This window comes from Ranitomeya variabilis, chromosome 5 (genome assembly GCF_051348905.1).
Source record: "Ranitomeya variabilis isolate aRanVar5 chromosome 5, aRanVar5.hap1, whole genome shotgun sequence".
Classification (NCBI taxonomy): Eukaryota; Metazoa; Chordata; class Amphibia; order Anura; family Dendrobatidae; genus Ranitomeya; species Ranitomeya variabilis.
In genome coordinates, this window is record NC_135236.1 from 595,208,172 (window position 1) to 595,280,260 (window position 72,089).

Here is a 72,089-nt window from a genome sequence, read left to right on the forward strand (position 1 = left end):
GGCTTAACCTTAGGGGAAGAAACCTTCATAGGAAAATGACAGGAAGACAACCAGACCAGATCTGTTATGGCTGGACCTGGTGGTTAGGTGCACCGGGAATGACCTGATAGTCAAAACTGCAAAATAGAGCGAGCTCTGGGAAGTGGGAGCTCTGCTGACCGCAGCCCTAATCTATTATCACACACACTAGAATTAGCCGTGGATCGTACCTGACTCTGCCTAGACGACTCTTCACAGCCTGAGAGGTAACTACCCCTAAAGAGAAATATAGCCTCACCTTGCCTCAGAGAAATTCCCCAAAGGAAAAGAGCAGCCCCCCACATATATTGACTGTGAGTTAAGAGGAAGGCACAAACATAGGAATGAGACAGGTTTCAGCAAAGGAGGCCCGACTTACTAAATAGACAGAAGATAGATAAAGGGATCTTTGCGGTCAGCACAAAAAACTACAAAAAGCCACGCAGAGTGAGCAAGAAACCCCCCGCGCCGACTCACGGCGCGGTAGGTGCCACTCTGCAACCCAGAGCTTCCAGCTAGCGAGACAATATCATGATAGCCAGCTGGACAAAACTTAGCAGGTACTCAGAAATATATTCTGCACACAAATGAACAACAAATGAGCTTAACAGGGACATAGCTTCTGCTGAAGTAGACAGGTCATCAGGAGATCCAAGTGAGATCTGAACCAGTACAGATACATTGCTAACTGGCATCAGGTAACGATCTGAGCAGAGTTAAATAGAGGAACCAGCCCAGTCTTAAACGATGCAGCTGAGGAAGCCACCTCCAGACCAGCAGCTCAACTTTCAGCCACCAGAGGGAACCCACGGACAGAACTCACAGAAATACCATTCCTGACCACAGGAGGGAGTTCGAGAACAGAGTTCACAACAGTACCCCCCCTTGAGGAGGGGTCACCGAACCCTCACCAGAACCCCCCGGCCGATTAGGACGAGCCAAATGAAAGGCACGAACCAAATCGGCCGCATGGACATCGGAGGCAAGAACCCAGGAATTATGTTCCTGACCATAGCCCTTCCATTTGACCAGATACTGAAGTTTCCGTCTCGAGATACGAGAATCTAAAATCTTCTCCACCACATACTCCAATTCTCCCTCAACCAACACCGGAGCAGGAGGGTCAACGGAAGGAACCATAGGCGACATATCTCTGCAACAACGACCTATGGAACACATTATAGATGGCAAAAGAAGCTGGAAGGTCCAAACGAAATGACACAGGATTGAGGATTTCAGAAATCTTATAAGGCCCAATAAAACGAGGCTTAAACTTAGGAGAAGAAACCTTCATAGGAACATAACGAGATGACAGCCAAACCAGATCCTCAACATGAAGTCGAGGACCAACACGGCAACGGCGGTTAGTGAAACGTTGAGCCTTCTCCTGTGACAATGTCAAATTGTCCACTACATGAGTCCAAATTTGCTGCAACCTGTCCACCACAGAATCCACACCAGGACAGTCCGAAGGCTCAACCTGCCCTGAAGAGAAACGAAGATGGAAACCAGAATTACAATAAAAAGGCGAAACCAAAGTAGCTGAACTGGCCCGATTATTAAGGGCGAACTCAGCCAATGGCAAGAATGTCACCCAATCATCCTGATCAGCAGAAACAAAGCATCTCAGATAGGTCTCCAAAGTCTGATTGGTTCGCTCAGTTTGGCCATTTGTCTGAGGATGGAAAGCAGAAGAAAAAGACAAATCAATGCCCATCTTAGCACAAAAGGACCGCCAAAACCTCGAAACAAACTGGGAACCTCTGTCCGACACAATGTTCTCCGGAATGCCATGCAAACGAACCACATGCTGGAAAAACAACGGAACCAAATCAGAGGATGAAGGCAACTTAGGCAAGGGTACCAAATGGACCATCTTAGAGAAGCGATCACAAACCACCCAGATGACCGACATCCTTTGAGAGACAGGGAGATCTGAAATAAAATCCATGGAAACATGCGTCCAGGGCATCTTCGGGACCGGCAAGGGCAAAAGTAACCCACTGGCACGAGAACAGCAGGGCTTCGCCCGAGCACAAGTCCCACAGGACTGCACAAATGCACGCACATCCCGGGACAAGGAAGGCCACCAAAAGGACCTAGCCACCAAATCTCTGGTACCAAAAATTCCAGGATGACCAGCCAACACCGAACAATGAACCTCCGAGATAACCCTACTAGTACATCTATCAGGGACAAACAGTCTCTCTGCAGGACAGCGGTCAGGTCTATTCGCCTGAAACTCCTGCAGAACCCGTCGCAAATCAGGGGAGATGGCAGACAAAATCACCCCCTCTTTGAGAATACCAGCCGGCTCAGAAACTCCCGGAGAATCAGGCACAAAACTCCTTGAAAGGGCATCAGCCTTCACATTCTTAGAACCCGGAAGGTATGAAACCACAAAATCGAAACGGGAGAAAAACAGTGACCATCGAGCCTGTCTAGTGTTCAACCGCTTGGCAGACTCGAGATAAGTCAAATTCTTGTGATCCGTCAAGACCACCACGCGATGCTTGGCGCCGTCAAGCCAATGTCGCCACTCCTCGAATGCCCACTTCATGGCCAACAACTCCCGATTGCCAACATCATAATTACGCTCAGCAGGCGAAAACTTTCTAGAAAAGAAAGCACATGGCTTCATCACAGAGCCATCAGAACTTCTCTGAGACAAAACAGCCCCTGCTCCAATCTCAGAAGCATCAACCTCGACCTGAAAAGGGAGCGAAACATCTGGCTGACACAACACAGGAGCCAAAGAAAAACGACGTTTCAGCTCCTGAAACACCTCAACGGCCGCAGAGGACCAATTCACCACATCCGCACCTTTCTTGGTCAAATCAGTCAGTGGTTTGACAACACTAGAAAAATTAGCCATAAAGCGACGGTAAAAATTCGCAAAGCCCAGGAATTTCTGAAGGCTCTTTACAGATGTAGGCTGAGTCCAATCATAAATGGCCTGGACTTTAACTGGGTCCATCTCGATAGTAGAAGGGGAAAAAATGAAGCCCATAAAGGAAACCTTCTGAACTCTGAAGAGACACTTAGACCCCTTCACAAACAAGGAATTAGCACGAAGGACTTGGAACACCATTCTGACCTGCTTCACATGAGACTCCCAATCATTCGAAAAGACCAAAATATCATCCAAATATACTATCATGAATCCAGATACTTTCGGAAGATGTCATGCATAAAGGACTGGAATACAGATGGCACATTAGAAAGCCCGAATGGCATCACCAGATACTCAAAATGGCCCTCGGGCGTATTAGATGCGGTTTTCCATTCATTGCCCCGCTTAATACGCACAAGATTATACGCTCCTCGAAGATCTATCTTGGTAAACCAACGAGCCCCCTTAATCCGAGCAAACAAATCAGACAATAGAGGCAAAGGGTACTGAAATTTGACTGTGATTTTATTAAGAAGGCGGTAATCTATACAAGGTCTCAGAGAACCATCCTTCTTGGCCACAAAAAAGAACCCTGCTCCCAACGGTGACGACGACGGGCGAATATGCCCTTTCTCCAAGGAATCCTTTATATAGCTCCGCATAGCAGCGTGTTCTGGCACAGATAAATTGAAAAGTCGGCCTTTAGGAAACTTACTACCAGGAATCAAATTAATAGCACAATCACAATCCCTATGAGGAGGCAGGGCACTGGGCTTGGGCTCATCGAATACATCCTGGTAATCCGACAAAAACTCAGGTACTTTAGAAGGAGTGGAAGAAGAAATTGACAAGGCTGGAACATCACCATGGGCCCCTTGACAACCCCAACTGGACACAGACATAGATTTCCAGTCCAATACGGGATTATGGACCTGTAGCCATGGCAAACCCAACACGACCACATCATGCAAATTATGCAACACCAAAAAGCGAATATCTTCCCGATGTGCAGGAGCCATGCACATGGTCAACTGGGTCCAGTACTCTTGGCCAAAGGCGTAGCATCAATTCCCCTTAATGGAATAGGATGCTGCAAGGGCTCCAAGAAAAAACCACAGCGCCTGGCATACTCTAAGTCCATCAAATTCAGGGCTGCACCTGAATCCACAAACGCCATAACAGAGTAGGATGACAAAGAGCAAATCAAAGTAACGGACAAAAGAAATTTAGGCTGTATAGTACCAATGGTGACAGACCTAGCGGACCGCTTAGTGCGCTTAGGACAATCAGAGATAGCATGAGTGGAGTCACCACAGTAAAAACACAGCCCATTCTGACATCTGTGCTCTTGCCGTTCAGTTCTGATCAAAGTCCTATCACATTGCATAGGCTCAGGTCTCTTCTCAGAGGACACCGCCATATGGTGCACAACTTTCCGCTCCCGCAAACGCCGATCGATCTGAATAGCCAAGGACATTGATTCATTCAGACCAGCAGGCGTGGGGAACCACACGATAACATCCTTAAGGCCCTCAGAAAGACCCTTTCTGAAAATCGCTGCCAGAGCACACTCATTCCATTGAGTAAGCACAGACCACTTTCTAAACTTCTGACAATACATTTCAGCATCATCCTGACCCTGACATAGAGCCAGCAAGATTTTCTCTGCCTGATCCACAGAATTTGGTTCGTCATAGAGCAATCCAAGCACCAGAAAAAACGCATCTACATTAAGCAATGCAGGATCTCCTGGCGCAACGGAGAATGCCCAGTCTTGAGGGTCACCACGCAACAAGGAAATAATGATTTTTACTTGCTGTCTAGGGTCACCAGAGGAGCGAGGTTTCAGGGCAAGAAACAGTTTACAATTATTCTTGAAATTCAGAAACTTTGATCTATCCCCAGAAAACAAATCAGGAATTGGGATTCTAGGCTCTAACATAGGATTCTGAACTATATAATCCTGAATGCCTTGTACCCTTGCAGTGAGATTATCCACACAAGAGGACAGACCTTGAATGTCCATATCTACACCTGAGTCCTGAACCACCCAGAGGTTTAGGGGAAAAAAAGACTAAACACACTGCAGAGAAAAAAAAAATGGTCTCAGAACTTCTCTTATCCCTCTATTGAGATGCATTAACACTTATTGGCCAGTTGTACTGTTATGGCTGGACCTGGTGATTAGGTGCACCGGGAATGACCTGATAGTCAAAACTGCAAAATAGAGTGAGCTCTGGGAAGTGGGAGCTCTGCTGACCGCAGCCCTAATCTATTATCACACACACTAGAATTAGCCGTGGATCGTACCTGACTCTGCCTAGACGACTCTTCACAGCCTGAGAGGTAGCTACCCCTAAAGAGAAATATAGCCTCACCTTGCCTCAGAGAAATTTCCCAAAGGAAAAGAGCAGCCCCCCACATATATTGACTGTGAGTTAAGAGGAAGGCACAAACATAGGAATGAGACAGGTTTCAGCAAAGGAGGCCCGACTTACTAAATAGACAGAAGATAGATAAAGGGATCTTTGCGGTCAGCACAAAAAACTACAAAAAGCCACGCAGAGTGAGCAAGAAACCCCCCGCGCCGACTCACGGCGCGGTAAGTGCCACTCTGCAACCCAGAGCTTCCAGCTAGCGAGACAATATCATGATAGCCAGCTGGACAAAACTTAGCAGGTACTCAGAAATATATTCTGCACACAAATGAACAACAAATGAGCTTAACAGGGACTTAGCATCTGCTGAAGTAGACAGGTCATCAGGAGATCCAAGTGAGATCTGAACCAGTACAGATACATTGCTAACTGGCATCAGGTAACGATCTGAGCAGAGTTAAATAAAGGAACCAGCCCAGTCTTAAACGATGCAGCTGAGGAAGCCACCTCCAGACCAGCAGCTCCACTTTCAGCCACCAGAGGGAACCCACGGACAGAACTCACAGACATACCATTCCTGACCACAGGAGGGAGTTCGAGAACAGAGTTCACAACACAGATCCCCAACCCGAAGCCTGGAACCAACACACCGACGACGGTTAGCAAAACGTTGAGCCTCCTCCTGAGACAACACCAAATTGTCCACCACATGAGCCCAAATCTGCTGCAACCTGTCAATCACAGAATCCACACCAGGACAGTCAGAAGGCTCAACCTGCCCCGAAGAAAAATGAGGATGAAAACCAAGATTACAAACGAAGTGCGAAACCAAGGTAGCCGAACTAGCCCGATTATTAAGGGAAAACTCGGCCAATGTTAGGAAAGCCACCCAATCATCCTGATCAGCAGACACAAAGCATCTCAAATAAGTTTCCAAAGTCTGATTAGTTCACTCGGTCTGGCCATTTGTCTGAGGATGAAATGCGGAAGAAAAAGACAAATCAATGCCCAGCCTAGCACAGAAGGCCTGCCAAAACCTAGACACAAACTGGGAACCTCTGTCGGACACAATATTCTCCGGAATACCATGCAAACAAACCACATGCTGAAAAAACAACGGAACCAAATCAGAAGAGGAAGGCAATTTAGGCAAAGGCACCAAATGAACCATCTTAGAGAACCGGTCACAAACAACCCAGATAACCGACATCCTCTGGGAAACCGGAAGATCAGAAATAAAATCCATAGAAATATGCGTCCAGGGCCTCTCAGGGACCGGCAAAGGCAAAAGCAACCCACTAGCACGGGAACAACAGGGCTTGGCCCGCACGCAAGTCCCACAGGACTGCACAAAAGAACGCACATCACGTGACAAAGAAGGCCACCAAAAGGACCTACCAACCAAATCTCTGGTACCAAAAATACCAGGATGGCAAGCCAACACAGAACAATGAACCTCAGAAATCACTCTACTAGTCCATCTATCAGGAACAAACAGTTTCCCCACTGGACAGCGGTCAGGTTTGTCAGCCTGAAATTTCTGAAGAACCCGTCGTAAATTAGGGGAAATGGCAGAAAGGACCACCCCTTCTTTCAGAATGCCGACCGGTTCAAGGACCTCAGGAGAATCAGGCAAAAAACTCCTAGAGAGGGCATCAGCCTTAATATTCTTAGAACCCGGAAGATACGAGACCACGAAATCAAAACGGGAAAAAAACAAGGATCATCGAGCCTGTCTAGGATTCAGCCGTCTGGCAGACTCGAGGTAAATCAGATTTTTATGATCGGTCAAGACTCAAGACCACAATATGGTGCTTAGCTCCCTCAAGCCAATGTCGCCACTCCTCAAATGCCCACTTCATAGCCAACAACTCCCGATTGCCGACATCATAATTGCGTTCAGCAGGAGAAAACTTTTGGGAAAAGAAGGCACACGGTTTCATCAAGGAACCAGCAGGATCCCTCTGAGACAAAACGGCCCCTGCCCCAATCTCAGAAGCGTCAACCTCAACCTGAAACGGAAGAGAAACATCTGGTTGACGCAACATCGGGGCAGAAGTAAATCGGCGTTTAAGCTCCTGAAAGGCAGAGACAGCCGCAGAGGACCAATTCGTCACATCAGCGCCTTCTTTCATCAAATCGGTCAAGGGTTTAACCACACTGGAGAAGTTAGCAATGAAACGGCGATAAAAATTAGCAAAGCCCAAAAATTTCTGAAGGCTCTTCACGGATGTGGGTTGAATCCAATCATGAATGGCCTGAACCTTAACCGGATCCATCTCCATAGATGAGGGAGAAAAAATGAAGCCCAAAAAATAAACCTTCTGCACTCCAAAGAGACACTTAGACCCCTTCACAAACAAAGCATTATCACAAAGGATCTGAAATACCATCCTGACCTGTTCCACATGAGACTCCCAATCATCGGAAAAAATTAAAATGTCATCCAAACATACAATCATGAATTTATCAAGATAAGTCCGGAAGATATTGTGCATGAAGGACTGAAAAACAGATGGAGCATTAGAGAGCCCGAATGGCATCACAAGGTATTCAAAATGGCCTTCGGGCATATTAAACACAGTTTTCCATTCATCACCCTGCTTAATACAAACAAGATTATATGCCCCCCGAAGGTCAATCTTCGTAAACCAACTAGCCCCCTTAATCCTAGCAAAGAAATCGGAAAGCAGAGGTAAAGGGTATTGAAACTTGACCGTGATCTTATTCAAGAGGCAATAATCAATACAGGGACTCAAGGAGCCATCCTTCTTAGCAACAAAAAAAAATCCCGCTCCCAACGGTGAAGAAGATGGCCGAATATGCCCTTTCTCCAAAGACTCCTTAACATAATTCCGCATGGCAGTATGTTCAGGCACAGACAGGTTGAAAAGTCGGCCCTTAGGAAACTTACAGCCTGGAATCAAGTCAATCGCACAATCACAGTCCCTATGCGGTGGAAGGGAACTGGACTTGGGCTCACTGAATACATCCTGAAAATCAGACAAAAACTCTGGAACTTCAGAAGAGGAAGAAGAGGAGATTGACATCAAAGGAACGTCATTATGAACCCCCTGACAACCCCAGCTAGTCACAGACATAGACTTCCAATCCAACACAGGATTATGTACCTGCAACCACGGAAAACCCAGCACGATAGCATCATGCAAATTATGCAACATCAGAAAACGACAATCTTCCTGATGGGCTGGTGCCATGCACATGGTCACCTGTGTCCAAAACTGGGGCTTAGCCAAAGGTGTAGCATCAATGCCCCTTAAAGGAATAGGGTTCTGCAAAGACTGCAAGGGGAAACCACAACGCCTGGCAAACTCAAAGTCCATTAAGTTCAGGGCGGCGCCTGAATCCACAAACGCCATGACAGAAAATGATGACAATGAGCAAATCAAGGACACAGATAACAGAAATTTAGGTTGTACAGTACTGATGGTAAATGAACTAGCGATCCTCTTTGTACGCTTAGAGCAGATTGAAATGACATGAGAAGCATCGCCACAATAAAAACACAACCTATTCTGATGTCTGAATCCTTGTTGTTCCGTTCTAGACAGAATCCTATCACACTGCATTGGCTCAGGCATCTGCTCTGAGGACAACGCCACAGCGCGCACAGTTCTGCGCTCCTGCAAGCGCCGATCAATCTGAATGGCCATAGACATAGAATCACTCAGACTGAAAGGCGTGGGAAACCCCACCATAACATATTTAACGGATTCAGAAAGACCCTTTCTGAAAATTGCCGCCAAAGAATCATCATTCCATTTAGTCAACACAGACCATTTTCTAAATTTCTGACAATACAATTCTGCCGCTTCTTGACCCTGAGACAGGGCCAACAAGGTCTTCTCCGCTTGATCCACAGAATTTGGTTCATCATATAATAATCCTAAAGCCTGAACAAAGGTGTCTACATTAAGCAAGGCCGGATTCCCAGATTCCAGGGAAAATGCCCAATCCTGAGGATCGCCACGCAGCAGGGAGATGACAATTTTAACCTGCTGAATGGAATCACCAGAGGATCGAGGTTTCAGAGAAAAAAACAGTTTACAGTTGTTTTTAAAACTCAAAAATTTGGACCTGTCCCCAAAAAACAAATCAGGAGTAGGAATTTTAGGCTCTAAAACTGGAGTCTGAACAATATAATCAGAAATATCCTGTACCCTAGCAGCAAGCTGGTCTACACGAGAAGCTAATCCCTGAACATACATGCTAGCACAAGACTCCTCAGCCACCCAGAGAAAAAGAGGGAAGGAAAGCCAAAACAGGCTACAGAAAAAAAAATGGCTCAACACCTTTCTTCCCTTCTTCTGAGATGCATTTAACTCATTATTGGCCAGTTGTACTGTTATGATCCGGTGACCTTGGAGCCGCATGAGACTTTCTCTGGAGTAGGTGGAACCTGTACTGACCGCAAACCCTAAACTGACACCGCAACTAGAAGTAGCCGTGGGGTGCACCTAACACATCCTAGACACCTCGACACAGCCGGAGAACTAAATACCCCTATAGATGGAAATGGGAATTCTATCTTGCCTCAGAGCAGAACCCCAAAGGATAGGTAGCCCCCCACAAATATTGACTGTGAGTATTAGAAGAAAGACACACAGGATTTAGCAAAAGAGGCCACTCTAGCTAAATAGAAAAGGATAGGATAGAATACTAAGCGGTCAGTATTAAAACCCTAAAAATATCCACAGCAGATAATACAAAAATTCCACATCTAACTAAAGACATGGAATGTATATCTGCATCTCCTGAGAATCCAACATGACTGAAAAAATCCAAACACAGTCTAAGCTGGACAAGAAAAAACAATGAATAGTACTGAATAGTAAAGCACACAGCATGTGTGCTGCAGAAACAAAACCCAGACACTTATCTTGGCTGATTTGGCAGCAGGGCAGGAGGAACCAGACAGAGATGTAAGACCTCCAAGAACAATGGACAACTGGCAAGGGCTAATGGATCCTGCAAACCTAAATATCCAGAGAGAGCTGCAATCAGCAGGGACACCTGCTCAGGATTGCAACCCAGGGACAACTGTATTACCGCCAACAACCACCGGAGGGAACCCAAGAGCAGAATTCACAACACCTCCCTAACTACATCCCTTCTTCTGATGAAACTGCAGCAACTTCTCCCTATGCTACGATCGGCAGAAGTAAGATGGCAGTCGGGGTTCACGCCCCTTTATAGCCCCTGTGATGCCGCAGAAAGCAAGCCAATCACTGTCATGCCCTTCTCTAAGATGGTGGGGACCGAGACCTATGTCATCACGCTGCCCACACTCTGCATCCTCCTTGATTGGCTGAGAAATGGCGCTGAACGCGTCATACGAAACGCGACTTTGGCGATGATCGCCGACCGCATGGCCGATCCCACACTAGGATCGGGTCGGGTTTCATGAAACCCGACTTTGCTGAAAGTCAGCGATTTTTGAATTTGTCCGATCCGTTTCGCTCAACCCTAAACTCGACATCTAACATTACCCCCCTCCTTTGGCCCCCTTCCTTGGACCTCGCTACACTCGAAGGCAGCAATGAGCTGTGGAGTTCGAATGTGCTCAGCAGGCTCCCAGGACCTGTCCTCTGGACTATAACCCTTCCAATCCACCAAATAGATTTTTTTGCCACGTACCACCTTGCTTCCCAAAATAGCGTTCATCTCGTAATTGTCCGTAGACGAACCCGATGTCCCGGCAGATGACTCGGAAAACTGGGACATGTATACGGGCTTCAAGAGGGACACATGAAAGATGTAGGTGATACCTTGGTGTGGAGGAAGGGCCAGATGGTAGACTACAGGGTTAACCTGTTCGAGGACCTTGAAGGGACCCAAGCAGCAAGGTGCAAACTTAGTGGACTCAACTCGCAGCCTGATGTTAGAGGCGGAGAGCCACAGCAAGTTGCCAGGAGCAAAGATCGGAGCGGGGCCCCGATGTGCATCGGCGGAGGTCCTCATTCTCTCCTTGGAGGCCGGAATGGCATCCTGAGTGCGGTCCCAAATGTCCCGTGCCCCCACAGCCCAGTCTGCCACCCTGGATTTGGCAGAAGACATGGGCATAGGCACAGGGACATGCGGATGCTGGCCGTAATTTAAGAGGAATGGAGTCTGACTAGTGGAGTCGGCTATGTCGTTGTTAAGCGCAAACTCCGCACACGGTAGGAAGGATGCCCAGTCATCCAGCCTGGCAGAAACAAAATGTTGTAAATATGTGATCAGGGTCTGGTTGGCCCTCTCAACCCACCCATTCACTTCGGGATGATATGCCGAGGAGAGATTCAACTCAATACTGAGTAGATGACAAAGCTCTCTCCAGAATCGGCACGCAAACAGGGGACCCCGGTCACTGACAATTTTTTCCCGCACACCATGTAGGCAAAAGATATGCTTGATGAACAATGCTGCCAGAGCCCGTGCAGAAGGTAGCCGTGAGGCACCATGTGCACCATTTTGGAAAAATGGTCGGTGATCACCCAGATAATGGTGCAGCTACGAGACTTGGGTACGCCCACCACAAAATCCATCCCGACTATCTCCCAGGGCCTGTACGCTGCCTGCAGGGGGTAAAGCAACCCAGCTGGCCGCTGCTGAGGAGAATTGTTCTTGGTGCAAGAGACACACGCCCAAACATAATCTGTGACATCACGAGCCATATGCGGCCACCAGTATGTCCTCGCCAGTAGCTCAGATGTCCTTTTGGACCCAAAATGTCCACCCACCCTGGACGAGTGAGCCCAAGAGAGAACCTGCGGACACAGGCTGGATGGTAGAAAAGTCTTGCCCAGAGGCAAAGACTCTAGTGAAACCGGGGCCACAGTTCTCAGGCTCTCGGTGGGGCAATAAGCCGAGGCTCCTCTTCCTCCTCAGATGATGATACAACGGAGTGAGAGCATCGGCACGAATGTTCTTCTCCCCGGAAAGAAAATGGAGGGTGAAATGAAACCAGGAGAAGAACAAGGACCATCTGGCCTGGCGAGAGTTTAACCGCTGGGCTGTCTGCAGGTACATCAAATTCTTGTGGTCTGTGAAGACTTGGAAGGGAAAACGAGCCCCCTCCAAGAGATGTTCTTAGAAAAGAAGGTCTTAGAAAAGAAGAATCAAGGATGCTTCCGACCTTGAGCATCCTTTTGGAAAAGGACTGCTACAGCACCAACGGATGAGGCATCCACCTCCATTATAAATGGCTTTTCTACATCAGGGTGATGTAGGATGGGAGCGCTAGCGAAGTGTGACTTAATGGAGTGAAAGGCCTTGGAGACCTCCTCAGACCACAATTTGGGATTTGCTCCCTTCTTGGTCGGGGCAACCAAGGGAGATACCAAAGTTGAGAAATGAGGGATGAACTGGTGATAATAGATAATGAACCCCATAAAGCGCTGCACCGCTTTAAGAGAATGGGGTTCCTGCCAATCCATCACAGACTGTAGTTTGGCAGGATACATAGCCAATCCCTGGGCGGAGATAATATAGCCCAGGAAAGGTAAGGACTCCTGCTCAAACATACATTTCTCCAACTTTGCGTAGAGGGAATTTGCCCGTAAGGGGTCGAAGACTCTTCAAACATCTCTCCGGTGGGAGTCAATATCTGGAGAGTAGATGAAAATATCATCCATATAGAGTACGACCGAGGTGGAGAGCATATCCCAGAAGATGTCATTCCCAAAGTCTTGGAAAATGGCTGGAGCATTACACAGTCTAAAGTGCATCACCAGATATTCATAGTGCCCATCCCTGGTGTTAAAAGCCATCTTCCATTTGTCCCCCTCACGGATGCGAATCAGGTTGTAAGCACCCCGCAGATCTAATTTTGTAAATACCATTGCTCCCCGAAGCCTATCAAAAAGCTCAGATATCAGGGGTAGAGGATACTTATTCTTAACGGTGATGGCATTAAGACCCCGGTAATCTATGCATGGACGTAGTTCCCCGTTCTTCTTCTGCACGAAGAAGAACCCAGCCCCTGCAGGTGACACTGACTTCCTAATGAATCCTCTTGCCAGATTTTCCTGGACATACTGAGACATTGCCTCCGTCTCCGGGAGAGATAACGGATAGACTAGACCCCGAGGAGGCTCAGCACCAGGCAAGGGATCAATAGGACAGTAATAGGGGCGGTGAGGCGGAAGGGTCTCCGCGGCCTTTTTGGAGAACACTTCCGCATAGGGCTAATATTGCTTGGGGAGAGAGGATAGATCTGCGGGTACCTCAGTAGTAGCAACCTGAACACTTTCCCTCTGACATCTACCCCCACAAGATTCACCTTATCCCAAAATTCTGCCTGTGGACCACTCAATATGAGGAGAGTGGTACCGTAGCCAAGGTATCCCTAACAGGACCTCATCAATTCCTTCAGGAATGACGAGCAGAGATATAATTTCCTGATGAGATGGCAACATGGACAGAGAAAATGGGATGGTTTGGTGTGTTATCTGTAAGGGCAGTGTCAACCCATTTACCACTCGTTCGGTTACTGTTTGAGCTAACATTACCAGAGGAATTGTGTGACATTGGGCAAAGGCAGAAGGCAGAAATTGCCCTCCGCCCCAGAATCCATGCAGAGCTCTACAGAGTGGGAAGATGAGCCTGTAGTAATTGTCCCCTTAAAGGACAATTTGGAGGTAAACGTCGCTGTGTCTAGTGTACCTCCACCTACTACCACTAGATGCTGATGTTTCCTCAACCGCTGGGGACATCTGGTGGCAAGATGTCCTGACTGCTGGCAAACATTACAAACCTGGAGTGCACGAGCGTCCCAGGACTTGGATCCCGCTCGTGACACTACCATAGCCTCATGTGACTCAGGGGCCTGGACTGGAGATTCCAAAGGTTTGGCAAAGGTGGGAGCCAGCTGAGACCTCTGCCTACACTGAGCTCGCTCTAACCTCCGCTCTTGAAAACAGAGGTCAATACAAGTGGACACAGATATTAACTCTTCCAGTGTGGTGCGGATCTCCCTAGTGGCCAGAGCGTCCTTCACGTGATCAGCCTGCCCCCTCCAAAATATCGGAATAAGGGCTTTTTCCGACCACTCCAGCTCAGATGCTAGGGTGCGAAAGTGGACGGCAAAATGACTGACCAAGGATGAGCCCTGAGTCAATGCCAACAGTTGGAGCGCCATATCATGGGTGTCATGAGGTCCTAAAAGACCTGTTTCAGAGTGCTCAGGAACAACGGAGCACAATGCACCACATAATCACCAAGCTCCCACAGCGGCATAGCCCACTCCAACGCCCTGTCCGACAGGAGAGATAAAATTAATCCCACCTTTAGTTAAACAGAAATTAAGGGCGCTGCATAATCACTTGTAGATTAAACCTGCTGCAGCAAATATTAGGACCCAACTACCAATAGTCCGATGTTAGGCAAAAAACGCCAAAGTATATAGTATATATATGGAAATGTATGAAAATATTTGCACTGCGGGTACGTAAGAAGTTCCCCCTAGAATTCCAATGGATAACAGCAATAGTTCAAAATAACACTCAGACTTATATCAAAAGATACTGATAATGTCCCTTATAGACACTTTTACCTTTCCTTAGTGTAGTAATGCGGTTTCCATGGAGCGTAGTCACAGGTCTTAGTCGTCCTCAGGTGACTATATGAGAGTGTTCGCACTTAGCTTGAATAAGTCCGCAGGAAAGAGTGAATCCACAGGAAAATGTTTTATATATAGGTGATGGGGTATAAATCTGTCCCGGCCGGTGACAGATACCCCTATTCTACTGTAGACAATCACCCACTTGCTGAGCAGTGATGCGCGCTTCCAGTTAGCAACTTGCCGGCGAGGTGCAGTCAGGCTGCAGGACCTCGCGTGACGTCACAAGCACGTGAGGCCTCACGTGATCGGCTGCAAGGTGAGTACGGATCGCACCATAGACCAGAGTTCATCCGACGCGTTTCGGAGTCAGCAGACTCCTTCCTCAGGTATGGTATGGTGCGTAACAGAGGAATTTAAATAGTGTTGCAAATGGAAGCGCTGTAATTACTGATTAAATGCGAAAAGTTCGATTTCACTGTTCAAACCATGCGGGATCAGCGTATTCATCTCAAATATATATCTACTTTCTTCTCTTGACATCTGATTTATAAAATTGCCTTTCCGCCAGCTTTTCTTTACCACTTTAATACCTGTGACAACAATGTCTTTGATCGATCCCCCATGAGATTTCAAAAAATGCTGAGAAAGAGGGTGACCTTCAAATTTATTGTTAATATTCCGCAAGTGCTCTCCTATGCGCACATTCATTGCTCTTATCGTCCGCCCCACATACCATTTCCCACAGGGGCATTGGATGCCATATATTACCCCCTGGGTAGAACAACTTATAAAGTCCTTGATTGGTATTGTTCCTCCGTCTGGATTAGTGATATTCAATTGTTTTTTTTGTGTGTAATTTTCTGCACGGTAAACATTTACCGCATGGATAGAAACCAGATATCCTGTTTAATTTATATGGCAGTCTTGGCGAAGATGGTTTACGGATTGTGGGAGCTATGATGTTCCCCAGATTGTTTGCTCTTTTATAAACAAATCTGGGGTGTTCTGCTAATAATTCTCCGATTATTTTATCCTCTCTCAATATATTCCAATATTTCTTCACAATTTTTCTCAAAAAGTGACTATTGGAATTATATGGGGTTATAATAGGAATATTCTCTACTGCCATGTTTTTCTCTTTGCTCTTTTTCTCTTTAAATAATTTTTTCCTTGGTTTTTTTCCAACTTGTTGTTTGGTAAGTGCCAGGACTTCTTTATTGTATCTACTGTTTAGTGCAATATAATTCTTAGAATCTTTTAGTAATGAAGAAATAAACTTTTTAGATTTGAGAATTTTTATTGAAGGCAACAGCATCCAAACGAGCCTATACCACAAACCCACAGATTCTAAGAATTATATTGCACTAAACAGTTGCCATTTACCCAGCTGGCTTTTAAATGTCCCTAAAAGTCAATTCATAAGGACTCATAGAAATTGTTCCAAACCAGAGGATTATGACAAAGAAACGGATATCTTAATAAAAAAATTTAGTCAAAAAGGATACAATAAAGAAGTCCTGGCACTTACCAAACAACAAGTTGGAAAAAAACCAAGGAAAAAATTATTTAAAGAGAAAAAGAGCAAAGAGAAAAACATGGCAGTAGAGAATATTCCTATTATAACCCCATATAATTCCAATAGTCACTTTTTGAGAAAAATTGTGATGAAATATTGGAATATATTGAGAGAGGATAAAATAATCGGAGAATTATTAGCAGAACACCCCAGATTTGTTTATAAAAGAGCAAACAATCTGGGGAACATCATAGCTCCCACAATCCGTAAACCATCTTCGCCAAGACTGCCATATAAATTAAACAGGATATCTGGTTTCTATCCATGCGGTAAATGTTTACCGTGCAGAAAATTACACACAAAAAAACAATTGAATATCACTAATCCAGACGGAGGAACAATACCAATCAAGGACTTTATAAGTTGTTCTACCCAGGGGGTAATATATGGCATCCAATGCCCCTGTGGGAAATGGTATGTGGGGCGGACGATAAGAGCAATGAATGTGCGCATAGGAGAGCACTTGTGGAATATTAACAATAAATTTGAAGGTCACCCTCTTTCTCAGCATTTTTTGAAATCTCATGGGGGATCGATCAAAGACATTGTTGTCACAGGTATTAAAGTGGTAAAGAAAAGCTGGCGGAAAGGCAATTTTATAAATCAGATGTCAAGAGAAGAAAGTAGATATATATTTGAGATGAATACGCTGATCCCGCATGGTTTGAACAGTGAAATCGAACTTTTCGCATTTAATCAGTAATTACAGCGCTTCCATTTGCAACACTATTTAAATTCCTCTGTTACGCACCATACCATCCCTGAGGAAGGAGTCTGCTGACTCCGAAATGCGTCGGATGAACTCTGGTCTATGGTGCGATCCGTACTCACCTTGCAGCCGATCACGTGAGGCCTCACGTGCTTGTGACGTCACGCGAGGTCCTGCAGCCTGACTGCACCTCGCCGGCAAGTTGCTAACTGGAAGCGCGCATCACTGCTCAGCAAGTGGGTGATTGTCTACAGTAGAATAGGGGTATCTGTCACCGGCCGGGACAGATTTATACCCCATCACCTATATATAAAACATTTTCCTGTGGATTCACTCTTTCCTGCGGACTTATTCAAGCTAAGTGCGAACACTCTCATATAGTCACCTGAGGACGACTAAGACCTGTGACTACGCTCCATGGAAACCGCATTACTACACTAAGGAAAGTTAAAAGTGTCTATAAGGGACATTATCAGTATCTTTTGATATAAGTCTGAGTGTTATTTTGAACTATTGCTGTTATCCATTGGAATTCTAGGGGGAACTTCTTACGTACCCGCAGCGCAAATATTTTCATATATTTCCATATATATACTATTTAATCCCACCTTTGCCCGCTCTGTGGGGAAACGTGCAGCCAGGAGCTCGAGGTGTAAACCGCACTGGCTCACGAAACCCCTACAAGATTTACTATCACTAGAAAAATTTTCTGGAAGTGGGAGGCGAGATAGAGTCGGAACAGGGGTGGCAGTGGACAAGGTTGCTGCAGCCACGCTAGCAGCCTGAACAGCAACTGCAGTTACATCCACAGCTGAGGTTGTGCGCTCGAGAGCTGCCAACCTTCCCTCCAGCTGCTGGATGTACCGCAAGGATTACTGTTTGTCCATCATCACTAGCCAGACCCTGGCGCTAGTGTAATGTTAGGGCTGGTGGAACGCACCAAATAATTAGAAAGATAGACAAAGGTGCGTTCGCAGCCCGGGGTCCACCGTGCAGAGATGGAACCTGCTGCTAAGTAATGACGGACTATATGGTGGTACAATATGGATTCACACACGGGTTAACTTCACCCAGTATGAAGAAAGCGAACCCTGTTGCATCACAGGGCTGTGGTACCGCACAAAGAGCGCAAGCAAGGAGTCACAGAACTCTACCCCTAGACTCGGGATTAGAGTACAACTAGACCTCTTGCGCTCGACACCGCAACTGGGGTGTCAGCGTAACCAAAATAATAATTTAGATGCACGGGAGTGCGCGCGGTGCCACTCTGGTGGACGCCACTAACCACCCAGGCTTGGGTAAGTAAAGTGCTGTGAAAGCGCACGGCGCCGCACTGGCGGTCACAGCGATCTGACGCTCTATTGTGTGTCACGTGCTGATGGCTAAGTTGGGCACTAGATAGCAATCATCCACCTTACGCAAGCAGTCATACACAAGGAAGGGGATAATTAATGAAAGACTTTCACACATCAACACACAGGTTTACAAGTGTACAGTAGCGCTTGGCCAGGTGGCCATGCAAAACTTTTATAGCTGCAGCAAGTACAGGACCTTCCCAGAAGGACCAATGGGAGGCTGCCACAGAAGATGAGCACCTTCAGGACCTTCCTAGAGGACCAATGGGATTTGCTGCAGTATCTAAGCATGTGACCCTTGATCTTCAACGAGAGATCTTGCCCTGGGCATGCTCAGAAGGGGAAAAGTAGGACTTAGTCCCAAAAACATCTGCTCACCGCTGCCCAGTAATGGCTACAATGGCAGAAGCTGGATAGGCAGCAGTAACCCTTTGCACAGAGTCAGACTGAGCAAGATGTTGGGACTGACATCTCCTTTGAGCAGACTCCACTGCGTCTGGAGAAGAATGGGAGACCGCAGGGGAGATGGTTCGAGATTCCCCCTGTGCAGAGGTGGGAACTCGACACCTAACAGGAGATGAATACTTTTTGTACCCACTGTAACTTTTGTGGATTGTGGACTCTCTGCACCATGGACCTGGTTTATACTGGAAGGGTGTCACTATGTAGCTACCTGGTTTTGACTGGAGCCCCTGATGGTGATGTCAGGCTTGTGTAGAAAGTAGCTGCCAGGCACCATTACAGGGCAATTTCCTGAACAGTAGCAGCTGACCCCAAGGGTATGAGACCTTGGTTCGGACAGAGAGTCTCAGACAGGATAGCACAGCCACTGTTGCACCATGGGCCATGCATGCAGTATCAGGGTCTGTCCCAGCACTTACAGCTTGGAATTGAAGTTGGTTAAGGGAGCGGTGTAAACCTTCATGGCTGGGAAACCTGATACCTCATGCAATATCTCCATTTTTTTTCCAGCCGCACTCAGACATCAGTTTCATACAGTACTATTGGCAGAAAAAAATTAAGGAAATTAACACAGGTAGTTGACAGAAAGTAAGTGCATGTATGCCTGCCTGGGAGTCCTACTTACACAGGCAACACACCAGATGGAGATTCAACTTGGAGTCTCCACATTTCCAAAATAAAATTGTAACACACCACTAAAGTGGCATCAATTTCCACAGAGTAGAAACAATATAATAGGCCTCTGACACACCTTCCACTACAGGCAATCCACCAGATGGAGACCCAACTCTGAGTCTCCACATTTCAAAAAAAGTGTTTGTAACATCAGCAGCAGTAGCAATATCAGGTTCAGAAGACACTACAAAGATGGCATAGATTGCAATAACACGAGATCAATGCAAGACAGTAAAAACAACACCACCGCCTCGTCTGCCCAGTCTGTTTCATTGGAGATCCATGACTTATTCATTTTGATAAAAGTTAGGTGGCCTACACTTTTAGGGGAGAGTTGGGGATGCAATTTTCCTTCAGGACACCACCAACAGCCCTGAAGACACGTTCTGAGAGAATGCTGGATGCTGGGAATGGCAAAACCTCCAAGGCATGACAGATGATCTCCTGCCATGCTTCCATTTTTGAAGACCAAAATGCAAAAGGATCCAAACCCCTCTGATGGCATTGATATTGAGCTCCACATATTCCTGCACCATCTTCTCCAGACGTTTACAACACATCAGACTTGTACTCTGTTCTGCTGGTGCACGGACTGGTCTAAATAATGTGTGAAATGACTCACAGAAATTGCTTGTGCCACTGATCCTGCTTCTGCTACTAATGTTTTTGTGATGATGCCTTGACGTTCTGTAGTTGGACGTCTAGAACTGGGATGCACACTGTGTGACTCACTGGTGTCTTGAGAAAAAACAATCTCAAGATTATCTGCAAGCATGTTTCGATATTCCAGTATGCGTGCATCCCTTTTCCGGGGGTGGAAGCATCTGGCTAAATTTAATCTTGTAACCTGGATCTAATAGAGAGGGGATCATTATTCTCTTCATCTCCGGACTGTTGTGCGTCCGTCACCTCGCACTACTCCATTTATTCCTCGGCTCCTGCACCTACACCTGCTTGTGCCATGACAGTCCAGAAATTTGAGGTATTGTCAGTATTGTTACACCTGTCTGCCTCTGGCAGAAGAGATTGAAAGTTCTCCTTGTAGCGTGGGTCTAGAAGTGTCACCAACCAGTAATGAGTGTCACCAAAAATTTTTATAATGCCAGGGTAACGTGAAATGCAGTGCAACATAAAGTCAACCATGCGTGCCAGACTGCTAACAGGCAAGAACCCCGTGTCCTCACAAACAGGATGACTGACCATGCTGTCCTCCTCATCCTCCTACTCCCTGACCTCAAGCCATCCCAGCTAAACAGACGGTATGACAGCTGTGCTTGTAGTACCTGCTATAGCGCATGAAAGTAGCTCCTGTTCTTCCTCCTACTCCTCCTCATTGCCTACCAATCCATGTTGGGAAGACATGAGGCTGGGCTGAGTGTAATCCCTCCGTATGGTTCCTTTGTCCATGTCCTCATGCTCTGACTGTAATGCATCCTCTTTAACCCCTTCACCCCCAAGGGTGGTTTGCACGTTAATGACCGGGCCAATTTTTACAATTCTGACCACTGTCCCTTTATGAGGCTATAACTCTGGAACGCTTTGACGGATCTTGGCGATTCTGACATTGTTTTCTCGTGACATATTGTACTTCATGTTAGTGGTAAAATTTATTCGATATAACTTGCATTTATTTGTGAAAAAAACGAATATTTGGCGAAAATTTTGAAAATTTCGCAATTTTCCAACTTTGAATTTTTATGCCCTTAAATCACAGACATATGTCACGCAAAATACTTAATAAGTAACATTTCCCACATGTCTACTTTACATCAGTACAATTTTGGAACCAAAATTTTTTTTTGTGACGGAGTTATAAGGGTTAAAAGTTGACCAGCAATTTCTCATTTTTACAACACCATTTTTTTTTAGGGACCACATCTCATTTGAAGTCATTTTGAGGGGTCTATATGATAGAAAATACTCAAGTGTGACACCATTCTAAAAACTGCACCCCTCAAGGTGCTCAAAACCACATTCAAGAAGTTTATTAACCCTTCAGGTGTTTCACAGGAATTTTTTGAATGTTTAAATAAAAATGAGCATTTAACTTTTTTTCACACACAATTTATTTCAGCTCCAATTTGTTTTATTTTACCAAGGGTAACAGGAGAAAATGGACCCCCAAAGTTGTTGTACAATTTGTCCTGAGTACGCTGATACCCCATATGTGAGGGTAAACCACTGTTTGGGCGTATGGCAGAGCTCGGAAGGAAAGGAGCGCCATTTGACTTTTCAATGCAAAATTGACTGGAATTGAGATGGGACGCCATGTTGCATTTGGAGAGCCCCTGATGTGCCTAAACACTGAAACCCCCTACAAGTGACACCATTTTGGAAAGTAGACCCCCTAAGGAACTTATCTTGATGTGTGGTGAGCACTTTGACCCACCAAGTGCTTCACAGAAGTTTATAATGCAGAGCCGTAAAAATAAAAAATCATATTTTTTCACAAAAATGATCTTTTTGCCCCCAATTTTTTATTTTCCCAAGGGTAAGAGAAGAAATTGGACCCCAAAAAATGTTGTGCAATTTGTCCTGAGTACGATGATACCCCATATGTGGGTGTAAACCATTGTTTGGGCGCATGGCAGAGCTTGGAAGGGAAGGAGCGCCATTTGACTTTTCAATGCAAAATTGACTGGAATTGAGATGGGACGCCATGTTGCGTTTGGAGAGCCCCTGATGTGCCTAAACATTGAAACTCCCTACAAGTGACACCATTTTGGAAAGTAGACCCCCTAAGGAACTTATCTAGATGTGTGGTGAGCACTTTGACCCACCAAGTGCTTCACAGAAGTTTATAATGCAGAGCCGTAAAAATAAAAAATCATATTTTTTCACAAAAATGATATTTTTGCCCCCAATTTTTTATTTTCCCAAGGGTAAGAGAAGAAATTGGACCCCAAAAAATGTTGTGCAATTTGTCCTGAGTACGCTGATACCCCATATGTGGGTGTAAACCATTGTTTGGGCGCATGGCAGAGCTTGGAAGGGAAGGAGCGCCATTTGACTTTTCAATGCAAAATTGACTGGAATTGAGATGGGACGCCATGTTGCGTTTGGAGAGCCCCTGATGTGCCTAAACATTGAAACTCCCTACAAGTGACACCATTTTGGAAAGTAGACCCCCTAAGGAACTTATCTAGATGTGTGGTGAGCACTTTGACCCACCAAGTGCTTCACAGAAGTTTATAATGCAGAGCCGTAAAAATAAAAAATCATATTTTTTCACAAAAATGATCTTTTTGCCCCCAATTTTTTATTTTCCCAAGGGTAAGAGAAGAAATTGGACCCCAAAAAATGTTGTGCAATTTGTCCTGAGTACGCTGATACCCCATATGTGGGTGTAAACCATTGTTTGGGCGCATGGCAGAGCTTGGAAGGGAAGGAGCGCCATTTGACTTTTCAATGCAAAATTGACTGGAATTGAGATGGGACGCCATGTTGCGTTTGGAGAGCCCCTGATGTGCCTAAACACTGAAACCCCCTACAAGTGACACCATTTTGGAAAGTAGACCCCCTAAGGAACTTATCTTGATGTGTGGTGAGCACTTTGACCCACCAAGTGCTTCACAGAAGTTTATAATGCAGAGCCGTAAAAATAAAAAATCATATTTTTTCACAAAAATGATCTTTTCGCCCCCAATTTTTTATTTTCCCAAGGGTAAGAGAAGAAATTGGACCCCAAAAAATGTTGTGCAATTTGTCCTGAGTACGCTGATACCCCATATGTGGGTGTAAACCATTGTTTGGGCGCATGGCAGAGCTTGGAAGGGAAGGAGCGCCATTTGACTTTTCAATGCAAAATTGACTGGAATTGAGATGGGACGCCATGTTGCGTTTGGAGAGCCCCTGATGTGCCTAAACACTGAAACCCCCTACAAGTGACACCATTTTGGAAAGTAGACCCCCTAAGGAACTTATCTTGATGTGTGGTGAGCACTTTGACCCACCAAGTGCTTCACAGAAGTTTATAATGCAGAGCCGTAAAAATAAAAAATCATATTTTTTCACAAAAATGATCTTTTCGCCCCCAATTTTTTATTTTCCCAAGGGTAAGAGAAGAAATTGGACCCCAAAAAATGTTGTGCAATTTGTCCTGAGTACGCTGATACCCCATATGTGGGTGTAAACCATTGTTTGGGCGCATGGCAGAGCTTGGAAGGGAAGGAGCGCCATTTGACTTTTCAATGCAAAATTGACTGGAATTGAGATGGGACGCCATGTTGCGTTTGGAGAGCCCCTGATGTGCCTAAACATTGAAACTCCCTACAAGTGACACCATTTTGGAAAGTAGACCCCCTAAGGAACTTATCTAGATGTGTTTTGAGAGCTTTGAACCCCCAAGTGTTTCACTACAGATTATAACGCAGAGCCGTGAAAATAATTTTTATTTTTTTTCTCAAAAATGATTTTTTAGCACCCAGCTTTGTATTTTTACAAGGGTAACAGAATAAATTGGACCCCAAAATTTGTTTTCCAATTTGTCCTGAGTACGCTGATACCCCATATGTGGGGGGGAACCACTGTTTGGGCGCATGACAGAGCTCGGAAGGGAAGGAGCGCCATTTGGAATGCAGACTTAAATGGATTGGTCAGCAGCCGTCACGTTGCATTTGCAGAGCCCCTGATGTACCCAAACAGTACAAACCCCCCACAAGTGACCCCATATTGGAAACTAGACCTCCCAAAGAACTTATCTAGATGTGTTTTGAGAACTTTGAACCCCCAAGTGTTTCACTAAAGTTTATAGCGCAAAGCCGTGAAAATAAAAATTCTTTTTTTTTTCACAAAAATGATTTTTTAGCCCCCAGTTTTGTATTTTCACAAGGGTAACAGGATAAATTAGACCCCAAAAGTTGTTGTCCAATTTGTCCTGAGTACGCTGATACCCCATATGTGGGGGGGAACCACTGTTTGGGTGCATGACAGAGCTCGGAAGGGAAGGAGCGCCATTTGGAATGCAGCCTTAAATGGATTGGTCTGCAGGCGTCACGTTGCATTTGCAGAGCCCCTGATGTACCCAAACAGTACAAACCCCCCACAAGTGACCCCATATTGGAAACTAGACCTCCCAAGGAACTTATCTAGATGTGTTGTGAGAACTTTGAACCCCCAAGTGTTTCACTACAGTTTATAACGCAGAGCCGTGAAAATAAAACATCTTTTTTTCCCACAAAAATGATTTTTAGCCCCCCAAATTTTTATTTTCCTAAGGATAACAAGAGAACTTGGACCCCAGAAGTTGTTGTTCAATTTGTCCCGAGTACGCTGATAACACATATGTTGGGGTAAACCCCTTTTTGGGCGCACGGGAGAGCTCGGAAGGGAAGGAGCACTGTTTTACTTTTTCAACGCAGAATTGGCTGGAATTGAGATTGGACGCCATGTCGCGCTTGTAGAGCCCCTGATGTGCCTGGACAGTGGAAACTCCCCAATTCTACCTGAAACCCTAACCCAAACACACCCCTAACCCTAATCCCAACGGTAACCCTAACCACACCCCTAGCCCTGACACACCCATAATTCTAATCCCAACCCTAATCCAAACGTAAATGTAATCCAAACCCTAACCCTAACTTTAGCCCCAACCCTAACTTTAGCCCCAACCCTAACTTTACCTCCAACCCTAGCCCTAACCCTAACCCTAACCCTACCCCTAACCCTAACCCTAAACGTGACTGAAATACGTGGCACTGAAATACGTGGCACTGAAATACGTGGCACTGAAATACGTGGCACTGAAATACGTGGCACTGAAATACGTGATACGTGGCACTTAAATACGTGGCACTGAAACACGTGGCACTGAAATACGTGATACGTGGCACTGAAATACGTGGCACTGAAATACGTGGCACTGAAATACGTGGCACTGAAATACGTGGCACTGAAATACGTGGCACTGAAATATGTGATACGTGGCACTGATACGTGGCACTGAAATACGTGGCACTGAAATACGTGGCACTGAAATACGTGGCACTGAAATACGTGGCACTGAAATACGTGATACGTGGCACTGAAATACGTGGCACTGAAATACGTGGCACTGAAATACGTGATACGTGGCACTTAAATACGTGGCACTGAAACACGTGGCACTGAAATACGTGATACGTGGCACTGAAATACGTGGCACTGAAATACGTGGCACTGAAATACGTGGCACTGAAATACGTGGCACTGAAATACGTGGCACTGAAATACGTGATACGTGGCACTGAAATACGTGGCACTGAAATACGTGGCACTGAAATACGTGGCACTGAAATACGTGGTACTAAAATATGTGGCACTGAAATACGTGATACGTGGCACTGAAATACGTGATACGTGGCACTGAAATATGTGATACGTGGCACTGAAATACGTGGCACTGAAACACGTGGCACTGAAATACGTGGCACTGAAATACGTGGCACTGAAATACGTGGCACTATGACTGTCAGAAAATGTTCATTAAACGGTTAGGGGTGAGGTTAGGGGTAGAGTTAGGGTTAGGGTTTGGATCCCTTTATCACCTTGATGGTGGTGGGTGGCTTTTCAGTGTGTTTTCTGTTTTTTTTCGATAAAAATGCATGCGTTTTTAACGCAAACAAACGCATGTGCTTAAAAACGCAAGAAAATACTGCAGGTTGTATTTCTGAAAATGAACGCATGCAGAAAAAAAACGCATGCGTTTGAAAACGCGACCAAACGCGTACAAAAAAACCGCATGCGTTTTCAATGTTAAATATAGGGAAAAAACGCATGCGTTTTTTTGTGCAAAAAACGCTGCAGACAAAAACGCAAGTGTGAAACCAGCGACGCTTTTTATAGCAAAAAAGTTTTTGCGTCTCCACATTTTGAGACCTATAATTTTTCCACATTTTGCTCCACAGAGTCATGTGAGGTCTTGTTTTTTGCGGGACGAGTTGACGTTTTTATTGGTAACATTTTCGGACACGTGACCGTTTTTGATCGCTTTTTATTCCGATTTTTGTGAGGCAGAATGACCAAAAACCAGCTATTCATGAATTTCTTTTGGGGGAGGCGTTTATACCGTTCCGCGTTTGGTAAAATTGATAAAGCAGTTTTATTCTTCGGGTCAGTACGATTACAGCGATATCTCATTTATATCATTTTTTTATGTTTTGGCGCTTTTATACGATAAAAACTAAAATATAGAAAAAATAATTATTTTCGTATCGCTTTATTCTCAGGACTATAACTTTTGTATTTTTTTGCTGATAATGTTGTATGGCGGCTTGTTTTTTGCGGGACAAGATGACGTTTTCAGCGGTACCATGGATATTTATATCAGTCTTTTTGATCGCGTGTTATTCCACTTTTTGTTCGGCGGTATGGTAATAAAGCGTTGTTTTTTGCCTCGTTTTTTTTTTTTTTTTCTTACGGTGTTTACTGAAGGGGTTAACTAGTGGGGCAGTTTTATAGGTTGGGTCGTTACGGACGCGGCGATACTAAATATGTGTACTTTTATTGTTTTGTTTTTTTTATTTAGATAAAGAAATGTATTTATGGGAATAATATATTTTTTTTTTTTATTATTTATTTAGGATTTTTTTTTTTTTTTTTTTTACACATGTGGAAAAATTTTTTTTTAACTTTTTTACTTTGTCCCAGGGGGGGACATCACAGATCATTGATCTGGCAGTGTGCACAGCACTCTGCCAGATCGACGATCTGCTGTGCAGGGCTGCAGGCTTACCAAGTGTCTGCTCTGAGCAGACACTCGGTAAGCCACCTCCTTCCCTGCAGGACCCGGATGCCGCGGCCATCTTGGATCCGGGACCTGCAGCCAGGAAGGAGGTAGGAGACCCTCGCAGCAACGCGATCACATCGCGTTGCTCCGGGGGTCTCAGGGAAGCCCGCAGGGAGCCCCCTCCCTGCGCGATGCTTCCCTATACCGCCGGTACACTGCGATCATGTTTGATCGCGGTGTGCCGGGGGTTAATGTGCCGGGGGCGGTCCGTGACCGCGCCTGGCACATAGTGCCGGATGTCAGCTGCGATATGCAGCTGACACCCGGCCGCGATCGGCCGCGCTCCCCCCGTGAGCGCCGCTGATCGGTGATGACGTACTATCCCGTCGGCGGTCATACGGGCCCACCCCACCTCGACGGGATAGTACGTCAAATGTCGGGAAGGGGTTAATTGTGAGCAGAGAGGTTTTCAGAATGCTGAGAAGCGGAATAGTGACGCTAATTATAGCATACTCGACACTCACCATCTTGGTGCAATCCTCAAATTTTTGTAGGAAATGTCAACCCCTGAGGTCTTATTTGTGGAGTATGAACTGAATACCAATGGCCTTGTTGATGCTGGTAGTCAATAACTGCCCTCTTCTACTCACAAATCCTTTCTAACATCTGCAGTGTAGAGTTCCAATGCGTGGGGACATCACATACCAGTCGGTGAGCCGGAAGCTGCAAACACTGCTGAAGCAAGGTAAGGGCGGTGGAAGCTGTAGATGATTTTCTAAAATGATCACACAGGGAGCGTACTTTGACAAGCAGATCCGGAAGATGGCTGACCATGCTTTTCCTCTTTCTCCACCTCCTCCTCCCTGTCCTCAGGCTATCCACGCTGAACAGACTGTATGACAGTCGTGCTTGTAGCATCATCTACAGCACATGAAACTAGCTCCTGTTCTTCATCCTCCTCCTCTTTCTCATTGACACCAAATCCACTGTGGGATGAGATCAGGCTGGGCTGTGTTTAATCACCCTGTTATGATCCCAGTGGCTTAGGATCACAAATCTAACCAGCTAAGTCAGAGATAATAGGACAAGCTCTGGGGATGTGGTAACTGGACTGACCGCAAACCTGATTCTAACCAAACACACTAAAGGTAGCCGTGGAACGTTTCCTGAAATCCTAGACGTCTCTTCACGGCCTGAGAAACTGACTATCCCTAAAGAGAAAGTAAGACCTCACTTGCCTCAGAGAAATACCCCAAAGATATAGAAGCCCCCCACAAATAATAATGGTGAGTTAAGAGGAAAAGACAAACACAGAGATGAAACAGGTTAAGCAAATGAGGCCCGCTAACGCTAGATAGCAGAAAATAGCAAGGGATCTGTGCGGTCAGTAAAAAACCCTATGCAAAAATATCCACGCAGAGAATGCGAGAACCCCCACACCAACTAACGATGTGGGGGGAGCAACTCAGCACCCCAGAGCACCAGCAAGCAGGGAAATCACATATTAGCGAGCTGGACCAAAACACATCATATACTAGGACACATCTTGAACACAGATGAGCAAAAATAAGCAAACAAAACTTAGCTTCTCTTGGAAAGACTGATAACGGATGTAGCCAGGAGCAATCAGAATAGCACTGAATACAACGACAGCAGGCAACCACTGAGAGTCCAGCTGAACTAAATAGGAACCAGCTAACAGATAACGAGACAGCTGATCAAACCTCAGACCTGCAGAATGACACAAAGAGCCACCAGAGGGAGCCCAAAGACAACGCTCACACAGTACCACTTGTGACCACAAGAGGGAGCCCAAAAACAGAGTTCACAACATCACCCTGTATGGTTCCTGGCTGCATCTCATCATGCTCTGCCTGCAATGCATCCTCATTGATTGCGAGCAGAGAGCATTTCAGAATAGAGAAAAGCGGGATGATGATGCTAATTATCACGTCCTCAAAGTTTTGGAGGATGGTACATATATCTGACATCCATGTCAACTCCTGAAGTCTTATGAGTGGAGTCTGAAATGAATATCGACGGCCTTCTTGATGTTGGTAGTCAACAACTGCCCTCTTCTGCTCACAAATCCTTTCCAACATACGCAGCGTAGAGTTCCAAAGCTGGGGACATTACACACCAGTCGCTGAGCTGGAAGCTGCAAATGCTGCTGAAGCACGGCAAGGGCAGCTGAAGCTGTAGCTGACTTTCTAAAATGGTCAGACAGATGGCGTACTTTCACTAGCAGATCCAGCAGCTCTGGGTAGCTTTTCAGAAAACATTGAATCACAAGGTTAAGCACATGGGCCAGGCAAGGTACGTGTGTGAGCTCACCTTGCCTCAGAGCTGCCACTAGGTTACGGCTAGGGTTGAGCGACTTTCATTTTTTTAAGATCGAGTCGGGTTTTGTGAAACCCGACTTTGTCCAGAGTCGAGTCGAGTGCAGTCGGCCGATTATCGCTAAAAGTCGGGGATCGACCGAAACACGAAACCCAATGCAAGTCAATGGGGAAGCATAGTCGGCAGTGAGTGGAGGCCAGGAAAACACCTACAGTGCCCATTTTAATGCCAAAAACATCCATTCTTGTTTCTGAAGCTTGTCAATCTTAATTACCTTTATAATAATAGTTGGGCATAGGAAATTGGGGGTCATTTGGCTAAAGTTGTGGGGGGAGTAGGGCTGGCTCAAGTTTTTCGTGGGCCCAGGAAATGCGGACTATGTCACGGTGGTGGAGCAGGGAGAGGTAAGTATTTCAACGTTGCAAGTGCTGTGATCCTGAGCAAGCAGGGGGGGCCCACTCGTTCGCATTGGCACTGGCACAGGGCCCCTCAAAGTACGGCGGTGTGTTTGCATGGCGGGGGCGCCTCCCACCAGCAGCGACACTTTTGCGTACTATGAGGGGCCCTGTGCCAGTGACGTCGCCAACGAGTATCCCCCCCACCTGATGAAGGAACCTGCACTTTCATCTGCACCTTCCTCTTTGTCCCTGTGTAAGGTGGTATAACATGCAGGAAGGGGAACCTTACTTTCAGCAGGGTCAGATTCTGGCTGTGTAGAGTACAAGGGGAATGTAGTGGTCTAGGTCAATGTACCAGCAGACTCATCTAGCAGTGGCTGGGCAATGGGCAGGATGAGGAGGAAACACATACAGGGCCAAAGAATAAAGTAGGCTAAATGCAGTTCAAAATTGGTAACAGGACTAAACAGGCGGCATTGCTTTGTTCAGTGGAGTAGCAAACCCAAGAGCAGCAGACACTGTTTCAAGGGCCTAACCACACTAGTAGCTAAAATGCAGTTTAATATCTGATAGTATAGGCCGAAAGCCAGAATGTGGAAGCTCAGCTTTGTTCAGTTGAGGACAACACCAGGGAGGGACAGACACCGTTAGTAGGCCCTAAACACCCAATTTCTTTTTTAAAAATCTTAATTTGGAACAGAAGGTTGAAGCACAGCTTTATTCAGTTGAGGACAACACCAGGGAGGGGCAGACACCGTTAGTAGGCCCTAAACACCCAATTTCTTTTTTAAAAATCTTAATTTGGAACAGAAGGTTGGAACACAGCTTTATTCAGTTGAGGACAACACCAGGGAGGGGCAGACACCGTTAGTAGGCCGGAACAGCCAATTTTTAAAAAAACAGCAGTTAATCAGAGCCAGAAGGTGGAAGCTCAGCTTTATTCAGTTGAGGACAACACCAGGCAGGGGCAGACACCGTTAGTAGGCCGGAACAGCCAATTTTTTTAAAAAACAGCAGTTAATCAGAGCCAGAAAGTGGAAGCTCAGCTTTATTCAGTTGAGGACAACACCAGGCAGGGGCAGACACCAATAGTAGGCCGGAACAGCCAATTTTTAAAAAAACAGCAGTTAATCAGAGCCAGAAGGTGGAAGCTCAGCTTTATTCAGTTGAGGACAACACCAGGCAGGGGCAGACACCGTTAGTAGGCCGGAACAGCCAATTTTTAAAAAAGCAGCAGTTAATCAGAGCCAGAAGGTGGAAGCTCAGCTTTATTCAGTTGAGGACAACACCAGGGAGGGGCAGACAACGTTAGTAGGCCCTAAACACCCAATTTCTTTTTTAAAAATCTTAATTTGGAACAGAAGGTTGAAGCACAGCTTTATTCAGTGGAGGACAACACCAGAGAGGGGCAGACACCGTTAGTAGGCCGGAACAGCCAATTTTTAAAAAAACAGCAGTTAATCAGAGCCAGAAGGTGGAAGCGCAGCTTTATTCAGTTGAGGACAACACCAGGGAGGGGCAGACAATGTTAGTAGGCCCTAAACACCCAATTTCTTTTTTAAAAATCTTAATTTGGAACAGAAGGTTGAAGCACAGCTTTATTCAGTTGAGGACAACACCAGGGAGGGGCAGACACCGTTAGTAGGCCGGAACAGCCAATTTTTAAAAAAACAGCAGTTAATCAGAGCCAGAAGGTGGAAGCTCAGCTTTATTCAGTTGAGGACAACACCAGGCAGGGGCAGACACCGTTAGTAGGCCGGAACAGCCATTTTTTTAAAAAACAGCAGTTAATCAGAGCCAGAAGGTGGAAGCTCAGCTTTATTCAGTTGAGGACAACACCAGGCAGGGGCAGACACCAATAGTAGGCCGGAACAGCCAATTTTTAAACAAACAGCAGTTAACCAGAGTTAGAAGGTAGAAGCTCAGCTTTATTCAGTTGAGGACAACACCAAGGAGGGGCAGACAACGTTAGTAGGCCCTAAACACCCAATTTCTTTTTTAAAAATCTTAATTTGGAACAGAAGGTTGAAGCACAGCTTTATTCAGTTGAAGACAACACCAGGCAGGGGCAGACACCGTTAGTAGGCCGGAACAGCCAATTTTTAAAAAAACAGCAGTTAATCAGAGCCAGAAGGTAGAAGCGCAGCTTTATTCAGTTGAGGACAACACCAGGGAGGGGCAGACAACGTTAGTAGGCCCTAAACACCCAATTTCTATTTTAAAAATCTTAATTTGGAACAGAAGGTTGAAGCACAGCTTTATTCAGTGGAGGACAACACCAGGCAGGGGCAGACACCGTTAGTAGGCCGGAACAGCCAATTTAAAAAAAAAAACAGCAGTTAATCAGAGCCAGAAGGTAGAAGCGCAGCTTTATTCAGTTGAGGACAACACCAGGCAGGGGCATACAACTTTAGTAGGCCCTAAACACCCAATTTCTTTTTTAAAAATCTTAATTTGGAACAGAAGGTTGAAGCACAGCTTTATTCAGTTGAGGACAACACCAGGCAGGGGCAGACACCGTTAGTAGACCGGAACAGCCAATTTTTTAAAAAACAGCAGTTAATCAGAGCCAGAAGGTAGAAGCGCAGCTTTATTCAGTTGAGGACAACACCAGGGAGGGGCAGACAACGTTAGTAGGCCCTAAACACCCAATTTCTTTTTTAAAAATCTTAATTTGGAACAGAAGGTTGAAGCACAGCTTTATTCAGTTGAGGACAACACCAGGCAGGGGCAGACACCGTTAGTAGGCCGGAACAGCCAATTTTTAAAAAAACAGCAGTTAATCAGAGCCAGAAGGTAGAAGCTCAGCTTTATTCAGTTGAGGACAACACCAGGGAGGGGCAGACAACGTTAGTAGGCCCTAAACACCCAATTTCTTTTTTAAAAATCTTAGTTTGGAACAGAAGGTTGAAGCACAGCTTTATTCAGTTGAGGACAACACCAGGCAGGGGCAGACACCGTTAGTAGGCCGGAACAGCCAATTTTTTTAAAAAACAGCAGTTAATCAGAGCCAGAAGGTAGAAGCTCAGCTTTATTCAGTTGAGGACAACACCAGGCAGGGGCAGACACCGTTAGTAGGCCGGAACAGCCAATTTAAAAAAAAAACAGCAGTTAATCAGAGCCAGAAGGTAGAAGCGCAGCTTTATTCAGTTGAGGACAACACCAGGGAGGGGCAGACAATGTTAGTAGGCCCTAAACACCCAATTTCTTTTTTTAAAATCTTAGTTTGGAACAGAAGGTTGAAGCACAGCTTTATTCAGTGGAGGACAACACCAGGCAGGGGCAGACACCGTTAGTAGGCCCTAAACATTTTTTTTTTTTTTAATCTTAATAAGAGCGAGAAGGTAGAAGCGCAGCTTTGTTCAGTGGAGGGCAACACCAGGCAGGGGCAGACAACGTTAGTAGACCCTAAACACCCAATTTCTTTTTTAAAAATCTTAATTTGGAACAGAAGGTTGAAGCACAGCTTTATTCAGTTGAGGACAACACCAGGCAGGGGCAGACACCGTTAGTAGGCCGGAACAGCCAATTTTTAAAAAAACAGCAGTTAATCAGAGCCAGAAGGTGGAAGCTCAGCTTTATTCAGTTGAGGACAACACCAGGCAGGGGCAGACACCGTTAGTAGGCCGGAACCAAAGTTGAAGGCCAAATGCAGTTTAATATCTGATACTATAGGCCGAAAGCCATAAGGTTGAAGCACAGCTTTATTCAGTTGTTGCAGCTTCTTGGCAATAATATAAAGAAGACGCGACAGGACAACACTCGGTGGATGCCATATCTGTGTTTTCAACTGAAAAAAACCTTTCAGTTAACTACTTGCAGGAGAAAGTTTTTGTAGCTGGTGGCCAATTTTTGTACTGTACCAGTTTTTTGTTGTATGTGTTTTTGTTTTTAATGTTAAAATGTCTGCATTTGATATCTCTCCAGTATTTTCTTTTTTATAAGCAAAATACTTATTTTTATATTTTCTGATGTTTTATACCGGAGTGTTCCTCGGGACACGCTTATAAAGTGTCTTATATATGTGTTTCTAATGAGTCACATTATATATTTTTTGTAATTGTGGCTCTAAGAGATCTCAAAGATTTCATGGTTTGGAAATGATTGTTATGCCTTTACTGTTATATATAATAAAAACTGAATGGACACTTGTCAGCTCTTCTCAGGTGAAATGTTATCAAGTTCCGTCTGTTGGGCCATTATTCTAGGTCATACCCCCAGATCTGTGAACTGAGCAGTAAGGAAAATTAGCTGGTCTAAGAAGCATATCCATCTTTCCTACTTAAACACTTTCTTCATTGCTACATAATGTGTTATATTTTAAAGCCATTGCAAGATTTTATAGAAGGAACTGATTGTAATTATCACCATAGGTATCATCACCTTTTAAGGACAGTGGGCAATCATTCAGCACTTTTTTGTAGGCATACATCCTCTCCCCAGCAACCTGTATGCATTTGACATGACATTATTTGTTCCTTTTATTGCATTACTTTCTTCATTGATTCCTTTTGCATAATTTATATGTAGTTTTAGTGCTGGTTTTGTACTCTGAGCTTGTTGCCCTGTGCACAATATTTTAAGACAGACTTAAATGTCAAGTTTGTTCTGTCAAAAGCAGTAGTGTTTCAAAATAGATAAAAAACAACATAAAGACAACATTCTAGAGCTGCTGTTATACTTATAAAGACAGTAAAATGTGATAACAACTATTAGCAGGTCATCTTTAGTATGTAGGTTTGATGAATCGGTGAGTGGTTGTATTGTATTGTGTGTGGTATTGTTATTAGTATTGTGAATTTTATTAAAATGTTTGCCTTCTGATTCAGTGTTTACTTTTCTTTCAATTTCCAAAATGCATGATTTCTTTGAAGGTTGTGTCTTCTGTCTTTACACACTTCTTTCTTAACCCCTTCTCAACATGCGCCATATATGTACAGTGCTGTGGGATCATATGAGCTCACACAAAGCACCGTCACGATCAAATGTGGGTGTCAACTCAATATGAGAGGTGACGCCCTGCTAGCATTGATCGTGGGCGTTTAGCCCCTCTGATGCTGCTGTCAATATGGGGAGAACTACGTCCATGCATAGACTACTGGGGTCTTAACGCCATCACTTAAGAATAAGTATCCTTTGCCCTTGATATCTGAGCTCTTTCATAGACTCTGTAATGCCCCAGCCGTTTTCCAAGACTTTGTGAACGACATCTTCCGGGTGATGCTCACCACCTCGGTCGTAGTCTATCTGGATGATATTCTCATCTACTCTCCAGATATTGACTCCAATCAGAGAGATGTTTGCAAAGTTTTTGACCTCTTACGGGCAAACTGAACTGTGTGTTTGAGCAGGAGTCTTTGCCTTTCCTTGGCTATATCATCTCTGACCAGGGATTGGCTATGGATCCTGCCAAGCTACAGGCTGTAATGGACTGGCAAGAACCCCATTCTCTTAAAGCAGTGCAGCGCTTTATGGGGTTCATTAATTACTATCGCCAGTTCATCCCACACTTCTCATCTTTGGTAGCTCCCTTGGTTGCCCTCACCAAGAAGGGAGCAAATCCCAAGTTGTGGTCGGAGGAGGTCTCCAAGGCCCTACTCACTATTAAGTCACACTTCGCTAGCGCTCCCATCCTACATCGCCCCGATGTAGATAAGGCATTTATAATAGAGGTGGATGCCTCATCCGTTGGTGCTGGAGCAGTCCTCTTCCAAAAGGATGCTCAAGGTCGGAAGCATCCTTGCTTCTTCTCCAAGACCTTCTCACCAGCGGAGAGGAATTATTCCATCGTGGACAGGGAGTTGCTAGCCATGAAGTTGGCTTTCTCAGAGTGGAGACACCTCCTAAAGTTTTTACAGACCAAAAAAATTTTGTGTACTAACAGACAGCCCAGCGGCAAAATTCTCGCCAGGCCAGATGGTCCCTGTTCTTCTCCCGGTTCCATTTCACCCTAACTTTTTTCTCCAGGTTGAAGAACATTCGTGCCGACGCTCTCTCCCACTCCGTAGTGTCATCAGAGGAGGAGGAGCCTTCGCTTATTGTCCCTTCTGAGAGCCTGAGAACCGTGGCTCTGGATTCACTAGAGTCTGTTCCCACAAACACAGCAGCAAAAACCAGTAGTAGGAAACATACACTCACCTCCATATAATGCCTTAAGCTCTGCACAATGGCCTCGCATGTCACCGGAATCATAACGCTCAGTAAAGGCCTGGAAACAGCAGCGGAAAACTGCAAATCCTGAAGAGACCTTCCTGTGGCCAGGAACCGCAGTGTCACCGCCAACCTTTCATCCACGGGCACGGCTGCACGCATCGGCGTATCCCGCCTTTGTATGAGTGGTGTAACAGCAGCAAGTATTATCTTGAAGGATTCCTCTGACATCCTAAGGTAATTTCGGAAATCATGAGGGTTGTTATCATGTAGCTCTCTTATGAGACCCATGTGTGACAATGTTGACCTTTTCAGCAGCCAGCTCCTGGTCCACATGCGACGTTTTCATTTTGGACGTCTCTCCTCTAGGAGCCGTGCTGCCTCAAACACCAGGGCAGCAGCAACGACAGACCTCTCACCGGAAGTCAGCATACTTGCTAAAAAGAAAACAAACGTACAATAAATACACGTGCTAACAAACAAAATGTTTTGACCATTTATCTAAATATATACGGTGCTACCGGCATAAACGGGACAGTCCACCACGCAACAGCTAGATTGGTAAAAGGATAAAATAGGCCACGCTACAGCTCTCTACTTGAGGCACTCTGGCCTACCCTACTCTCCATAAGGAACAATCGTCCACGCTCCAGCGGTAAACATGAGGTAACATCCTCGTTGAAGGGCACTATCCGCTACGCTGTAGCGTTGTACATACCTCTTGCGGTAAAAGTCTGTAGTTTAAAGTCCAGGGAATCCAGGGGATTTAGGAGTTCTGGTTCCAGAGAGAAAAGAATACAGCACTCGACAGCTCCGGTTATATCGGCCGGGAACAATAGTACTACGTCTGTCGAATGAGCGCACAGTATTGTACCGCACAATCAGCACACAGGAGGTGGAGAATTTGGCGCTCCTACGTATCAAGCTTCTCCACCCATTACATCGTATACAATATTGTGCACACCTCTGTTGCACGATGCGATCATGCCGCCACAGTGGGACACTTGACGACGAAAGAAAGTTTCAAACGATCTACTACGATGTACGATTCTCAGCGGGGTCCCTGATCGCTGCTGCGTGTCAGACACCGCGATATCGTATGTATATCGCTGCAACATCACGGATCGTGCAATCATAGCGACCAAAGAGCCACTGTGAGACAGTACCTTTAGAAAGCAGGGTAGAGGGAAGAGTGCCAGGGAGGCTAGTCCTGATCTGGCACACCCCAAAAAGTTTGCTAAGTTGGCAGATGAGGGGGGTACCAGTACAGGGGTAGCACTGCTGCAGCCAGGCATGTCCTCTGAAAGTGACTGCTCCAGTAAGGAGGGAAATAGGAGAGCAGGGCAGGCCAGACAGGTGCTGGTAGTGGGGGACTCAATTATTAGGGGAACAGATAGGGCAATCTGTCACAAAGACAGGGATCGTCGAACGGTGTGCTGCCTAGCTGGCGCTCGAGTCCGACACATTGCTGATCGGGTGGACAGATTACTGGGAGGGGCTGGTGAGGACCCAGCGGTCATGGTGCACAAATGACAAAGTTAGAGGTAGGTGGAAGGTCCTTAAAGATGATTTCAGGGAATTAGGCTGCAAGCTGAATGCAAGGACCTCCAACGTGGTATATTCTGAAATACTGCCTGTACCACGTGCCACGCCAGAGAGGCAACGGGAGATTAGGGAGGTTAATAAGTGGCTCAAGAATTGGTGTAGGAAGGAGGGGTTTGGGTTCCTGCAGAACTGGGCCGACTTATCAGTTGGCTACAGGCTCTACGCTAGGGACGGGCTGCACCTCAATGGGGAAGGTGCAGCTGTGCTGGGGGAGAAAATGGCTAGAAGGTTGGAGGAGTGTTTAAACTAGGGGTTGAGGGGGAGAGTATTCAATTTAAAGGAGGGGCAGATAGTGGAGATAGAGACCTGGGCACAAATAAGGAAGTTGGGGGTGGCGGTGGCATGGGGGTGGGGTTAGAACAGATAATAATTTAAGAAAGAATAGAGGTACAGAGAGGAACATCAAGTGCATGTATACTAATGCCAGAAGCCTTGCCAACAAAATGGATGAATTAGAACTAATGTTGTTGGAGCATAATTATGACATGGTGGGGATATCTGAAAAATGGCTGGATGAGAGCCATGACTGGGCTCTTAACTTGCAGGGCTATAGCCTGTTCAGAAATGACCGTACAGATAAGCGAGGGGGTGGGGTGTGTCTATATGTAAAATCGTCCTTAAAACCCATCCTGCGTGATAACATAGGTGAATTTAAGGAAAATGTAGAGTCCCTGTGGGTGGAGATAAGGGGAGGGGGAAAAAATAATAAATTACTGATACGGGTTTGTTATAAATCTCCAAAAATAATGGAAGCAATGGAGAATATCCTCGTAAAGCAAATAGATGAAGTTGCGACTCAAGGAGATGTCATTATTATGGGGGACTGCAACTACCCTGAAATAGATTGGGGAACAGAAACCTGCAGTTCCAGCAAAGGGAATCGTTTTTTGACAACTATGAGAGACAATTACCTTTCACAACTGGTTCAGGACTAGGGTTGAGCGACTTTCATTTTTTTAAGATCGAGTCGGGTTTTGCGAAACCCGACTTTGTCCAAAGTCGAGTCGAGTGAAGTCGGCCGATTATCGCGAAAAGTCGGGGATCGACCGAAACATGAAACCCAATGCAAGTCAATGGGGAAGCATAGTCGGCAGTGAGTGGAGGCCAGGAAAACACCTACAGTGCCCATTTTAATGCCAAAAACATCCATTCTTGTTTCTGAAGCTTGTCAATCTTAATTAACTTTATAATAATAGTTGGGCATTGGAAATTGGGGGTCATTTGGCAAAAGTTGTGGGGGGTAGGGCTGGTTCAAGGTTTTAGTGGGCCCAGGAAACCTGGACTACGTCATGGCGGTGGAGCAGTGAGAGGTAAGTATTTCAACTTTGCAAGTGCTGTGATCCTGAGCAAGCAGGGAGGCCCACTCGTTCGCATTGGCACTGGCACAGGGCCCCTCAAAGTACGGTGGTGTGTTTGCACGGCGGGGGCGCCTCCCACCGGCAGCAACACTTTTGCGTACTCTGAGGGGCCCTGTGCCTGTGATGTCGCCAACGAGTATGCCCCCCTACCTGTTGAAGAAACCTGCACTTTCATCTGCACCTTCCTCTTTGTCCCTGTGTAAGGTGATATAGTACGTGGGAAGGGGAACCTGACTTTCAGCAGGGTCAGATTGTGGCTGTGTAGCGTGCAAGGGGAATGTAGTGGTCTGGGTCAAAGTACCACAAGACTCATCTAGCACCGGCTGGGCAATGGGCAGGATGAGGCGGAAACACTGATATAGGCCCAAATAATAAAGTGGGTAAAATGCAGGTCAAAATTGGTAACAGGACTAACCAGGTGGCATTGCTTAGTTCAGTGGAGTAGAAAACCCAGGAGCGGCAGACAGACACCATTAGTAGGGCCGAACCACACTAGTAGGCCCTATGCAGTTTAATATTACAAATGAAGGCGGAAAGCCTGAAGATTAAAGGTCAGGAAAATAACACAGGACAACACCAAGGTGCGGCACACACCGTTACTAGGCCCAACCAAAGTAGTAGGCCAACTGCAGTTTAATTATTTAAAATGTAAGCCGAAAGCCTGAACATTGAAGGTCGGGACAACAAAACAGGAGAAAACCCAGTAGCGTCAGACACCGTTTTAAGGGCCCAACCACACATTTTAAAAACAACTACTTAACGAGAGCTTTAAGATTGAAGCTCAGCTTTATACAGTGGAGGACAACACCATGGAGCGGCACACACCATTAGTAGGCCCCAACCACCAATTTTTAAAAACAACTACTTAATGAGAGCCTGAAGGTTGAAGCTCAGACAAGGAAACCTGGAGGAGAACACCCAGGAGGAGGCGAACACCAAGGAGGAGGAGAGCACCCAGGAGGAAGAGAACACCCAGGAGCGTCAGACACCGTTAGTAGGCCCCAACCACCAATTTTTACCAACAAATACTTAAACAGAGCCAGAAGGTTGAAGCTCAGCTTTATACAGTGGAGGACAACACCAGTGAGCGGCACACACCGTTAGTAGGCCCCAACCACCAATTTTTAAAAACAACAACTTAATGAGAGCCTGAAGGTTGAAGCTCAGATTTATACAGTGGAGGACAACACCAGGGAGCGGCACACACCGTTAGTAGGCCCCAACCACCAATTTTTACCAACAAATACTTAATGAGAGCCAGAAGGTTGAAGCTCAGCTTTATACAGTGGAGGACAACACCAGGGAGCGGCACACACCGTTAGTAGGCCCCAACCACCAATTTTTACCAACAAATACTTAATGAGAGCCAGAAGGTTGAAGCTCAGCTTTATACAGTGGAGGACAACACCAGGGAGCGGCACACACCGTTAGTAGGGCCCAACCAAAGTTGAAGGCCAAATGCAGTTTAATGTCTGCTACTATAGACCGAAAGCCAAAAGGTTGAATCTCAGCTTTATACAATGGAGGACAACACCAGGGAGCGGCAGACACCGTTAGTAGGCCCCAACCACCAATTTTTACCAACAAATACTTAATGAGAGCCAGAAGGTTGCAGCTCAGACAAGGAAACCTGGAGGAGAACACCCAGGAGGAGGAGAACACCCAGGAGGAGGAGAACACCCAGGAGGAGGAGAACACCAAGGAGGAGGAGAACACCGTTACTAGGCCCCAACCCAAGTAGTATGGCAACTGTAGTGTTACATTTAAAAATACTTAATGAGAGCCTGAAGGTTGAAGCTCAGACAAGGAAACCTGGAGGAGAACACCAAGGAGGAGGAGAACACCAAGGAGGAGGAGAACACCGTTACTAGGCCCCAACCCAAGTAGTATGGCAACTGTAGTGTTACATTTAAAAATACTCAATGAGAGCCTGAAGGTTCAAGCTCAGACAAGGAAACCTGGAGGAGAACACCAAGGAGGAGGAGAACACCGTTACTAGGCCCCAACCCAAGTAGTATGGCAACTGTAGTGTTACATTTAAAAATACTTAATGAGAGCCTGAAGGTTGAAGCTCAGACAAGGAAACCTGGAGGAGAACACCAAGGAGGAGGAGAACACCGTTACTAGGCCCCAACCCAAGTAGTATGGCAACTGTAGTGTTACATTTAAAAATACTTAATGAGAGCTTGAAGGTTGAAGCTCAGACAATGAAACCTGGAGGAGAACACCAAGGAGGAGGAGAACACCAAGGAGGAGGAGAACACCGTTACTAGGCCCCAACCCAAGTAGTATGGCAACTGTAGTGTTTCATTTAAAAATACTTAATGAGAGCCTGAAAGTTGAAGCTCAGACAAGGAAACCTGGAGGAGAATACCAAGGAGGAGGAGAACACCATTACTAGGCCCCAACCCAAGTATTATGGCAACTGTAGTGTTACATTTAAAAATACTTAATGAGAGCCTGAAGGTTGAAGCTCAGACAAGGAAACCTGGAGGAGAACACCAAGGAGGAGGAGAACACCAAGGAGGAGGAGAACACCGTTACTAGGCCCCAACCCAAGTAGTATGGCAACTGTAGTGTTACAGTGTAGTAGCCCAAATGCAGTTTCCTATTTTTTAAAAAAGCCCGAAAACCTGAATTGAGGACAATTTTAATTAGGGACTGCAGACAGACTTAGTAGGCTGTCCCCTGTGGACCATGCATCCACCACATTAACCCATTGCGCCGTAATGGACACGTAACCTTCCGTGGCCATGCCTACAGGTCCATGCGTCTGTTGTCAGGTGCACCTTTGTACTCACAGATTGCCAGAGTGCATGGACAATGCGGTCTTTTACATGCTGGTGGAGGGTTGGGAGGGCTTTTCTCGCAAAAGAAGTGTCGACTGGTTAGCTTATAGCGTGGTACAGCGTAGTCCATCATGGCTTTATTAATATTAAATAAAATATATAAATAGGCTCTATGAACTTTTAAATAGGTTCCAGGGGTACACGGGCAGCATTGGTGTGGTCAGTGGAGGACTATTGGAAGGAGGGACCGCAGACAGACTTAGTACGCCTACAATTAAAAAAAGTGGCTATATGCACTTTAAAATAGGTTCCAGGGGTACACAGGCAGCATTGGTGTGGTCAGCGGAGGACGATTGCAAGGAGAGACTGCAGACAGGCTTACTGGGCCTAAAATAAATAAAAATAGGCTCTATGCAGTTTTAAATAGGTTACATGGGTACACAGGCAGCATTGGTGTGGTCAGCGGAGGACGATTGCAAGGAGTGTCTGACACAGTTAGTACTCCCAAAAAATAAAACAAAAGTGTGGCATACTTAGGTAAGGGGTGGGCTCCTCTGCTGAGTTTCAGACATAGTAATTTGGCACTAAGTATTTTCTGGTGTCAATATAGGACACTGATCCAGACTATTTTAACTAGCATCATAGATGTCAACAAATTGGTATTGTCAGTGCCAGGCATTGAATGATGTCAGCGCATAGACTAAACATTGGTGGAGCTGTGAGAGATAATTTTGCACGTGGTAGACCACAGATTGAGCTGGGGGGGTGAACTCTCTTGTGGCCGGCGGTACCGTCCCAGGGCACCTCATGTTACAACGGTGTGTCTGACGTTGGGTGCGCGCCACCACCGGCAGAGACACTTTATTGTACTATGAGGGACCCAGTGGCAGTGCCGTCGACCAAAAGCGGGCACACCCACCTCTTCAAACAAACGGCACTCTAACGGGTGCTTGCGCCAAGTGGCGAGACCACGGCCCCGTGGGGGGAGTTTTCCCATTGAGGGAGGTGTGATCATGTCGTATGCTGGACAAACAGCTGCTGCAAATTAAGAGATTGGAACACTCAGTAAGACCAGTCCACAAGCAAGACCTTTCTATAGGAAAGCTAGGTGTCAGCCGGGAAAGGTGGGCCAAAATAATTTGAAATCCAGGAGTGGTTCATTTTAATTAAGGTTAGATCATCCACATTTTGGGTAGCCAGACGAGTCCTTTTTTCGGTTAATATTGAACCAGCACTCTAGCTGCTGGGCAAGCAAGCTCCTGCAATGCATATTCTGCAAATTCAGGCCAGGTGTCTAATTTGGATGCTCAGTAATCAAATGGGAATGACGGTTGAGGGAGAACATCAATAAGGGATGAAAAATAGTTAGTAACCATACTGGACAAATGTTGTCTCCTGTCACTTTGAATAGATGCTGCAGTACCTGTCCTGTCTGCGGTCATTGCAAAATCACTCCACAACCTGGTCAGAAAACCCCTCTGTCCAATGCCACTTCTGATTTGTGCACCTCTAACACCTCTGCCCTGTAGCCCCCTGCAGCTCGTGTGAGAACCATCACCGGCGCTGTGTGCTGGGAATGCCTGAATCAAATGGTCTACAAGAGTTGCTTGTTTGGTTGCTAATATTTGTTTGAGGTTCTCATGTGGCATAATATTTTGCAATTTGCCTTTATAGCGAGGGTCAAGTATGCAGGCCAACCAGTAATCGTCATCGGTCATCATTTTAATAATGCGTGGGTCCCTTTTGAGGATACGTAAGGCATAATCCGCCATGTGGGCCAAAGTTCCAGTTGTCAAATCTGCGGTTGTGCAGGTTTGAGGGGCAGTTACAGGCAAATCTACGTCACTTGTCTCCCTTAAAAAACCAGAACACGGCCTTGCAACGCCACTAATTTCTGTTGGCCCAGGAGAAGCTTCCTCATTAAAAAAGTACTCATCCCCATCATCCTCCTCGTCCTCCTCCTCCTCTTCGCCCGCTACCGCGTCCTCTACACGGCCCTGACCAGACAATGGCTGACTGTCATCAAGGCTTTCCTCTTCCTCGGCTGCAGACGCCTGCTCCTTTATGTGCGTCAAGCTTTGCATCAGCAGACGCATTAGGGGGATGCTCATGCTTATTATGGCGTTGTCTGCACTAACCAGCCATGTGCATTCCTCAAAACACTGAAGGACTTGACACAGGTCTTGTAGCTTCGACCACTGCACACCTGACAACTCCATGTCTGCCATCCAACTGCCTGCCCGTGTATCCTCCCACAAATACATAACAGCATGCCTCTGTTCGCACAGTCTCTGAAGCATGTGCAGTGTGGAGTTCCACCTTGTTGCAACGTCGATGATTAGGCGATGCTAGGGAAGGTTCAAAGACCGCTGATAGTTCTGCATACGGCTGGAGTGTACGGGCGAACGGCGGATATGCAAGCAAAGTCTGCGCACTTTGAGGAGCAGGTCTGGTAACCCCAGATAGCTTTTCAGGAAGCACTGCACCACCAGATATAAGGTGTGAGCCAGGCAAAGAATGTGTTTCAGTTGGGAAAGGGCTATGGCAGCCATGAAATTCCTTCCGTTATCACTCACTACCTTGCCTGCCTCAAGATGTACAGTGCCCAGCCATGACTGAGTTTCTTTCTGCAAGAACTCGGACAGAACTTCCGCGGTGTGTCTGTTGTCACCCAAACACTTCATTGCCAATATAGCCTGCTGACGCTTGCCACTAGCTGTCCCATAATGGAACACCTGGTTTGCAACAGTGGCAGCTGCGGATGGAGTGGTTGTGCGACTGCGGTCTGTGGATGAGCTCTCGCTTCTGCAGGAGGAGGAGGAAGAGGAGGAGGGGGGGCGAACGCCTACAGCCAACTCTTTCCTTGACCGTGGGCTAGGCAGAACTGTCCCAATATTGCGATCCCCTATGGAGCCTGCATCCACCACATTCACCCAGTGTGCCGTGATGGACACGTAACGTCCCTGGCCATGCCTACTGGTCCATGCATCTGTTGTCAGGTGCACCTTTGTAGTCACAGATTGCCTGAGTGCATGGACGATGCGGTCTTTAACATGCTGTTGGAGGGCTGGAATGGCTTTTCTAGAAAAGAAGTGTTGACTGGGTAGCTTGTAGCTTGGTACAGCGTAGTCCATTAGCGCTTTGAAAGCTTTGCTTTCAACTAACCAGTAGGGCATCATCTCTAATGAGATTAGTCTAGCAATGTGGGCGTTCAAACCCTGTGTACGCGGATGCGAGGATGAGTACTTCCTTTTCCTAACTAGAGTCTCATGTAGGGTGAGCTGGACTGGAGAGCTGGAGATCGTGGAACTAGCGGTGGTGCCGGTGGACATGGCAGACTGAGAGAGGGTTGGAGATGGTATTCTTGCCGGTGCCCTACATGCAGTGTTCCCTACTACGAACCTGGGGATTCCCTGACTGCTTTGGCCTGGAGACGAAAGCTGCACAGATACTGCAGGTGGTGCGGGAAATGGTGGGCTTACAGTGAGGGAAGGGATGTAGCGTTGCTGACTAGCTTCATTGGCCGAGGGTGCTGCAACCTTTAGGGACGTTTGGTAGTTAGTCCAGGCTTGCAAATGCATGGTGGTTAAATGTCTATGCATGCAACTTGTATTTAGACTTTTAAGATTCTGACCTCTGCTTAAGGTAGTTGAACATTTTTGAGAGATGACTTTGCGCTGATCATTTGGATGTTGTTTAAAAAAATGCCAGACTGCACTCTTTCTACTATCGGATACCTTTTCAGGCATTGCAGACTGAGCTTCTTTAACCGGATGGCCACGCTGTCCTCCAACTGGTTTTGGTTTTGCCACGCGTTTTTGGCCAGATACGGGCCCGGCAGATGGAACCTGTTGTGATGTTGATGCCTGCTGCGGCTCCTCCTCCTCCGCTTCAGAACTACTGCCGCCTGCACCCTGTTCCCCCAATGGCTGCCAATCGGGGTCAACAACTGGGTCATCTATGACCTCCTCTTCTATCTCGTGTGCAACTTCGTCTGTGTCACCGTGTAAGCCGGTGGTATAGCGTTCGTGACGGGGCACCATAGTCTCAGCTGGGTTTGATTCTGGCTCAGTACACTGCGAGGGCAATGTTCTGGTCTGAGTCAAAGGAACAGCATAGTAATCTGGCTGTGGCTGTGCATCAGTGCACTCCATGTCCGATTCAACTTCTAATGGGCATGGCCATTTAACTGTTTCACTGTCTAACCCAGGAACGGTATGTGTAAAGAGCTCCATGGAGTAACCCGTTGTGTCGCCTGACGCATCCTTCTCTCTTGTTCTGGGTGAAGAAGACAAGGAAGCGACTTGTCCCTGACCATGAACATCCACTAACGACGCGCTGCTTTTACATTTAGCACTTTCAGAAGAGGAGGCAAAAGAGCTAGAGGCTGAGTCAGCAAGGAAAGCCAAAACTTGTTCTTGCTGCTCCGGCTTTAAAAGCGGTTTTCCTACTCCCAGAAAAGGGAGCGTTCAAGGCCTTGTGTAGCCAGACGACGAGCCTGGCTCAACAACTCGAGACTTAGGTGCTGTTTTGCTTTTACCACGACCACCTGATGCTCCACCACCACTACCATCATTACCAGCTGACAATGACCGCCCACGGCCACGACCTCTTCCACCAGACTTCCTCATTGTTTGCAAAACGTAACCAAATTAACGGTATCTGTTACTGTAAAACAACTTATAAGGTGAACTCAAACTTCTGTAGGATTTATATATACCTTTTATAGGTGGCTGACAATGAAAGGAAAATCATGCCCAATGTTACACACTAGGTTTTATGTGCCCCAATAATTTGAGACAGATGGCACACACAAGACCGGCACTCAAGCACAAATGCCAATCTTAATCTCCCACTATGTTTTTTTTGTCAGGGAGAATTTAAACAAAAATAAAAAAAAGTCCCAGTATGACACACTAGGTTTTATGGGCCCCAATAAATTGAGACAGATGGCACACACAGGACCGACACTCAAGCACAAATGCCAATCTTAATCTCCCACTATGTTTTTTTTGTCAGGGAGAATTTAAACAAAAATAAAAAAATTCCCAGTATGACACACTAGGTTTTATGTGCCCCAATAATTTGAGACAGATGGCACACACAAGACCGGCACTCAAGCACAAATGCCAATCTTAATCACCCACTATTTTTTTTGTCAGGGAGAATTTAAACAAAAATAAAAAAATTCCCAGTATGACACACTAGGTTTTATGTGCCCCAATAATTTGAGACAGATGGCACACACAAGACCGGCACTCAAGCACAAATGCCAATCTTAATCTCCCACTATGTTTTTTTTTTCAGGGAGAATTAAAAAAATTCCCAGTATGACACACTAGGTTTTATGTGCCCCAATAATTTGAGACAGATGGCACACACAAGACCGGCACTCAAGCACAAATGCCAATCTTAATCTCCCACTGTTTTTTTCAGAGAGAATTGAAAAAATTCCCAGTATGACACACTAGGTTTTATGTGCCCCAATAATTTGAGACATATGGCACACACAAGACCGGCACTCAAGCACAAATGCCAATCTTAATCTCCCACTATGTTTTTTTTGTCAGGGAGAATTAAAAAAAAAAAAAAAAAAAGGAACTGTCCTACAATTACTATCTCCCTGCAGTAATCTCAGCAAGGTATGGCATGCAGCAATAACAAGGAGTGGACAGCTGCACAAAAAAAAACAAAAGTGTGGACAAACAAACAAGATAGCTGTGCAGAAAGGAAGGAACAACAGGATTTGTGCTTTGAAAAAAGCAGTTGGTAGGCACAGCGGCGTACACACACAGCAACGCAGCTATCAGGGTCAGGGAGCCTTCTAGGGCAGCTGTTGTGGATTCTGTTTGTGGGCTCCCTCTGGTGGTTACTGCTGGTACTGGGTGACTTTGGTGGGTTGCGGCCTTTGGTTTCCACCTGTCCATCAGTGGCTGGGTGTTTCCTATTTTACCTGGCCTTTCTGTCATTTCCCTTGCCGGCTATCAATGTGTTCAGATGTGCTCTGTTTGGTTCCTGCCTACCTGCTCCCAGATCTTTCAGGATAAGCTAAGTGCTGATTTTCAGTTGTTTGGTTTTTGGTCCAGCTTGCTTAGAATGTCTCTATGCTAGCTGGTTGCTCTAGTGGACTGAGGTTCTCCCCATGTGCCATGAGTTGGCACATGGGTTCTTGTAATCTCAGGATGGTTTTTTTGATTAGGGTTTTTTGCTGACCGCTCAGTCCCCTTTGTGTCATTCTGCTTTCTAGTTTACAGCGGGCCTCAATTTGCTAAAGCTATATACATCATCTCTATGTGTGTGCCTTCCTCTCATTTCACCGTCAATACATGTGGGGGGCAACTATACCTTTTGGGGTTAATTCCTCTGGAGGCAAGTGAGGTCTTTGTTTTCTCTGCAGTACTAGTTAGCTCTTAGGCTGGTGCGTGGCGTCTAGAACCAACGTAGGCACGCTCCCTGGCTATCTCTAGTTGCGTTTGTCAGGCGTAGGGCAGCGGTCAGCCCAGGTTCCATTACCCTAGAGCTCATCCGATATTTGTTATACTTTGCTTGTCCTGTGCTATCCCTAGCCATTGGGGATTCATGACAGTATAGCCGGCCCACAAAGTGTTAATTGTTTGGGCTGAAGCAGGAGAAAAAGAAGTGTTCAAGGGAAATTTTTTTTTTTTTTTTCCTTCAGAGTTTTGCTGCCTAGCCCTTAATTGCTGTCTAGCTGCTTCTTACCTCCTCTTAAATGCCTTGAATGGCTCTGATCTTAGCTGTTTATCATGGATGTCCAGAGTTTGGCTTCCAGCCTGAGTAATCTCGCGGCAAAGGTTCAAAACATACAGGATTTCGTTGTTCACACTCCCATGTCTGAGCCTAGAATTCCTATTCCAGAGTTTTTTTCTGGAGATAGATCTACCTTCCTGAATTTCAGGAACAATTGTAAATTGTTTCTCTCTTTGAAATCTCGCTCCTCTGGAGACCCTGCTCAACAGGTCAAGATTGTTATATCGTTCCTACGGGGCGACCCTCAGAATTGGGCATTTGCATTGGCACCAGGGGATCCTGCATTGCTCAGTGTGGATGCGTTTTTTCTGGCATTGGGATTGCTCTATGAGGAACCTAACCTAGAGATTCAGGCTGAAAAGGCTTTATTAACCCTCTCTCAGGGGCATGATGAAGCGGAAATATATTGTCAGAAATTTCGGAAATGGTCGGCGCTTACTCAGTGGAATGAGTGCGCCCTGGCTGCAAACTTCAGAAATGGTCTTTCTGAGGCCATTAAGGATATTATGGTGGGGTTCCCTGCGCCTACAGGTCTGAATGAGTCTATGGCTATGGCCATTCAGATTGATCGGCGTTTACGGGAGCGCAAACCCGTGCACCAGTTGGCGGTGTCTTCTGAACAGGCACCTGAGACTATGCAATGTGATAGAATTCAGTCCAGAAGTGAACGGCAAAATTATAGGCGGAAAAATGGTTTGTGTTTTTATTGTGGTGATTCAGCTCATGTTATATCAGCATGCTCTAAACGCACAAAAAGGGTTGATAAATCTTTTGCCATTGATACTCTGCAGTCTAAGTTCATTTTGTCTGTGACTCTGATTTTTTCACTGTCTTCCATTTCCGTCGATGCCTATGTGGATTCAGGCGCTGCCCTGAGTCTTATGGATTGGTCATTTGCTAAACGCTGCGGTTTTAGTCTAGAGCCTCTGGAAGTTCCTATTCCTCTGAAGGGAATTGATTCTACACCATTGGCTATGAATAAGCCGCAGTATTGGACACAAGTGACCATGCGCATGACTCCCGTTCATCAGGAGGTGATTCGCTTCCTTGTACTGTATAATTTACATGATGTACTAGTGCTTGGTCTGCCATGGTTACAAACTCATAATCCTGTCCTGGACTGGAAAACAATGTCTGTGCTAAGCTGGGGATGTCAGGGGGTTCATGATGATGCACCTCCGATTTCTATCGCTTCATCTACTCCTTCGGAGATCCCTGCGTTTTTGTCGGATTTTAGGGATGTTTTTGAGGAGCCTAAGCTCAATTCGCTCCCTCCTCATAGAGAGTGTGACTGTGCTATAGAATTGATTCCTGGCAGTAAGTTCCCTAAGGGTCGTTTATTTAATCTGTCACTGCCAGAGCATACTGCTATGCGGAATTATATTAAGGAGTCCTTGGAAAAGGGACATATTCGTCCATCTTCGTCCCCTCTGGGAGCAGGTTTTTTTTTCGTGGCAAAAAAAGATGGTTCCCTGAGGCCTTGTATAGATTATCGCCTTCTGAATAAGATTACAGTCAAATACCAGTATCCATTGCCATTATTTACTGATTTGTTTGCTCGCATTAAGGGGGCTAGGTGGTTCACTAAAATAGATCTTCGTGGTGCGTATAATCTGGTGCGGATAAAACAGGGTGATGAGTGGAAAACCGCATTTAATACGCCTGAGGGCCATTTTGAGTATTTGGTAATGCCTTTTGGACTCTCCAATGCTCCGTCAGTCTTTCAGTCCTTTATGCACAATATTTTCCGTGAATATCTGGATAAGTTTATGATTGTGTATTTGGATGATATTTTGGTGTTTTCTGATGACTGGGAGTCTCATGTTCTACAGGTCAGGAAGGTGTTTCAGGTTTTGCGGGTCAATTCTCTGTTTGTGAGGGGCTCAAAGTGTCTCTTCGGAGTCCAGAAGATTTCTTTTTTGGGGTACATTTTTTCTCCTTCTACTATTGAGATGGATCCCGTTAAGGTTCAGGCTATTTGTGACTGGACACAACCTACATCTGTTAAGAGCCTTCAGAAGTTCTTGGGGTTTGCTAATTTTTATCGTCGGTTCATTGCTAATTTTTCCAGTATTGTTAAACCTTTGACTGATTTGACTAAAAAGGGTGCTGATGTTGCTGATTGGTCTCCTGCGGCTGTGGAGGCCTTTCGGGAACTTAAGCGCCGGTTTTCTTCTGCTCCTGTGTTGTGTCAACCAGATGTTTCACTTCCTTTTCAGGTGGAGGTTGATGCTTCCGAGATTGGAGCGGGGGCGGTTTTGTCACAGAGAAGTTCTAATGGCTCGGTGATGAAGCCATGTGCCTTCTTCTCTAGAAAATTCTCGCCCGCCGAGCGCAATTATGATGTGGGTAATCGGGAGCTTTTGGCCATGAAGTGGGCATTTGAGGAGTGGCGTCATTGGCTTGAGGGTGCTAAGCATCGTGTGGTGGTCTTGACTGATCACAGGAATCTCATTTACCTTGAGTCTGCCAGGCGTTTGAATCCTAGACAGGCTCGTTGGTCGTTATTTTTTTCTCGTTTCAATTTCGTGGTTTCATACCTGCCAGGTTCAAAGAATGTGAAGGCAGATGCTCTTTCCAGGAGTTTTGTGCCTGACTCTCCTGGAGACACTGGGCCTGCTGGTATCCTTAGGGATGGGGTAATATTGTCCGCCGTATCCCCAGACTTGCGACGCGCATTGCAGGAGTTTCAGGTGGATAAACCCGATCGATGTCCACCAGAAAGACTGTTTGTTCCGGATGATTGGACCAGTAGAGTCATCTCCGAGGTCCATTCTTCTGTGTTGGCTGGTCATCCTGGAATATTTGGTACAAGAGACTTGGTGGCCAGGTCTTTTTGGTGGCCTTCCTTGTCTAGGGATGTGCATACCTTTGTGCAGTCTTGTGAAGTGTGTGCTCGAGCTAAGCCTTGCTGTTCACGGGCTAGTGGGTTGTTGTTATCATTGCCCATCCCGAAGAGGCCTTGGACGCACATTTCCATGGATTTTATTTCTGATCTCCCGGTTTCACAGAAAATGTCCGTTATCTGGGTTGTGTGTGACCGCTTTTCTAAGATGGTTCATTTGGTGCCCTTGCCTAAGTTGCCCTCCTCCTCTGAGTTGGTTCCTTTGTTTTTTCAGAACGTGGTTCGTTTGCATGGGATTCCGGAGAATATCGTTTCTGACAGGGGATCCCAGTTTGTGTCTAGATTTTGGCGGACGTTTTGTGCCAAGATGGGCATTGATTTGTCTTTCTCGTCTGCATTCCATCCTCAGACGAATGGCCAGACGGAGCGAACTAATCAGACCTTGGAAACTTATTTGAGGTGTTTTGTTTCTGCTGATCAGGATGACTGGGTTGCTTTTTTGCCACTGGCCGAATTTGCTCTTTATAATCGGGCTAGTTCTGCCACGTTGGTCTCTCCTTTTTTTTGTAATTCGGGGTTTCATCCTCGTTTTTCCTCTGGTCAGGGGGAATCTTCGGATTGTCCTGGAGTGGACGTGGTGGTGGACAGGCTACATCAGATTTGGAATCAGGTGGTGGACAATTTGAAGTTATCTCAGGAGAAGACTCAGCAGTTTGCTAATCGCCGTCGCCGCGTGGGTCCCCGACTTCTTGTTGGGGACTTGGTGTGGTTGTCTTCTCGTTTTGTCCCTATGAAGGTTTCTTCTCCTAAGTTCAAGCCTCGGTTCATCGGTCCTTATAGGATCTCGGAGATTCTTAACCCTGTATCTTTTCGTTTGGATCTCCCAGCATCGTTTGCTATTCATAATGTGTTCCATCGGTCGTTGTTGCGGAGGTATGAGGTGCCCGTTGTTCCTTCGGTCGAGCCTCCTGCTCCGGTGCTGGTGGAGGGAGAATTGGAGTATGTTGTTGAAAAGATCTTGGATTCTCGCGTTTCCAGACGCAAACTCCAGTATTTGGTTAAGTGGAAGGGTTATGGTCAGGAGGATAATTCCTGGGTGGTCGCCTCCGATGTTCATGCGACTGATTTGGTCCGCACCTTCCATAGAGCTCACCCTGATCGCCCTGGGGGTTCTCGTGAGGGTTCGGTGACCCCTCCTCAAGGGGGGGGTACTGTTGTGGATTCTGTTTGTGGGCTCCCTCTGGTGGTTACTGCTGGTACTGGGTGACTTTGGTGGGTTGCGGCCTTTGGTTTCCACCTGTCCATCAGTGGCTGGGTGTTTCCTATTTTACCTGGCCTTTCTGTCATTTCCCTTGCCGGCTATCAATGTGTTCAGATGTGCTCTGTTTGGTTCCTGCCTACCTGCTCCCAGATCTTTCAGGATAAGCTAAGTGCTGATTTTCAGTTGTTTGGTTTTTGGTCCAGCTTGCTTAGAATGTCTCTATGCTAGCTGGTTGCTCTAGTGGACTGAGGTTCTCCCCATGTGCCATGAGTTGGCACATGGGTTCTTGTAATCTCAGGATGGTTTTTTTGATTAGGGTTTTTTGCTGACCGCTCAGTCCCCTTTGTGTCATTCTGCTTTCTAGTTTACAGCGGGCCTCAATTTGCTAAAGCTATATACATCATCTCTATGTGTGTGCCTTCCTCTCATTTCACCGTCAATACATGTGGGGGGCAACTATACCTTTTGGGGTTAATTCCTCTGGAGGCAAGTGAGGTCTTTGTTTTCTCTGCAGTACTAGTTAGCTCTTAGGCTGGTGCGTGGCGTCTAGAACCAACGTAGGCACGCTCCCTGGCTATCTCTAGTTGCGTTTGTCAGGCGTAGGGCAGCGGTCAGCCCAGGTTCCATCACCCTAGAGCTCGTCCGATATTTGTTATACTTTGCTTGTCCTGTGCTATCCCTAGCCATTGGGGATTCATGACAGGCAGCCCAATGAGCTACAGTGCTGAGGAAAAAAATGTAGCTTCCACTGTCCCTGCAAACAAAAGATGGTGTTGGACAGTGGAAATCGCTACAGCACAAGCGGTTTGGGGCTTTATGTACCCTGCCTAACACTATCCCTGCTTCTGAAGAAGCGGCAGCAACCTCTCCCTACGCTCAGATCAGCAGCAGTAAGATGGCGGTCGGCGGGAACGCCCCTTTATAGCCCCTGTGACGCCGCAGAAAGCAAGCCAATCACTGCAATGACCTTCTCTAAGATGATGGGAACTGAGATCTATGTCATCACGCTGCCCACACTCTGCGTCCACCTTCATTGGCTGAGAAATGGCGCTTTTAGCGTCATTGAAATGCGACTTTGGCGCGAAAGTCGCGTACCGCATGGCCGACCCCACACAGGGATCGGGTCGGGTTTCATGAGACGCCGACTTTGTCAAAAGTCTTATGAAAATGACCGATCCGTTTCGCTCAACCCTATTCAACACCCAACAAGGAGGGGGGCACTGCTAGACCTAATATTAACCAACAGGCCAGACCGCATATCAAATATAAGGGTTGGGGGTCACTTGGGGAATAGTGATCACAAAATAATAAGTTTTCATGTCTCCTTTAAAAAGATGTGTAATAGAGGGGTTACAAGGACACTAAACTTCAGGAGGGCAAATTTCCAACGGATGAGAGAGGATCTTGGTGCAATTAACTGGGACGATATCCTGAGACATAAAAATACACAAAGAGAATGGGAGACGTTTATTAGCATCCTGCATAGGAGTAAAAGCTCACAGACGCACAAAGAGGACTTAAAAATCCTCCAGAAAATTGACAAAAAAATCACAGAGAAAAAAGGAGAGATGGTTACCTGCTGAAGCCTCCAAACAAATGCACCAGCAGGGCGCATCGGACTCGATAAATGATGGCAACAACACAGGTGCAAAAAATACCGATGAAACAACCACTTTCAATCCAGTATTGGTGCACAAAAGGATAAACGATAATAGTCTGTATGTGGCATTGTTCACACAAACAATGCAAAGCATCTGGTCTACAGCCTATTACTAATGCACATACAGGTGGGCTGCCCTTTGCTACAAAATGCATGCTGTGTGAATAGAGGCCTACAGTTTACAGAGCCATCTTGGTCCGACTGCGCCCTGCAAGATAAAGTGCAAAAAAAAAAGAACACATATCAATGTATGTAAGATATTAGTTTATATTGGGGCCTCAATACGTAAGCCGGCAACCCGCGTCAAGGGTCCTTACATTTTGCCGGTCCTACGCTAAACATTGAGTAAAAGCTCACAGACACAAAAAGAGGACTTTAAAAACCCTCCAGAAAATTGAAAAAAATCACAGAGAAAAAAGCAGAGATGAACTGTAGGCATCTATTCACACAGCATGCATTTTGTAGCACTGGGCAGCCCGCCTGTATGTGCGATAGTAATAGGCTGCAGACCAGATGCTTTGCATTGCTTGTGTGAACAATGCCACATACAGACTATTATCGTTTATCCTTTTGTGCACTAATGCCAAACAACCAATACTGGATTGAAAGTGGTTGTTTCATCGGTATTTTTTGCACCTGTGTTGTTGCCATCATTTATCGGGTCCGATGCGCCCTGCTGGTGCATTTGTTTGGAGGCTTCAGCAGGTAACCATCTCTGCTTTTTTCTCTGTGATTTTTTTTTCATCCTGCATAGGACCTGTGCACAGCATATACCGTATGAGAATAAACATACTAGAAATAGGAGGAAACCAATATGGCTAAATAGAGCTGTAAGGGGCGCAATAAGTGACAAAAAGAAAGCATTTAGAGAATTAAAGAAAGTAGGTAGTGAGGAGGCATTAAATACATACAGAAAATTAAATAAATTCTGTAAAAAGCAAATCAAGGCAGCAAAGATTGAGACATAGAGACTCATTGCCAGAGAGAGTAAAAATAATCCCAAAATATTCTTTAACTACATAAATAGTAAGAAACTAAAAAATTATAGTGTTGGCCCCCTTAAGAATAGTCTGGGTGAAACGGTGGATGAGGATGAGGAAAAAGCCAATCTGCTAAATGACATTTTTTCATCAGTATTTACAAAAGAAAATCCCATGGCCGACAATATGATCAGTGATAACAAAAATTCCCCATTAAGTGTCACCTGCTTAACCCAGCAGGAAGTACGGCGGCGTCTAAAAATCACTAAAATTGACAAATCTCCGGGCCCGGATGGGATACACCCCCGAGTACTGCAGGAATTAAGTACAGTCATTGATAGACCATTGTTTTTATTCTTTAAATAGTCCATAATAACAGGGTCTGTACCACAGGACTGGTGTATAGCAAATGTGGTGCCAATATTCAAAAAGGGAACAAAAACTGAATTCGGTAATTATAGGCCAGTAAGCTTAACCTCCACTGTGGGTAAAATCCTGGAGGGCATTCTAAGGGATGCTATACTGGAGTATCTGAAGAGGAATAACCTCATGACCCAGTATCAGCACGGGTTTACTAGGGACCGTTCATGTCAGACTAATTTGATCAGCTTCTATGAAGAGGTACATTCCGGACTGGACCAAGGGAACCCAGTGGATGTAGTGTATATGGACTTTTCTAAAGCTTTTGATACAGTGCCACACAAAAGGTTGTTACATAAAATGAGAATAATGGGGATAGGGGAAAATATGTGTAAGTGGATTGAGAGCTGGCTCAGGGATAGGAAACAAAGGGTGGTTATTAATTAAGCACACTCGGACTGGGTTGCGGTTAGCAGTGGGGTACCACAGGGGTCAGTATTGGGCCCTCTTCTTTTAAACATATTTATTAATGACCTTGTAGGGGGCATTCAGAGTAGAATTTCAATATTTGCAGATGACACTAAACTCTGCAGGGTAATCAATACAGGGGAGGACAATTTTATATTACAGGATATTTTATGTAAACTAGAATCTTGGGCTGATAAATGGCAAATGGGCTTTAATGGGGATAAATGTAAGGTCACGCACTTGGGTATAAGTAATAAGATGTATAACTATGTGCTTAAGGCCGCGGACACACTTAACGTATAAAAAAACGGTCCGTTTTTCACGGCCGAGAATCGCACAAATGTTTCAAAAACAGTGATCCGTGTGCAGTGCGAGGATGCGATTTCCTCACATCAAATGATCCGTGTGACATCCGTGTGACATCCGTATGCCGAGATTTTCTCGCAAGCTTGCAAAACCGACATCTAATGGATTTATGTGCTCAAATGTTCGGGAAAACATATATACAGTATATATATATATATGTCATTGAGACACATATATATATATTCTGTATTTATATTTCATTCAGCGCGATATCTGTGAAAAGCCGGTAATTCAATTGCCGGCTTTGCATTTCTCCTTCACAAACCCGACAGGATATGAGACATGGTTTACATACAGTAAACCATCTCATATCCCCTTTTTTTTGCATATTCCACACTACTAATGTTAGTAGTGTGTACGTGCAAAATTTGGCCGCTGTAGCTGCTAAAATAAAGGGTTAAATGGCAGAAAAAATTGGCGTGGGCTCCCGCGCAATTTTCTCCGCCAGAATGGTAAAGCCAGTGACTGAGGGCAGATATTAATAGCCAGGAGAGGGTCCATGGTTATTGGCCCACCCGTGGCTACAAACATCTGCCCCCAGCCACCCCAGAAAAGGCACATCTGGAAGATGCGACTATTCTGGCACTTGGCCACTCTCTTCCCACTCCCTGTAGCGGTGGGATATGGGGTAATGAAGGGTTAATGCCACCTTGCTATTGTAAGGTGACATTAAGCCAGATTAATAATGGAGAGGCGTCAATTATGTCACCTATCCATTATTAATCCAATTGTATGAAAGGGTTAAAAAACACACACACACATGATTTAAAAGTAGTTTAATGAAATAAACACAGCGGTTGTTGTAATAATTTATTGTTCTCTCAATCCATCAGGAACACCCTCGCTTGGAAAAATAATAAACGCACAAGATACATACCTTCTGGTGAACCGTCTCGTCCCACGAAGTAATCCATCTGAAGGGGTTAACTAATATTACAGGCAGGAGCCCTGCTAAATGCAGCGGTGCTCGTGCTTGTAATCCCCGGCGAATGAATGAAATGTAGGTCATTGACCTACATTTCCTTCAGTCGCGGTGATGCGCCCCCTGGTGGATGTCCTCATATGACCTGGAGCGTGGGAAAAAGTACCCAGGCTGCAGTTCATGAGAACATCCACCAGAGGGCGCCTCACCGCGACTCAATGTAAGTACAGATCCAGCTTTCCTTTCAGCACCCGGGGATTACAGGCACGAGCGAGTGGTTTATCGCAGCTCCTGCCTGTAATATTAGTTAACCCCTTCAGATGGATTACCTCGTGGGACGAGACGGTTCACCAGAAGGTATGTATCTTGTGCGTTTATTATTTTTCTAAGCGAGGGTGTTCCTGATGGATTGAGAGAACAATAAATTATTACAACAACCGCTGTGTTTATTTCATTAAACTACTTTTTAATCATGTGTGTGTGTGTTTTTTAACCCTTTCCAACAATTGGATTAATAATGGATAGGTGTCATAATTGACGCCTCTCCATTATTAATCTGGCTTAATGTCACCTTCCAATAGCAAGGTGGCATTAACCCTTCATTACCCCATATCCCATCGCTACAGGGAGTGGGAAGAGAGTGGCCAAGTGCCAGAATAGTCGCATCTTCCAGATGTGCCTTTTCTGGGGTGGCTGGGGGCAGATGTTTGTAGCCACGGGGGGGCCAATAACCATGGACCCTCTCCTGGCTATTAATATCTGCCCTCAGTCACTGGCTTTACCATTCTGGCGGAGAAAATTGCGCGGGAGCCCACGCCAATTTTTTCCGCGATTTAACCCTTTATTTTAGCAGCTACAGCGGCCAAATTTTGCACATACACACTACTAACATTAGTAGTGTGGAATATGCAAAAAAAAAGGGGGATATGAGATGGTTTACTGTATATAAACCATGTCTCATATCATGTCGGGTTTGTGAAGGAGAAATGCAAAGCCGGTAATTGAATTACCGGCTTTTCTATAGAACACCGCTGCGTATTTCTCGCAATGCACACGCATGGTCCGTGTGTAATCAGATTTTTTCTCGCACCCATAGACTTGCATTGGCGAGTCTCGGCCGAGATACGCTGACAATCGCAGCCTGCTGCGAGTTCCCTCGGATCCGAAATACGGTGGAGAAAATATCGGATGATGGGAGCTGAACCATAGATTAACATTGGGCCGAGTGCTATGCGATTTTTTATCGCATAGCACTCGTCCGTATTACGGTCTAGTGTGACCCCGGCCTAATTCTAAAACTCTGGGTAAAACCATCAATGAAAAAGACCTGGGTGTATGGGTGGATGACAAACTCATATTCAGTGGCTAGTGTCAGGCAGCTGCTACAAAGGCAAATAAAATAATGGGATGCATTAAAAGAGGCATAGATGCTCATGAGGAGAACATAATTTTACCTCTATACAAGTCACTAGTTCGACCACACTTAGAATACTGTGCACAGTTCTGGTCTCCGGTGTATAAGAAAGACATAGCTGAACTGGAGTGGGTGCAGAGAAGAGCGACCAAGGTTATTAGAGGACTGGGGGGTCTGCAATACCAAGATAGGTTATTACACTTGGGGCTCTTTAGTTTGGAAAAACGAAGACTAAGGGGTGATCTTATTTTAATGTATAAATATATGAGGGGGCAGTACAAAGAACTTTCTGATGATCTTTTTAATCATAGACCTGAGACAGGGACAAGGGGGCATCCTCTACGTCTGGAGGAAAGAAGGTTTAGGCCGGCCTCACACTAGCGAGTTTTACGGACGTAAGAGCGCAGAAATTACGTCCGTAAAACTCGCAAAATAAACGGCACAATTATTCTCAATGGGGCTGCTCCTATTAGCCGTATATTACGGTTCAGTATTATACGGCTTTCTACGGCCGTACAAAATCGCAGCATGCTGCGTTTGTCACCGTATTGCGCAAAAAATTTGCCAATGAAAGTCTATGGGGGCGAGAAAAATACGGATTCCACACAGACCAGCAGTGTGACTTGCGAGAAATACGCAGCAGTGTTAGTGAAAAGTCGGTAATTCAATTGCCGGCTTTTCATTTCTCCTGCACAAACCCGACAGGATATGAGACATGGTTTACATACAGTAAACCATCTCATATCCCCTTTTTTTGCATATTCCACACTACTAATGTTAGTAGTGTGTATGTGCAAAATTTCAGCGCTGTAGCTGCTAAAATAAAGGGTTAAATGGCGGAAAAAATTGGCGTGGGCTCCCGCGCAATTTTCTCCGCCAGAATGGTAAAGCCAGTGACTGAGGGCAGATATTAATAGCCAGGAGAGGGTCCATGGTTATTGGCCCCCCCGTGGCTAAAAACATCTGCCCCCAGCCACCCCAGAAAAGGCACATCTGGAATATGCGCCTATTCTGGCACTTGGCCACTCTCTTCCCACTCCCTGTAGCGGTGGGATATGGGGTAATGAAGGGTTAATGCCACCTTGCTATTGGAAGGTGACATTAAGCCAGATTAATAATGGAGAGGCGTCAATTATGACACCTATCCATTATTAATCCAATTGTAGGAAAGAGTTAAAAAACACACACACATGATTTAAAAGTATTTTAATGAAATAAACACAGCGGTTGTTTTAATAATCTATTGCTCTCTCAATCCATTTCCAGGCCCTCGCTTGGCAAAATAATAAACGCACAAGATACATACCCTTAGCTGAACCGTCACGTCCCATGATGTAATCCATCTGAAGGGGTTAAAATAATTTACAAGCAGGAGCCCTGCTAATGCAGCGGTGTGCTCGTGCTTGTAATTCCCCGGCGAATGAATGAAATGTAGGTCAATGACCTACATTTCCTTCAGTCGCGGTGATGCGCCCCCTGGTGGATGTCCTCATATGACCTGGAGCGTGGGAAAAAGTTCCCAGGCTGCAGTTCATGAGAACATCCAGCAGGGGCGCATCACCGCGACTCAATGTAAGTACAGATCCAGCTTTCCTTTCAGCACCCGGGGGATTACAGGCACGAGCGAGTGGTTTATCGCAGCTCGTGCCTGTAATATTAGTTAACCCCTTCAGATGGATTACATCGTTGGACATGATCGGACATCTGAGGGTATGTATCTTGTGCGTTTATTATTTTGCCAAGCGAGGGTTTCCTGATGGATTGAGAGAGCAATAAATTATTAAAACAACCGCTGTGTTTATTTAATTAAAATACTTTTTAATAATGTGTGTGTGAGTTTTTTAACCCTTTCATACAATTGGATTAATAATGGATAGGTGACATAATTGACGCCTCTCCATTATTAATCTGGCTTAATGTCACCTTACAATAGCAAGGTGGCATTAACCCTTCATTACCCCATATCCCACCGCTACAGGGAGTGGGAAGAGAGTGGCCAAGTGCCAGAACAGGCGCATCTTCCAGATGTGCCTTTTCTGGGGTGGCTGGGGGCAGATGTTTTTAGCCATGGTGGGGGCAATAACCGTGGACCCTCTCCTGGCTATTAATATCTGCCCTCAGTCACTGGCTTTACCACTCTGGCGGAGAAAATTGCACGGGAGCCCACGCCAATTTTTTCCGCCATTTAACCCTTTATTTTATCAGCTACAGCGCTGAAATTTTGCACATACACACTACTAACATTAGTAGTGTGGAATATGCAAAAAAAAAAGGGATATGAGATGGTTTACTGTATGTAAACCATGGCTCATATCCTGTCGGGTTTGTGCAGGAGAAATGAAAAGCCGGCAATTGAATTACCGACTTTTAACAGATATCGCGCTGAATGAAATCTAAATACAGAATATATATATATGTGTCTCAATGACATATATACATATATATATATATACTGTATATATGCTTTCCCGAACATTTGAGCACATAAATCCATTAGATGTCGGTTTTGCAAGCCTGCGAGAAAATCTCGCAGTACGGATGCCATACGGATTACATACGGAGGATGCCATGCGCAAAATACGCTGACACACCCTGACTACGGATCAATATTTTGGGAACATTTCTCCGTATTACGGCCGTAGTACGGACGTATAATACGTGGCGTATTGTCTTACACCCAGTGTGAGGCCGGCCTTAAGCATAATAACAGACGTGGATTCTTTACTGTAAGAGCAGTGAGACTATAAAACTCTCTGCCAAATGATGTTGTAATGAGTGATTCATTACTTAAATTTAAGAGGGGACTGGATGCCTTTCTTGAAAAGCATAATGTTACAGGTTATATATACTAGATTCCTTGATAGGGCGTTGATCCAGGGAACTAGCCTGATTGCCGTATGTGGAGTCAGGAAGGAATTTTTTCCCCAAGGTGGAGCTTACTCTTTGCCACATGGGTTTTTTTTTGCCTTCCTCTGGATCAACATGTTAGGGCATGTTAGGTTAGGCTATGGGCTGAACTAGATGGACTTACAGTCTTCCTTCAACCTTAATAACTATGTAACCATGCAACTATGTAAGGCTAGCAGACAGAACTATGAAACTTATGCCTGCGAAGGTACGATTTTTTCACCGCAGATACATCAGGTCTCAGCCTGACAACAGACTGTATAAATATTTTTTTTTGTTTTTTGTGAATGTTTGAAAAAAAAAAAAAGAGCAGAGCAAGGCTAGCACACAGAACTATGCTACATATGCCTCTGAAACTATGATTTTTCCACCACAGATACACCAGGCCTCAGCCTGACATAACAGATTGTATACATTTTTGGGGGGTTTTGGTGAATTTTTGAAAAAAAATGAGTGGAACAAGGCTAGCAGACAGAACTATGAAACTTATGCCTGCGAAGCTACGATTTTTCCACCACCAGCCGTCAGCCTGAGATAACAGACTGATCTAAATGTGGTCTTGATTTTTTGGGGGGCACAACTAAATTGTGTCAACAAGTTGGCTATGACACACACACACAAAAAAGAATTTTGGGCGCACTAACATCTGATGCCTGGGGCAAAAAAAAATTCTTAGATTTGCACGCTCTTCGATTACAATAACCTGGCTGTAGTCTGCAGCGTGACCAAGCAAATAAACGTTGAAATAAGGTGGCTATGGACTGCTTTAACCCCTTTCTGTCATTGGACGTACTATTCTGTCCATGTGGGGTGGGCCCTAATTCCCAAGGACGGAATAGTACGTCCAGCGCGATCGGCCGCGCTCACGGGGGAGCACGGCCGATCGCGGCCGGGTGTCAGCTGCCTATCGCAGCTGACATCCGGCACTATATGCCAGGAGCGGTCATGGACCGCCCCCGGCACATTAACCCCCGGCACACTGCGATCAAACATGATCGCGGTATGCCGGCGGTACAGGGAAGCATCGCGCAGGGAGGGGGCTCCCTGCGGGCTTCCCTGAGACCCCCGCAGCAACGCGATGTGATCGCGTTGCTCCGAGGGTCTCCTACCTCCTTCCTCGCTGCAGGTTCCGGATCCAAGATGGCCGCGGCATCCGGGTCCTGCAGGGAGGGAGGTGGCTTACCGAGTGCCTGCTCAGAGCAGGCGCTTGGTAAGCCTGCAGTGCTCTAAGTCAGATCGGTGATCTGACAGAGTGCTGTGCAAACTGTCAGATCACCGATCTGTGATGTCCCCCCCTGGGACAAAGTAAAAAAAAAAAATTCCACATGTGTAAAAAAAAGAAAAAAAATTCCTAAATAAAGAAAAAAAATATATATATTATTCCCATAAATACATTTCTTTATCTAAAAAAAAAAAAAATCAAACAATAAAAGTACACATATTTAGTACCGCCGCGTCCGTAACGACCCCACCTATAAAACTATATCACTAGTTAACCCCTTCAGTGAACACGTAAGAAAAAAAAAAATGAGGCAAAAAACAACGCTTTATTCTCATACCGCCAAACAAAAAGTGGAATAACACGCGATCAAAAAGACTGATATAAATAATCATGGTACTGCTGAAAACGTCATCTTGTCCCGCAAAAAACGAGCCACCATACAGCATCATCAGCGAAAAAATAAAAAAGTTATAGTCCTCAGAATAAAGTGATGCCAAAATAATTATTTTTTCTATAAAATAGTTTTTATCGTATAAAAGCGACAAAACATAAAAAAATGATATAAATGAGATATCGCTGTAATCGTACTGACCCGAAGAATAAAACTGCTTTATCAATTTTACCAAATGCGGAACGGTATAAACGCCACCCCCAAAAGAAATTCATGAATAGCTGGTTTTTGGTCATTCTGCCTCACAAAAATCGGAATAAAAAGCGATCAAAAAATCTCCCATGCCCGGGCATGGCCTGGCTGGGAAGGAGAGCGGCCGCATTTTCATGGAGCTCCTGCTCTGCTCCTGATTCCCGAGATTAAGACCGGTCACAAGGCACCAAATACAACTCCTGCGACGGAGAACAAGTGCTGTCTGACCCGGGAGTTACCTGCGAGAGGTCGGCGGTCCCGTTCCGGTGGGAGACCCCGGCCCTGAGAGGACAGCGGGAGCGAGACAGCGGCATCGCCGCCATCTTTAACACGAAGTGGAGCCTGCACCGGACCGCGGAGGAAAAAAGGGAAGTATGAGACCCCCTCCTCCCCGCGTCCCCTCTGCTGCCTCGGCTAGCCGCTTATGTGACTCACCGCTTATCTTCAGCGGTGCTCCCTCCGGCCCAACGCTCTTGGAGGTGCTCTCCTGTGGGCTGACTGATGCTGCGTCGGGCCGTTCTCTGGCTGGTGTGGCGGCGCCTGCAGAGAGGGGAAAGTGCTCCGATCGGCAGCACCGCGGGCGAACTCACCTTCCGTACCGGCACTCCGCTCCCTCGGCGACCCGGTGAGAGCTCCTGGCATCCCCCTGAGGTGACTTGAAAGGGGGGGGATTTTCCGCCAACTCTGCCGCCATCTTGGGTCGCTGCCTGGCGTGGGGAGAGCCCCTGCTTGCTGAGGGGAAAACTGTGCATTGTAGGGGACATCTCTAGACTGCGGTATATAGCCGAAACTTGTTCCCTGCTACCCCATACCCACCTGCCTGCCACCTGTGGAGCTGGATTAACTGTTTTGTGGAGGGGACCCGCAACACCACCAGTGTAAATAGACACAGAGGGCTACTTCTTGTACTGAATAACATCTAGCCTGCAGCTTATAAACACGCTGCTTCTCCTGCTGCCCCATACCCAATTGTCTTAACCCTTGCTGGATTGGATCAGTTTAAGGCAGCACTGTACAAAATCACTTGTGTAAAATACATCCTGGACTGAGTTGATCCACACTTACACCCTGTCTCCTGTTACTGAAAATTCTTGCAGGATTTGCTCAATTTCATTAAGTTTAATATACCAGGAGAAACGGTCAGCAAGACAGTGTTGCTATTTCCTGACCTTATAGTGACACCTAGTGTCCACCCTGAATATGTGCCTTGAATTTAATACAATGCGTGATTAAATTTTTTCCTCTATGTCCAAGTTGTGATTGCAGCACTTCACGTTTTCTGACGCTCTCAAGATGGTTAAATCACAAAGAGAACGTGAAAAACTTACAAACAAAGCTATGGCAGACGATCAGAAAAAGGGAGCTCATGGCGCTCTTGACTCATACCTTAAAAAAAAAAATGAGATCGCTCAAACTCCTACTAGGCGGTCCCTTAAAAAAGCGATCTCATCAGAAAATATAGATGAATCGGAACTCAGTGATGCGGAATCTGATAGTGACTCTGCTACAGGAGACATAGCCCCTATCTCCAGAGCCTTCATGAAAAAGCTGTTGGCCCAAAACATGAAGCCACTCCTGGAGGAAGTCTCGGGTATGCGAGCTGACCTTCAACACCTCAGCCACAGGGTTGAGTCATTAGAAACTGCAAACGTTGATTTAGTGGAAGCTATTACCTGCCTAAATGATCAAGCCCTCAAACAGCAACAACATCTAAGGGTACTGTCACACAGTACCATTTTGATCGCTACGACGGTACGATTCGTGACGTTCTAGCGATATCGTTACGATATCGCAGTGTCTGACACGCAGCAGCGATCAGGGATCCTGCTGAGAATCGTACGTCGTAGCAGATCGTGTGGAACTTTCTTTCGTCGCTTGATCACCCGCTGACATCGCTGGATCGTTGTGTGTGACAGCGATCCAGCGATGTGTTCGCTTGTAACCAGGGTAAACATCGGGTAACTAAGCGCAGGGCCGCGCTTAGTAACCCGATATTTACCGTGGTTACCAGCGTAAACGTAAAAAAAACAAACAGTACATACTTACATTCCGGTGTCTGTCCTCCAGCGTCTCAGCTTCTCTCCACTGTGTGAGCGTCTGCCAGCCGGAAAGCGAGCACAGCGGTGCCGTCTGACGTCACCGCTGTGCTTGCCGGCTATGGCGCTTACACAGTGGAGAGAAGCAGAACGCCGGGGACAGACACCGGAATGTAAGTATGTACTGTTTGTTTTTTTTACGTTTACGCTGGTAACCAGGGTAAACATCGGGTTACTAAGCGCGGCCCTGCGCTTAGTTACCCGATGTTTACCCTGGTTACCGGGGACTTCGGCATCGCTCCAGCGCCGTGATTGCACCGTGTGACCGCAGTCTACGACGCTGGAGCGATAATCATACGATCGCTGCGACGTCACGGATCGTGCCGTCGTAGCGATCAAAATGGTACTGTGTGACAGTACCCTAAATGTAGCGCTATTAGCTGTTGAAGATCAAGAAAACAGGAGTAGGAGGAAAAATATCCGGATAAGAGGGGTTCCAGAATCCTTCGCTCGAGAAGCACTAGACAAGGTGGCAAGAGAAATCTTCGCTAATCTTCTGGACACAGAGAGGGCCTCACAAATTATTATTTAAAGAATTCATCGCGCTCTAAGGCCTAAACCAAAAGCTGAAGAACCACCCAGAGACATTATTTGTGGCCTTCTTAGCTACGTTGATACAGCCGCCATCCTGGCATGCGCTAGGGAACGAGACAAAATTATATATGACAACTCACAAATTCAACTTTTCCAGGACTTGGCCCCATCTACATTAGCAAAAGGACGGATACTCAGACCCCTTCTTGCCGCTCTGAAAGCCAAAAATCTGACATATAAATGGCTATTTCCATTTGGCCTTGCAGTGAATACCGCTAGCCGTCAAATTACAATCCTTACCCCAGATGATCTTCACAAGGCGTGGGAGATGCTAAATATCACGCCAATTGATATACCTTCCTGGATGCCAGTCGATTCCAACTGGAGCCTGCCCTCAATGAAGAATCTCTCAGAGTGGTCACAAAAGAAGAAACCTGCATCTCCCAAAGCCAAGAAACAGGACCCCAAGAAACACCCACCATGAGTCCCCTTTTTCCCTCCCTTGTTTGTATAATTAAGAACAAGACAACTACTTTACTTGGTTTTGCTTTTTAGGCTAACATGTCTGCCTCACTAATTTTTTTTTCTAAATATGTTATATTTAGCTTTTTTCATAGCATTAAGAGTTTTCACAACTTGGACTACCCTCGCCTATGTCTGGGTGTTACTACCCCCCCCTGCGATGGGCGAGTGCTTCAATGTACAAAGGTTGTTATTCAGGTTTTGTTTTTCCCTTTCTTTCCTTAGGTACCGGGGTGGGACAAATTCTGCTCTAACACATGACGAGTATGAACGATAAGGTGAGCTCTGGGTCCATCACAGTTGCCTCTTTTAATGTTAAGGGCCTTAATGCACCTGCAAAAAGAAACCAAATTTTTACCCTCCTAAAGAAACAAAAAACTCAGGTAGCCTTCCTCCAAGAAACGCACTTCAAAAATGGTAGAACCCCTAATACCTCCTTCTCCCCATACCCAACTTGGTTCAATAGTTGTAACTCCTCTGCATCCAAGGGTGTTAGTATTGTCCTAAAAAAGGGCCTCCCATTCTCGCCCAGGGATTCATTGTGTGATCACGAAGGAAGATATATTTTTGTCAAGGGCTACCTAGCCAACACTTTAGTTACTTTTGCCAACCTGTATGCACCTAATAAACAGCAGACCCAATGGATCACCAAAACATTGGAGGTGCTACAACTCTTCACAGAAGGGTTACTGATTGTAGGTGGTGACTTTAATTTCACTTTGGACCCTGAGATTGACTCCTCAAGCGGTCTATCCTTTATCGCACAGAAAGCGAGACACAACCTACTGAACAAGCTATCTACCCTCCATCTTATCGACCCATGGCGTATTATTCACCCTACCAATAAAGACTTTACTTTCTTTTCCCACCCTCATTCATCATGCCACCGTATTGATCTCATCTTGATCCAGTCGAGATCTCTCAGTTTAATTAAATCCGCCAATATAGGCCAAATCACAATATCTGACCATGCCCCGATCTTTATAGATATTGCCATTGATACCTTGCCCCGCCCTACAACATCCTGGAGACTAAATGAATCCCTATTGGACAACCCACAAAATTTGGAAAGAATAAAATATACGCTGTCGCGCTATTTCATAGAAAATGTCGTAGACGGTCCACTTACACCCAGTATATGGGAAGCACACAAAGCTGTTCTTCGAGGGGAGCTCATATCAATCGTTGCCCATGCAAAAAAACAGAGGGAGAGGGAAATGATGTCTCTTTTACATCACATAGCAACCACAGAACGCCTCCACAAAAAAACTAATACCCAGAATCTACAACGTGACCTGGTGGCCCTCCGTAACAAATTAAAAGATTTGCTTCACATTAAATCGGCAAAGATCTTCTTGCATTGTAAACACCGATTTTATCTACATGGTAATAAGAATAGCAGATTGACCTTTCATCTACTTAAAAAACAGAGAGAAAATAAATTCATAAAGCATATCCAGAAAGACCCAAACACGAGGGTCGACAGGTCTGAGGATATTGCAGAGGCGTTCAGATGCTATTACCAATCCCTCTATAACTTAGAAGCTCCTGACCCCATGAAAGACTGTATAACTGCTGCAGATAGAATTCAGGAATTCCTAGCCCCTCTTTCATTTCCGAAAGTCCAAATTAAAGACCACTTGGCTCTCTTAGCCCAAGTCACCTGCCAAGAAATCAGCGACACTTTACAAAACATGGCAATCAATAAGACTCCAGGCCCGGATGGCTTCCCAATGTCCTATTACAGAAAATTCTCAAACATACTTCTTCCACGCCTGGCCTCTCTTTTTAACTCCTTCCTGGCAGGAATCCCACCAACTAAACAAACGTTAGAAGCACACATATCTGTTATCCCAAAGGAGGGGAGAGATGGCGGCCAATGTGGTAACTACCGCCCAATAACATTATTGAACTCAGATTTGAAACTCTGGGCAAAAATCCTTGCATCAAGGATCAATATCATACTCGAATCCCTGATTCACCCCGATCAAGTGGGCTTTGTCAGGGGACGAGAGGGTAAAGACAATGCTCTAAAAATCCTCTTAGCCATTTCACATGCCAGACGCACTGGAACCCCGTTGGCCCTGTTATCCACTGATGCTGAGAAAGCCTTTGACAGAGTCAGTTGGCACTACATGGTATGCACGTTACGGAAGTTTGACTTCCCCCAACCTTTTATTGATGCCATCATGACTCTGTACTCTGTTCCAACTGCTAGGGTCAGGGTCAACGGGTTACTTTCAGATTCCTTTGGGATTGGGAATGGAACTAGGCAAGGCTGCCCTCTCTCCCCTACCCTCTTTGTGCTAGTTATGGAGACAACGAATAAGACAGGAGGAGTTGATCAGGGGTCTAGTCGTGGAACAGTCAGAATTTAAAACAGCTGCATTCGCGGATGACCTTATGATCGTGATCTCGAATCCTATGACTGCTTTTCCCTCTATTCTGAAACTTCTTGACGAGTTTGGGGTCATCTCCAACTTCAAAGTTAATATGCACAAATCGGAAGTCATGAATGTCTCGATACCGGTCAAAGCAGTCTTGGATCTTAAAAAGTCTACCCCCTTCAAATGGCTCGCAGACAAACTGAAGTATCTAGGAGTCTTTCTCACTGCTAATCCCTCATCTCTATTTAAATACAATTTTGTTCCCCTTCTGGACAGTATTCAAACACTTCTTAAATCCTATGACTTACCATTCCTCTCATGGATCGGGAGGATAAATGTAATTAAATCATACATCCTACCAAAAATATTCTACCATATGACCATGATTCCCATACCTCTCCCCAAGTCTTTCTTCACTTTAGCCAATAAAATAGTCAATGGGTATGTGTGGAGGGGCAGGAGGTCTAGATTACCCTTCAAATACTCTCACTCCCGAAAAAGAAGGGTGGTCTTGGACTCCCTGACTTTAAGACTTACTACCAGGCGGTCCATCTGGCTAGGTGGATGTGCCTGGTTAAAACAAAACATGATTCAAAAACCCTCAATCTTGAACGATTGTTAATGGGAGGTGAGGCGGAGAAATATCTCTGGACCGCTGCTGCCCCCCCGCAAAATTCTCTGGAGGAAATAACCAGCAACACCCTGAATATAAGGAAGAAGCTAATCCAGAATAACTGGCCAAGATGCCTTTTTTTGGACAGTATGCCTTTGAGTGTTATACCTTGGCTCATTGAGCCAAAATACATAGACACATTTGACCTCTGGAAATCCCTGCCGTCCCTCCCAATCTCACACCTACTCTCCAACCAAATTAGTTGCATAAACAGTTGGCCTCGAGACGCCAAGAAACAACCCAAAGGTTTCATTCAAATCCACCATGTACAATATATTTTTTCTAAGCTTAAGTCGGACATCCAGACTAATTCCGATTGGCTCTGGTTGGAACTTCTTCTCAAACTCAACCCTACACCCCCCAAATTAATTTCTAAACTATACCATAACTTAATCTCCCCTAAATCTCACTTTAAACCTCTATATATTTCGTCTTGGGAGTCTGAGTTAAACATATCTCTCTCCAACAGAGAAATAGCGCAGGTCTTAGAGCACTCACATGGGTTCTCAAGATGTATCTTGCTTCAGGAGAATGCCTTCAAAGTCCTCTCCAGATGGTACAGAACCCCTGAGTCACTCTACCACTTTGGCCTTTCGGAGTCTCCGCTTTGCTGGAGATGTACGAAAACTAAAGGCTCTCTGGTGCACATTTTTTGGTTATGCCCAATTATCGCTAAATTTTGGGATGAGATCTTTGACCAACTCCGCAAGATGAAACTAATAACGCTGAACTTGACTCCTCAAGAGGTTTTACTGTCCCTCCCCACGAAATCCTATAAACCTAAGAAGCATGATCTACTTCCCCTTCTAATAGCCGCTGCCAAGCACTTGATCGCCCTACACTGGAGACAAACGTCCCCCCCTCATATCAATGAATGGCTTAAAAAAGTCCAGGACATCTTCAGGATGGAAGAATTGACTAGTTGGGATTCACACACGCATGATAAATTCTTGCGTATATGGTTGCCATGGCAACTAGCATCCCAAGCTACCTCCTAGCCTCCCATTCAATAATCTCCTTACATAACATATGGTTGTTCTGACTTCTTTTCTCCTAAAGCTCTTTCTTGCACTGTGATGGCCCCGGATACAGCTCAATTACCTAATTATTTTGTGTAATGCTCGGTATTGGTCCTATTCTTTGCTTCCTAATCGGTCAAAGCATCTGTTTTGGCTCCCCGTATATTTATGGTCTCATTCGGACCGCTTTTTAACCCTGTCGGGGTATTGTTGTACAAAGAGCCCTGCTTTGACCGCATCTCTTCCCCCCCCGGTACTTCCCCCTCCCCTCCCTTCTTATTTTCTATTTTTCTCTGTTTGTCGTATTGTTCTTTAATTTCTGAATGATATTTTCTTGAGAATCAGATTGCGGATTGAGTAGCCTTCTATGTGGATCGTATACTAGTTATGCTAAAATTAGAGCCGTGGACACATTTGGTAATTAATACGTAAAGAGAGTACGCCCGAAAGGCTACAGTACATTTAATTTTTATTATGTATCTACCCTCATCTGATTCATGTAACCTGTATGACTGTTTACTTGTTTATATGTATTGAAAAATTTGAAAATAAAAAATTAAAAAAAAAAATAAAATCTCCCATGCCCGAACATGTTAACAATAAAAATGTCAACTCGTCCCGCAAAAAACGAGACCTCACAAGACTCTGTGGACTCAAATATGGAAAAATTACAGCTCTCAAAATGTGGTAACGCAAAAAATATTTTTTGCAATAAAATGCGTCTTTCAGTGTGTGACGGCTTCCAATCATAAAAATCCGCTAAAAAACACTATAAAAGTGAATCAAACCCCCCTTCATCACCCGCTTAGTTAGAGAAAAATTAAAAAATTTAAAAAATGTATTTATTTCCATTTTCCGGTTAGGGCTAGGGCTAGGGTTAGGGCTAGGGTTAGGGCTAGGGTTAGGGCTAGGGTTAGGGCTAGGGTTAGGGCTAGGGATAGAGCTAGGGCTAGGGTTAGGGTTAGGGCTAGGGCTAGGGTTAGGGCTAGGGTTAGGGTTAGGGCTAGGGTTGGGGCTAGGTTTAAGGCTACAGTTAGGGTTGGGGCTAAAGTTAGGGTTAGAATTA